Here is a 72,089-nt window from a genome sequence, read left to right as displayed (position 1 = left end):
TGTACATGCTGAACACATAGTTAGATCATTTGTTAGTCTTTATTTAAAAAGAATGAATTTGTTATTTTTGGAATTGTGGCATTCATTCATCTTACTCAGGAAACTTGTGCTAGATGTATTCAGTATGTTTAAGGCTTTTCCTTCACTTTTTTTCCGGTAATCCACTGGCTGCAACTGTAAGGCACTGGGATGGGATTTATGAACTTATAAATACATCTTCACTTAACATTACAGTGTTTCTAGGACAAATTAGAAATTATGAGAAATAATCTTGACTTCAGAATTGCAGAATTCATTTTAAAATGAAACCATTCATAGTGCACACCCTTTGTCTCCAGCCCTTGTTTGCCATGCAGTTTTCCCAACATGTCCTTTCTTCATCTGCTGCCTAACTATGCAAGTAGCTTGGCAGTTATAATACAAAGAGTTAAGAAAATTAAAAGCAGGGGCCCAAATATAACATTCTGTTCACGCACAGTGTACACATGTCTCTTCAAAAGCCTACAGCTCTTGTATCTTAGCATTTCATTTTTAAAAATTTTGCCTGCCTGTGGTATTTTTCCTTTTTGGATAGCTTTGCGTGTATATTGTTTCTTGTGTTTTGACCCCTTTTTGACTTCACCTTTTGCATTATGAACTTAAGTGAATACAGCTTATTTTTGGATTTGATTTCTTACCTGCATATCATGGATCTTGCCTGGTCTGTTGAGCATGATTGAGAATTGCTTAACAATTCCTCCTTACAGCTGTGCATTCTAACCTTGGAAGTCAATGTTGAGAAGTCCTATTGCAGTAGTGAACTGTTCTGTTTGGAGCACACTACCACTCTGCTCCTTCAGAGCCTATCACCCTCCAACCTTACTTTAACATTGGACTGTCATTTAGAGACATAAAAAAAATCTATATTTAAGGACCATATCTGTCTATTATATAAAAAAAAATCCTGATGCGAGACGATGCTTTGGTCATGAGATTTTTTCAAGTCACACCCTCCTCTCAACCATATTCAACCATGCACACGGTCCTCTCACCTCTCATTCATGTGAATTCTTTTGACAGACACACTGCGCTCTTATAAATTTTAATGTTTTCCTCACAGTTCCTGTTCTCTCAGCACTCTATAAATTTTAACGTTTTCCTCACTTTAAGTTCCCAATTAAAGAAGATGTATTATGTCCAAATCTTATTGAAGAATTTCATCACGAGGGGTTACCAACAGAAAAAATGAGTACATGGGCAATCCTAGCACTGAGAAACGATGAAGTCAAGCGAATTAATGCCAGAATTGATGATCGGTTACTTGGCAAATTGGTTAAATGCGTATCAATAGACTATGCTGATACAGTTGGTGGTGATGGTGTGGAAGATGAAAACATCAACTTACAATATCCTGAAGAATATCTACAACCGTTAAGACCGTCCAGTCTTCCACCGCATGAATTACTGTAAAAAGAAGGATGCATCCAAGAAAGGTAATGTAGTACATCTTCCGCGGATAACATTAGACAGCAAAGGAGATCTTGATATGCCATTCGTATTAAAACATTAACAGTTTCTAGTTAGCATAGGTTTTGCAATGGCAATTGACAAATCTCAGAGCCAAACATTCGAAAAAGTCATTTTATTTAATAGAGAGAAAGAAATGAAATTCAATCACGGGCAGTTATATGTTGTGTTGTGACAATGAAAGTCCAAACACAGAATCAAAATTTAATGCAATATTGATGAAAATTTAATTCCAAAAATTATTTTACTAAAGTTTTACAGTAAAAGTGTAAGTTTAATAAGTATTTGCGTGTTAATTTCAAAGCCAAACAGAATGAAATCATATTACACAATGAATAACTCTAACGCAAAATGAAACATAATCTACTTTTAAATTATTACGTTTTACTATTTTTAATATGGTTAATTACTCACTGTAATGTAAAATAGTTCTATTAGGCATATGTAACAATTCCCATGAAAATAACAATCTGCTTAAATTGTACATCCGCATCCCCATACGCGAGCGGCAGAACTGCAAAGAGGCTAGCGTGTAGTGCAGACCCAAGGGTTGATGAGTGAAGTGAGCAGGGGGCTAAGCCCCCTAGTTTATCATATATCTATCTTATGTAAGTGTGCAATATTTATTTGTATATAGTACAGGGTGTAGAAAAGGTGCTATATAGGCGCCTGACCCGGCACAGAAGGACACAGATGCACGTATAAACACACAAGGACTTTTATTTTTCTTCACCTGTGGGCGCACGTCTTCCCCATGACCCACAGGCAATACACAGTCCCAAAAGCACAATCCCAATCACAGCAACAACGTACTCTTCTCTCCCACCACTTCTCCGCAAGCTTCGTCTCCTTCCTCCCAACTCTGGCTCCTTGAGTGGTGGTGGCTGGCCCTTTTTATATCCCACCCGGAATTGTTCCAGGTGCTTGATCACATGGTCCTAATTGCATTTCCGGGTGGGGCTGAAGATTCGACCAGCCGGGCTGCAGACTCCATGCAGCTCCCCCTAGCGGCCATCCGAACCCCCAACCAGGCTGTGGAGGACTCCATCTCCCATGGAGCCCTGCGCCAGGTTGGGGAATCATTGTCCACCAGGAAGGCTGCCACCAAGTGTCCCGGGGGAGGTATTGAGCTGCCCATGGTGGCTCCCCCAGAACAGATGCAGCAGGGGCATCCCTGCCGGGCATGGGACCCGGCTGTCCTTCACAAGGGAGATTCACTCAAAAGAGGCCCCGAATATTCTCTCATAACTCCCGTTAGGATGAAGAAATCTGAACCAAAAAACCATGCTATATACCTTGACATATGTGTATCGATTGCATTATATACAATCCTGGAAGTGTTTTCCGTTTTCTGACAGACATATTTTGACGCGGCGCTCCATGTTCTTGAACATATCAGGCAAGCATCTTGGGGGAATAGCAGCAACAATTTCACGTTGGAGGTATTCCTTCAAATCTTCCATAGTGCAAGGCTTGTTCTGATAGACTGCCAGAGAAGGACTCAATTTCTGCCATGCTCCTTGCCGATGTGTGACACGTTGCTCCATCTTGCTGGAAGTAACCTTCCGTTAACTCACAATCATTCAGTTGATTCTGACATTGCTTAAATGAATTGATGACCCAATAGATTCGTACCATGAAGATGTGCTGCTCAATACTGTACACCACCATCCTGAAGTTGAGTGACTGAGTGAAGGGGTATGGGCGGTATGCAACCAAAAGTTGCAAATGGAGGTTAAACGTCGCAACGGCTGTCCGGTACCTCCTTCATCGCTCTGACACAGGGGCATCCCAGCTTGTTCAAAGCTCCATATACTGAGGAGTACATTGCATGTTGTTTCGTTCAGATTGCTTCATCCTAGCGAGAGTTATTACAGAATATTTGGGGCCTCTTTCAAGTGAATTTCCTTTTATTTATGCATTATTATTTTTAGCTAATTTTAATTTGTTTTTCTTTGAATGTAACCCCTTCATTAAAATCTAGATCTGCATCCTACATGTGAAATGTGTTATAGAAATAAATGTTGCTGATGTAGTGCTGACACCAAGTGCCAATATAAATTCTTTTCCATTCACATCACTCTTTCGGGTAGTTAACGATTCTTAAAAGGACCGCTCACTGTTCCTGCACTAGATGGAGTTCATATACAGACTTGCCATTTTTTAAGGCTCCTCGGCCGCTGGCTCTGAAGTTGCTCATTTACATGATGGAATGCTCATTCATACTGTTGATAACTCATCCCCAGCCTGATGCAGCTAGTCAGCACAGTCACATAGTCAGGTCTTTCAAGCCACTGACCACAGTGACCATCTCCAACTCCTTGAAATGGTGCATAATTCTTGGAAAAAGGCAGGGTGGTCTTCATCTTCATTGTGGTCATGCAGCCAGTGATAAAGACACATCAACAGGGGTTATGAGTGCTTTGTTTTCAGGTAGCACAGTACAGACGTAGAGTTTAGTGATGTTAGATGGTGGAGCAGAGATGTTAAGGGCTGTGCTGTCAGTAAGAGATGTGAAACGCTGCATTTCTTTATGGTGCTCTGTCCATTATCATGTCTTCATGAGCTTTTCTCCAGGTTCTTCTTGGGGATTCACATGTTAGATTAATTGAAACCTCATGAGTTAGTAAGGATGTGTTCAAGAGAGTGTCCTGAGATGGACTGACATTGCATTCAAGCTTGCCTCCTGCCAAATGTTAGTTCTATCTCAGCATGGTGCTGCCTGCAGGCACTTGTCAGCTCATTGGAGTTTGACTAAGCTCCTGTCACTCCTCCATGGATTTGGTGTATCTCATGAACGGTCAGAGTCCTTTGTCTTCAGTTCAGTGAACTAACGTCAGTTTCTGAATGACCTTTCAAGAGACCTGGGTGAATTGTGTAGGTGTTTCTCTCTTTGTCTGTCCCATACCTCTGTCCTAGCTATCTTAGCATTTAGTAATTCTTTATCAACCAGACAGCCTCCAAATTGTGGTATGGGATAGAAACAAAAATTAGGAAAACTGATTGGTGAAGTTGATACTTTTTTATACATTATGAGAAGTGAGGCAAAAAAGCATGTTCTTACTTTTTACAAAGACAGCTACACCATTGAGTTAGTAATGCTGAAGAAAAGTGTCACTCACTAAAAAAGGCCTGCTACAGCCCACACATTATAAAAGCTGCCAGGAAGGCTTGAAATGTACAACTGAGTGCTGTAAGAGATGCTGGAAAGCTGTGACTTTGTAAAACAGAAGAAGGTTTGTATCGGAGACAAGCTCATTGTCGGAATATGGGAACAAGAGCTGTCTAAGAGACCTAGAGATGGCAATGCAGATGGTGTGACAGGCAGAGGATGATACACAGCATTTTGCCCAGTGGGAAGAAAGGTCTGCTGCATGCAGTATGAATGTTAAATGTGAAGAGCACAGTGGAATAAGAGGAGATAATAGAGAGCACCATAGTGGGAAAACTAAAGTAGACAGGGTGTATGGAAGATTTGGAACTAGGTTAGTATAAAATGTGGTCTTGGTGGGTTTCATTGTGTACAATATTTATTTTTATAGGGTGTTGCTCAAAGTTTTTTTATAAACAGCAAAAGAAACATTACAAGTACAAATATAAAAGTAATAACAGAAATCTCTATGACGGAAGTGAGGGTAAATTACATTACAGCTTAATGGTTATAATGGAGAAAGTCAGTGTCAAATTTGGTAGACATGTGCTATGGTCAGATGGCAGGGAGGAGATAAAAACAAAAACTGCAGCTAGCATGAATAATTCTGATGCCCTGTGTTGGCAGCCAATGAGCACCAACCACTTTTGAGACATCTAGTAGTTCATGAACCGAGATAGACTGAGGCAAGTGAAGAGACAACAACAAGTCAGAAGGGTCCAAGTGTAGAGATAATAAATAAATCCATAAAAAAAAGTGCAGTGGGGTATTCAGTAAATACACTGTAACACATTACTCTAGTTTTTATACAACCCCAAATCAGAAAAAGTTGGGACAGTGTGGAAAATGTGAATAAAAAAAGAAAAAAGCAAGTTATAAATTCTCCTCAAATTTTATTTCATTGCAGACAGTATGAACACAAAATAATTCATGTTTTTTTTTGTAAATAAATATCCATTCTTGCCATTCAGGCTTGCAACACATTTCAAAAAAAGTTGGGACAGTACAGCATTTACCACTTTGTACAGTTCCCCTGTCTTTTAACAACACTTAAAAGACGTTTAGGCATTGAAGAAATCAAGTGACTAAGTGTTGCAAGTGTTAGTTTGTCCCATTCTTCCTGCAAACAACGTTTTAGGTGCGCAACAGTACTGGGTCTTCGTTGACGCATTTTTCGTTTCAAAATGCGCCAAACATTCTCTATAGGAGACAAATCAGGGCTGCAGGCAGGCCAGTCAAGCATCCGCACCCTCTTCTTACGCAGCCATGCCTTTGTTATGCACGCAGTATGTGGTTTGGCATTGTCTTGCTGAAATAAGCATGGGCGTCCCTGGAAATGACGTCGTCTTGAAGGCAGCATTTGTTCCTCCAAAACTGAGATATACTTCTCAGCATTGATGGTGCCATCGCAGAAGTGCAAGTTACCTTTGCCGAAGGCACTGACACAACCCCATACCATGACAGACCCTGGCTTTTGGACTTATATCTGGTAACAGTCTGGATGGTCCTTTTCCTCTTTGGTCCGCAGCACATGGCGTCCATTTCTTCCAAAAAAGATGTGAAAAACCGATTCGTCTGACCACAATACACGTTTCCACTGCACAATGGACCATCCCAGATGCCTCCGAGCCCAGAGAAGTCGATGCGCTTCTGGACACTATTTATGTAGGGCTTCCTTTTGGCACAGTACAGTTTTAGCTGGCATTTCCTAATGTAACTACGTACTGTAGTGCTTGAGAGTGACTTCCTGAAGTAGTCCTGAGCCCACGCAGTTATATCATTTATTGATGAATGGCGGTTTTTAATGCAGTGCCGTCTGAGGGCTCGGAGATCACGGCCATTCAGTTTAGGCTTGCGCCCTTGGCCTTTGCGCACGGAAATTTCTCCACATTCCCTGATTCTTTTCACTATGTTATGCACTGTAGAGGAAGAAATGCCCAAATCTCTTTCTATCTGTCTTTGAGAAACGTTTTTCTTCATCATTTCAAAGATTTTTGCCCGCACTTGGTGGCAAACTGGCGATCCTCTGCCCATCTTTGCTCCTAAAGGAGTAGGCCTTTCCTCGATGCTGCTTTTGTACCGAATCATGATTGCAATCACCTGTTAACATCACCAGTTTCAAATCACATCATTATTTAGTTATTATACCTCATTACTACCCCTTAATTGCCCCCATCCCAACTTTTTTTGGAATGTGTTGCAAGCCTGAATGGCAAGAATGGATGTTTATTTACAAATCAAATGATGTTGACAAAACAAAACATGAATGATCTTGTGTCCATACTGTCTGCAATGAAATAAAATTTGAGGAGAATTTATAACTTGCTTTTTTTATTCACATTTTCCACACTGTCCCAACTTTTTCTGATTTGGGGTTGTAGTAAAACTATATATAAACATTCAGTTTGATCACTTTACAAAGTGTAACTGTAGTTTGCAATGCACCATGGGTCCCCCAAATCATATAGTGTAGTTATCAGCATGTTGAGCACACCTATGGGCAGGACATGTTTCAAATGACGCTTGGCTATTTTATAGTACAACAACAACTGATTTGTTGTATAATCCAAAATCATGCAAGGAATGCCTCAATGAGCTTTAACAGGCCCTGTTTTTTGACAAAAAAGAGACTGACTCCTCACTCCTGACTACACATTTCCCCCTCCCCTCAGCCCACAGCCTCTGTCTCTGTTATATATCGCTCCTGCAAGTGAACTTTAATGGTTAGCACAATGAGAGATGTCGCAAAATCAACCAGAATGTTCTAGCAAATTCTAGAAAAAAAAAAACTATCTAAATCCATTAAGCAGTTCTCTCATTCACTAGCTAACCACGTGTGAGATATGCCCCAAGGCTGGCGCAAGAGTGAGGAGGACCTTGCCCCCCTCCCCTCAGCCTGCTGCGTCTCTCTCAGATATGCACAAATAAATCGGTACTGCAAGCGAACAATGACACTTATGCAACGAGAGAGGTCACAAAATCAACTGGAACGTTGAAACAAATTATAGAAAAAAACGATTTAAATCCGTTAAGTAGTTCTCTCATGAAAGCTGACAGACAGACAGAAGATGGATTTTATATATATACTAGACATTAAGCCCGTTACAATAACGGGCGCTAGAATAGTAGTGCATAAACATTAGTAGGAACAGTCTATATTAAATGGCAAAGGACCATCTATTTTCTGTTACAGTAATACTGGCTTGTATGTGGCTGTAATATGCATCACTGTATTGTGTGCCTTTAATTTTCTCTCACAGTAATACGTCTCTCCAGCAAGTATTTTAATCTGTGCTGGCGTGCAGCTGATTATTGTATGTATGGCGTCTCCCCAGCAACGGATTTTATGTGCGCGAAAATAAATCTACTTTTAAAAGTCATCCTATTGTAATATCATGAAAATTTGTATATTTAGGAAAACACTTTACACTTTACCGGGCCAAGTTTGTTAATCACAAATCTGACATCCTCAGAGTGGACACTTGCACAACAACAAACACTAATCCCACCTCTTTGGGGAAGCTGGTCTCCGCGTCTCAGTACCCGATTGGATTTTTCGTTTGTTATGTTTTAGGTCTTCCCTCATTGACCGAAATCCGATTGGATCGGCCGCGCGATATCTTATAGGTCCCGCCCTCTCTGTCTTGTGTGACGCGTCAGGCGGCCTTTGAAGCATTGCACCGTGCCCCGCACATGCGCACTTCACCAGAAGACACACACACACGGACACATGGACGCACACAGGGATTTTATTAAAGAGGATACAGATGTTGTAAGTCGCCTTAGACAAAGGTATCAGCCAAATAAATGTACTGGTACAATTGTTATGTTTCCAGTTATTTCATTGTAAACATATTTTACAACATAATATTATCAATTTAGGGTATTTACACCGTTTACAGGCAATTTTAGTTGCCAGGTAGCAAATTTTAATCAAGATGATTCTAAAAAAACTCTTGTAACCTGAATTAAAAGTATAATACACTTTATTGGAAAAAAAGACTAACAAGGAGAAGTTGTACATTTGAATCCAGCAATGTACTGTATTTATTTTTTGCAGCAATTAACAACAACTCCACAGTATCTTATTGACAATTTTTTTCCTGTTGTTTTACAGTAATATAGTTAAACCCCAGTCAAGAAGTAATTCTTTCATCACAAAGATCCTCACTGGCAAACCTCATCTCTCTCTTTCTTGTACTTTTCAGAATTGATTCCTTCCATATTTTCTTACCTGTCGCTTCTCCCTTTACTCCATGCTTTTATATTCTGTAGTGGGGGTCTATGCTACTTGTTACACAGAGCTGGTATTGAGGGGTGGCTTAAAAAAGCCACTTACCTCTATTAAGAATTCCATGGCCGCATGTCCTCCAGCCTTTACCTCACCTACACTACCAACCTGAAGTACCCGTTTTTCTGAACAAGACTTCATGACACAGTGTCACAATGATGAAGAAAATACATTTGTATGGTTAAAGGGCAAATGATTTACCATAGAAATAAAGTTTGTATTTTGTATGTAAAAGTCTTCTGTCCATGTCTTCAGCATAAAAAGTGTGAAACACAAGCACTCTCTGTTAGTACAGAAATAGAAAAGTGGTGATGAGGATGGGATGCTTTGTTTTGCTAAAGGAAAGAGAGTCAGTTTTAATTGACTCCATTGATGCAGCAAATGGAAAAACAGAACAGGGAGATGCTATTTTTTTCTGCAAGTTAAGCGGATACGAAATATGACTTTTGGTAAGCTAGAAGATTTTCTCTAAGATGAAAGTGAGGAAAGTTCTGAAGACTATTTAGAAAGGCTGCAGTGATATTCTACAGCAAATGGTCTTGCACACACTGATGAAAATGAAAGTGATGTTTTTAACAGTAGTCGAAAAGAAAGCACATACTTTCCTGATAGACTTATGTGCCACTGGAACCATTCCAAAAGACATTACTGGAATTAGTAGAGCTTTTGAAAAACCACTACATGCCGAGAACAAACATTTTCACCAAAAGATGCAAGTGCCATACTAGAAATCAACTGCATAGACAATCAATAAGTGAGTATGTTGTTATTCTGGTAAAGCTAGTGGAAACTTGCAGATTTGGAAGATCTTCCGATGATGCCCTATGTGATAGAATCATATGTGGTGTTAAAAGCACAGAGTTGACCACCTATGCATACCTGAAAATGGGCTTCAAACCAATGGGAGAAAATTCATATATATTTTTCCGAGGATCACAATCAGATGTTTTTGGTAGTCATGAATGCCTATGCTAGGTGGCCCGGGATAATCCACAGGCCAACTACAACCATAACTAAGAGAGTTGGAGCTCTGAGGAATTTGTTTGTTTTATATGTGTTGCCACAGGAAATAGTAACAGATAATAAACGTCAATTTACATATTTTTTTTTACGTAATTTGACTCTTTGTTCAAATTAAATGGTGTTAAACATATTTAATAATTTCTGTTTCATCCTGCCTTTAATGGTTTGGCTGAACAGCTAGCTCAGAAATAACAAAATAGGAACTGGACAGCAGGTGGCACGTCACTTCAACACTGTATCGCCAAGTTTTTGTTTGGACATTGGAATACTCCTAATGTTAATAAAAGCTAGTAAGAGCTGTAAAAGAAATATAAAACTAAAGAACAGTCATTTATAACCGTAGAAAACCATAATGTCCACAAGGAAAACTTCACATAGATGGTACCAGGGCACAAATGGCAGATCGGTTAGTTATTAGCTCTAACCACTCCACCATTGTGCCATTCAATTTCAAATGACACCTTTTATTATTATTATTATTATTATTATTACTCTTATTCTATGTTAATTAGTGTTGTCTTATTTTAATTCTTACTTTGTCTTTTTTTCTCTTTTCTTCATCATGTAAAGCACTTTGAGCTACATTATTTGTATGAAAATGTGCTATATAAATAAATGTTGTTGTTGTCGTTTTAGTACATCTTGCCTGAAGAAGGGGCCTGAGTTGCTTTGAAAGCTTGCATATTGTAATCTTTTTAGTTAGCCAATAAAAGGTGTCATTTTGCTTGACTTCTCACAAATTTCAAATGATAAAAATACTTATACCTATGTGCAGTGGTCCAGTTCACACAATATATAAATTATAAGATCTGCATGGAAGCCAAACCCGTGATTTCCACAACGTTGGATCTTGTATTAAGTAAATGGAGATTTAGAGCTGGCTGGATGGAAAAGTTCAAAATTATGAAGGTAGTAAATGAGGCAAATGCCAGCTGTTATTTTAAATTTAGTTCATCAACGAGGACATCACAGACAGATGGAAGCTGGTTAAATTTTGCACACATGTTGTGAATTTCTTCTCTCAGACAGTGAGATGTGTTGGACTGAATGGTCTTATTTCTTCTTATTCTTCCATTCCCATGTCTTGTTTTGCTTTCCCCTTTCTTGTTTTGAGTTCCTCTGCATGTTACTGTATTTAAAACATGATTCTAAATGTAAGCTACTGTTCCTACTGTGATACACACGCTTTTGCAATACAAATTACTTTATTATGTCTCATAAGTAATTGTTTTCCAGACAATGATGAAGCTTAGAAAACTGCAAATATTTGATCTGCTTCAATGCCTTTTAAATTAACGAAGCAGAACATTCAGTGGCCACTCCTCTTGAATTCAGTGCTAAATAATGAAGCCTCCGAGCCGCCTCTCCTTCTCATCTGTATGTTGGCTGCTAATGGCATTATGTTATTATTATCTTCAATCATTTAATGGATCTTCTTTGTTAAATGGCAGGAAATCAAACATCTGGAAAGTGCCGATCGGACTCTATTTCCCAATTAAAAATTCTTTAAAGTCCAGGGAATAAACTCTGTCATGCTCTGTTAAATGTCAGCTGTCATTAACAATTTATTTCAGTTCTTCATCTTGCTAAAATAATCAAGCATCTCACGATTAAAGCTGTACTTATTCTGTGGCAAAAAAAAAAAATCTTATTGTTAATGGCCTGCTATTCTCACCATTTATTATTTTAATTGTAGGTTAATGCTGGTTTTTTTCCCTTCAAAGATTGCACTTAGAATTAGTGCAAAACAGGATTAGAAATAAGCCCGTCTGGCAATCTCAGCTGTATGTTTCTTGGCATTTTGTGTAGCCATGGACGTGAATTCCCTTTTGATTTACTGTGCAATTAACCATTTTTTCCTACAGCTGAAGGCAATAATAACTCTCCTCACATATGTATGCACTCACAAGTCCTGGAAATCTTCATTTATTGTATTTGGTGGTGTTACATTATGGCTCATTTCAAAATCCCAATATTATCGGCCATCTACTTTCATTTACTAACTAAATCCCTCTTTGTTGCTGAAAACTGAATTCAAAGCAGCCTTTCATCTTGAAAATCTGCCATTAAATGGGGCTCAAGGTGGATAAATATTCTAGTATTTCTCTTATTCTAGGGATAATGCTGCGCAGGATTCACATTTTAATACTGTATTAGTGGCTGGAAGTGAAAATGCTACTACTAGAGTCTTCACATAGAACACACACTATAACCCCATTAGACCACAGACCCCACAGTCCTTACTGTGTCATTCCTTATGAGCCAGGGGTGTTGAACTTGATTATCCAACTACTGTTGCTAATGGAACAAGGCCTTTTGCCTTAATTCATGAACCTTAATTGTTTCTTTTTTCTTAACCAGCAGTCAAGCAATAATAAGAAACAAACTGATCGATGTAAATTTACAGTGTTTATATTCAAATCTTTCTAATCAGAGGGATGTCAAGCTTGACAACTGTGTTGCCTGAAAATGTCAAGTTGCACGACTATGACAAATTACTTGACCTTCCAGTGTAGTTTCATGTTTCCAAAGTATTGAAGCTCATCTCTTCTTATAACAGCCAGTAACGTTCTTTCTGACTGCACTGGTGGTGCACAAATACATTTCAGGTATGGTGTGTTCAGCCACAATTTTTCCTTACATAAGACACAAGGCCTCAGACAGATGAGCCTGTTTGAGGCTTGGCTTGGCCTGGGCAAGTCTCAGACTGGTTGACCTGTGTTGCTGGGGAAGTCAAACTACACAAATGGGGGTCACAGAAGTACATTGTGATTAACCTCAATTCTCTAAGATTATGTAATTGAAGTCTGTGACTGAAAATTGCTGGAAAAATTGAGGAATGTGACAGGGACTTAACTTACTGCCCGTAATGCTCACTGGCATGCATGGCAGCAATAAAGGCTTTTCACTCTCTGTATTGAACCAGCTCTTCTATGGTGTCCATGTATTTTTAGGCCTACCTCACTAGTGCCTTTCTTCTGGAGTACAGTGAACAGTGCTTTTAGTGATGAAGCAACTTTTTCCCTTTGATGCCATTACATATCTATTTCCAACATCGTCTCATTAGGAGGGTGGCCATACTTTCTTGTTTACACTGAGTGAGCAAGTCTTAGTTTGAAATTGTTCTTGGCCAAAAGATACCCATATTTCTCCTCGTACTTTTATCGTGGAAGTTTGGCATTCTTTGTCATTCTCCAATTTTCAGAGCCATATACAGGGTGGCACAGGGAAATGGGAAATTTTGGAACTTGGTGTTGGTGACCCTGGGGCGTCAGCAATTGTTTGGGACCAATGCAACCTCATTTAGAACCCCTTGCCATCTATATATATAAAATTCTTTTCGCGTTTGAAACGGAAATTACGTATGACCACACGATATGGAAATTACCTGTGACCACAGAACATATTATAATACAAGAACTAATCACTTCGTTTGTAGACGCCATTTTTATATCGTCTTTACGAATTGTTATTATTTGTGTGAGAATTATTTTACTGATATTGAAAAGAAGTAAACACAAATACGCCGATCTATCCCATAAAAGTGCGCCCCGCGTCGCCCTCTCCCAGCCCTCCTGTCTGGAATATAGCACTGAGCCGTCCGCTGCCAGGTGCGTTCTGACAGAGAAGTTTTATTTATTCATCCACGTGACTGTCGCTGAAACTGCCACATTGTAACTTTTTTTTAGTTGGCAATACTTGATAGTAGAAGAGATAAGGAAAACAAGTTTGCGTCTTTCTACTTTTTAACTATGGCAAGCTGTAAACAATGTGAAGACGAGACTGCCTTCAGCTGCGAGGGGTCGTGAGAACAAAGTGGATGCTGGGAGGCACGGAATGTCGGGCTGCTCCGCCAAGTTGACAGCTTCGCAGTGTCGGGCAGCGTCCTCTCTTCTCGCACTGTTTGTGACACTTCAAGTCTCCCGTCGGCTCCTGGGAGAGTGGAAATCTTTGCGAATGAGTGTAATCGGCGCCATCGAGGCAGGACTCTGTTTGTAAATTGCCCTGCACAACTACTTACTGTCCCTTAAGGTACTGTAAGTTTGGGTCACTAAAACCCCACAACATTCAAGGTTGCTTTTGTGATTAATTATTTTAACAAGTAAATCACAGGCAGGTAGTGCAAGGTTGTCAGGCAAAAATTTGGACGATCACATAGAAAATGTAATTTCTATACCACAGCGGTCGTGTAGCGCCTCTCACAAGGGATCTACTACCTACCTGTTGAGTTATAGCGCCTTTAAAATGTAGTTTACCCGAAACCACTCCAGTAGTGCTCAATGTATCTTTACTTCTTAAATGTTAATGTTTTACTGTTTAATAACTTATAGACTACATTTTATTTTTTTCCCTTGTACTCAGTGAGCAAAGCCAATGGGTAATCAGCTAGTTAGTTATAATGGAGCAGTGGAGTGGTGTGCTACAAGCATTCGCTGTGAAAACCTTTTATAAGAATGGTGATAGTGTGACTGCTGCGCAAAGTGAATTTCTGCTTCATTAACAGTTAGGACGTCATGATCGTGCCCTGCCTGCTCATGCGATTATAACATGGGTGCGTAATTTCGAAGAAATGGGTTCAGCCTTAAAAAAGAAGTCCCCAGGTGGAACCACTTTGCATACTGGCTGACAATTGATGGCTATTCGACGATTGTTTGGAAAGCACGTCATTTCACGCAACGGTGACATTCCATGGCCTCCAAGATCCTCAGATCTCGCTGTTTGTGATTTTTTCTGTGGGGGCATCTTAAAAGCCAAGTGTACCACACATGTCCTGCAACCATTGCTGAACTAAAAAGGAGGACTGAAGAGGAAATCGCTGGCATTCCTCTTGACATGTTACGTCGACCAATGCAGAATTTCCACAAGCGGCTCTCTGAATGTGTACGGAGAAACACCTTTATTATGTTTTCTTCAAAACATAAAATGAATAATTAATGCATATTGATTCCTATCATTAATTTCCTGTACAATACATTTCATCATTAAATGTATTTTGTAATGTGTTTATTTGTGCATTGAACGTCAACTGAAAATTTCCTATTTCCGTGAACCACCACAACTCAGGTATGGCTTCAGTTTGGTGTAGGTGTTGAACTTTGATAACCTCCAAACATTTTGAATGTCTTAAAGGTGTTCCTGGATTTATTTTGCTCTGGGTTTTGTTCTTATATCTTGTATGACTACACTTCCAAGATCTATGAAACTGACTGTCATGGGAGGGTTCACTCCATTGATTTGAACTGCTGCTGGATTGCTGATGTTAAGGATAAAGACATGTACTCTTACTTTTTCAATTTATGCCCTCCTAGTCATATTGAAGAAATTAATTTCAATTAACAGTTGACAATTGTCCAGCTAACTCCTTCATAAATCTTAACATCTTAACACCAATCCATCGTAGGATGAACACAAAGACTAACCACACACTCGGGCCAATTTAGTGATGCCAATTCACCTCACCTGCATGTCATTGGACTGGAACTGCAACCAGTAGCCTTTTGGCATTAATGGTGACTTCACTGAAGTGGAAGTTACCCTTGCCAGTGGCACTGACACAACCCCATACCATCATAGATACTGGCTTCTGGGGCACCTGGCAGAAACCAACGAAAACACGGGGAGAAAATGCAAACTCCACGCAGGGAGATACGAACCCAGGACTCTTTACTGTAAGACAGCAGTGCTACCACCACATCACCATGCTACCCACATCAACTGAAGTGATTCTTTAAATTAAATCAGCTGTTCCTGTAAGGTTTCTCCTGATGGTTTCTTGGTTGCATATTATGCAGAAATGCTCCCCAAGGACCTAATGAAAGAGCAATAGGATCTTGCTATTGAAAGACACAAGATGTTCTGGAACTTAGTCTGGAATTATCTATTGGCAGAAGGCACTCTGTTGGGGCATTCACTTTAACTTAGGCAATCTGGTCCTCAGAAGTGACAGAGAAATGGCCTGGACAGGAAAACTATGAAGTTAAACTAAAGCACTGGATAATGTAGCTTGAGAAAGGGAAGGTTGATCTGACCAGCATAGCATAACTCCCACCTGAAGAAGAAGCAGAAAAGAAAATGAAACGGAATTCACAAGTGTTCACCCTTTCAGTCAGCATTTGCCAGTGGCACAACAAATAGTTTCATTCTATAATTCCTAAAGTTAAAAAAAATGTAATTAATCTGAGCATTTAATGGTGTCAGATTCCCATGATCAAGCTCTAGTATTAACTTTCTCATAAAATAAATATTTATTTTGCAAGTTGCTATATTAAAGCTTTTAAAACTCCACCATGTTTTAACCAGAGGATGTGCGCTGACTATGTTTTAGGTGTTTTTATCTGTAATGAATGTAATGTAAGTATACGTGCCCTTGCTGGTCAGATTAAAGACCATTCATCTTAAAGATATTAATTCTTAAAGAGCAAAGCTCGAAGCTCTACTTAATAACAAAGTACAGCCAGCTAACTGCTAATCCATTAGTCTGTGACAGAAATCCCCACTTCCAATTCTAGGCAACTGCCATCTTTTTCTTGACATCAGCAGACGATCAGGATTTACTCAGTTTCAAAAAACACAGTTGACTAGGCTGTATCCTTTAAATTCAGAATCCGGTGACTGAGGGAACTACTGGCTCTGAACCGAGGGGAGTTCTCAGCTTCTTTATCTGTAGTCGGAGCATGTTAATGTCTCGCTGTCAGCCGAGTCTGAAGCCTTGAGGTGTTCAGATAAGAAGGGGATGCATTTTAATGTGTGCCAGATTCCTGCAGTCAAAGAAGCAACATTTGTTGCCTGAGCTATCTCCAAGCGTTAATGTGAAGCGTACTGAATTGCTACATCTTCCAGTGCATTGCATATCCGAGTGGCACACATTATTCAGTCTAGCAGCAAATGCGACTAAGCATTTTTATATTATACAATGTACTATTTTAGATAGATAGATAGATAGATAGATAGATAGATAGATAGATAGATAGATAGATAGATAGATAGATAGATAGATAGATAGATAGATAGATAGATAGATAGATAGATAGATAGATAGATAGATGCTTTAATTACTGCACAGTCTTCTCCTTTTTTCCCCAAAACCCCCTCGTAAGCCAAACTCTATCACCATTAATTAGGAAAAACATTTACTGACTCCAAACTTAATATCTATTTTTCCTAAAATAACACCAGATTGCATTAGTATGAACACTTACACTTCAGTGGTTAATAGTAGTTATTAAAGCCCATTCTTAACAGACATTTTCTCTTCACTATTCAGTCAATAATATGGTCAGGCCCAGAAATTTACTCCAAGGTCAAAAGAGGACTATTGTGCTTAAGTGGGCATCAGGCTAAAACTTCCTCTAGCAGCCAAAGGACCTTTGTGAGCTCATCCTTTAAAAATTACATAGTTCTAGCTTTCTCAGTAAGGAACCATGTTCTGCCACCTATCATCTTGGAACTATATATGAAACCACAGAGTGGTTGGCTCTGAGGATAGGGATCTAAATTGGTAATTGGAAGGTTGCTGGTTCAAATGCCGTAAATGCTAGAAGTGATTCCACTCTGTTAGGCCCCTGAGCAATACCCTTAACCTGTAATTTCTCCATCCTGGGTATAATGTTAACCTGCATCCAGCCCTACAAGTAGGCCTTCCAACCTGCAGGGAAAGACTGGGGGTTGGTGGCAGGTTTGGCATTCCAGCCACCATAAAAAGGAGACCAAAAACGGCATGTAGTATTCCAGATGAGGTCTCACCAGTGCGTTATAAATATATGATACATATGATATAATACGATATGATCAAATACATTGCTCATTGTTTATGTGCTCCATATTTGACCTTTAATTTAGAAAAGTTACAACATATCAGCAAATTAAAAAATGTCAGTGACAATTTTGTTGCTGTTGATGGCTGATAATTGTGTCAATGAGAAGGTGGTCAAGAAGAAAAAGTCAAAGAGGAAATGGTGCTAAGATCTTTGAACTCCATTTCTGGATTGTCCACATGTTTTGCTTCTCTGAGCACATTGCTCAAATGAGAATAACATTATGCAGCATCTGTGCTAGGGAATCGAACATTTTTCATTCCCGCATTCCCGGGAATGAAACTGCTGTAATTCCTGGGAAAACGGGAACGGCCAAGCTCGCATATATAGCGTGTAAATGTGTAAAAATCGATCAAGAAATAAGAGTTATAGTTGAAAATAATTAAGGTGGCACCATTGCTGCAGCTTGCACTTCATCAGACAACAGCTTTGAACAGCAACTTGAAATTGCAATGCGTCAGTCTGTTGCATCCGCATTATCTGTGCCAAGAAACTTGCCATCACAGAATGATGACAGGAAACTGGATGCATCAGTAAAAGCTGAAACAGCGGTGTTTCAGAGCAACGGCAAGTGCGGGCGTTGTTTAGAACAAGTATATCAGTATCTGATGACTGTGCTGCCTACTTCAGTGGAGGCAGAGCGTGCTTTCTCAGCGGCTGGCGTACTTCTGCACGAAGGTGCGCTCTAGCCTGGACGACCGCACGCTTGACACATTGTGCTTTCTACGCTCTTATTACCGCAACTAAAGATACATGTACTTATATGACAGCATGAACTGCTTGTAGCTAAGGTTAGTCTTTTATTTGTGTCAACATATTGCAGTAGTTTTGTTAAAAATAAGTGTCGGTTGTTCTAAGACCATTCACATGTGAAATGCCCTTGCACTGTGTCATCCCCGGGAGCCCGGGTTTCCCGGGAATTAAATGCGGGATTCCCGAATTCTGGGGAATGGATTCCCTAATTTGTGCCCATGAGAATAGTATATTGTACTGTACTTACATGAGGGGGAGACAAAAATTCCCAGAACTTTTAAAGAAAAACTTTATTATAAAGCTGACAGTGACTTCCTTTCAGTCACCTTCAAAATATTCTCCTGGAAATGCATTACATTTGCATTTATATCGCTATTCAATTTCTTGGAAAATATTTCCTGTACTTATCTTTTGCTACTAGATCAAGAGCCTTCTGTGCTTTTTCTTAGATTTCTTCCATGGTAGCAAATCTTTGTCCCTTCTGTCTCAATTTTAATTTCAAGAACAAAAAGAAGTCACCTGGAGCTAGATTTGGCCAATACAAGGGGTGCGAAGCAATGACCACATTATTTTTGATTGAAAACTTTTTGACAGACAATGTGGTGTGCTCAAGTGCATTGTCATAATACATCATCCAATTTTGGGTATGGTTTTGGGTTTTCTCATGATGCTTTGCGATAGATGCCTCATCAGTTCAAAGTAATGTCACTGATTAAGAGTCTGTCCACAGAAATCAAACTCTTTCTGAATAAGTCTGTCAATACCAAAGAAAGTTATCATCATTGTATCTTGAAAATCTGCTATGATGGCTTGGAGGGAAAATTGCCCAGGTCACGTGCACCATTGTAGAATAAACGGCAGAAATATGAACTCGATGAACTTGGCACAATTCCTCAGCAGACTGACTAACCAGACTGTAGGCATAAAATACCTAGTGGAATATTTGAGAACTACACTCTTCTCCTGTGCTATTGACCAATTTCATGAATTTTTAGGTCCCCCTTGTACTCCCAAACAAAAACAGTACCATGTTCAACCCAAAACAAAATAACACAGTACACAAAAATGCCATATGCATTTTTCTAACTGCAAAAAAGATGTCTTGTAGCTTGAGAAATGAAATTAAATGAAATGCTTGTCTGTATGAAAACTTGTAACTCAAACCCTTATATCTTAAGGGGCACCTATTTATTTATTTTGAATTAAAACATTTTTACAGTTTATGATATTGTTTGATAAAGTCTAACTTATTTGGGTGCATCTGTGAATGTGCCCTTCAGTGAATTTTTGGTGAGCTCAACTTGAATTTTGCAAATGGGACACCAGTCCTCAAGAGAAAGAGAAAATGGATACTAGTAAATACAGAGCAGCAAATCTTACTTCTGTACCATGCAGAACAATGGAATTTGTAAATAAAATACATTAGAACAATACATGTGTGACAAATAGTATACTAGATAATAGATTATGAGAGGAAGATCCTGCCAACCTAGTAGGATTTGAATTATTTGAAAAGGGCAACTGGAGTAATATGATATAATTTACTTTAAGACTTTAATTTACTTTCAGACTTTAAAAATCCTTTAATGCAGTTCCTTACTGAAGATTATGATTGAAAGTAGAAGCTATTGGCATCTGATGTAAGTTATAAAACTGGTTTTAGTTTAGGTAATACAAAAATGCATCCATTACTCATACACTTTTATGTAACAAGACCCTAACAAAGGTTTCTTTTGGCTTTCATAACACTTCTGTAACATCAGTGGTTAGGCTATTCCTGCCTGTGTGGTGTGGCATATTGACATGATGATAAAATTACTTCTTAATATGAAGGATTCACAGGTCTAATACTAAATATGTAATATCAAGAGAAATGTGTCTCAGTAAAGCCACCTCTGACTACTCCAAAGTGAAGTTATTTTAGATCACTTTGCAGAGGTGAATAAACACTTTACTAATGCTGTGGTGTCTTAATCAGACCTCATCTGAAGTACCATGTCCACTTCTGGTCATCAAACCACAAAAAAACAAAGCAGTGCTAGAAGCTGAACAAAGAAAAGGAACCAACATATCCAACTCTGACAGGTTCAAACAACTAAACCACTTTAGTGACGAACAGTGATCCCTGTGTGGCGACCAAGTTTAGGAATTCAAAACTTCTCAAAAATATTGATAAGTTTGACTCTATGGAAATCTTTTGATTAAACAGGAAATCAGTTACTTGAGGAAATTAAGAGGAAGTGTATTTAAGATTTCTTCATACAAGAATTCATGAGTATCTAGAGCAAACTACTGAGACATATAGTTGATGCAGAACTTTTAAGAAGAATCTGGATGAGATACACAGATCAGGTCAGGTTGGGGACCATGCACTGGTACAGTGCGTTGCTGCACCCACCACATGACAACACAGCTCAGGATCCTGGTTGGCAACCTTCCAAGCAGACATGTGGTCCAGTCCCACCCTCCGAAAATGACCATCTATCTGTCGCAGCCACTTATTACATGGGTGTCCCCTTGGCCTGGTACGGCCACTCGGGTCCTCAACAATGAGGATTCTGTGAGCCAAATCACCCTTGGGGAATCATGACAGATGGCCATAGTGCTGTAACTGAAGCTCCTTCACAATGCAGGTAATGTGCCTTATTCGGGACTCCATAAGCAACCATTCATTTGGAACAAAGTACTCAAGGATTCTCTGAAGAGACACAGTACCAAAGGAGTCCTGTCTTCGTTTCCAGTCAACTAGATAGCCTCTATGTCTCACAGCCATATAGCAAAACAAGAAGCAGTAGGACTCTAAAAACTTAGACCTTCATCCTTTTGCAAAGATATCAGGAGCGCCACAGACCCCTTTCCAGTGACCTCATTAACCCCTATGCTCTCCCAATCCTACTACTGACTTCATAGGGAGAGTCACCAAAGACATAAATGTCACATAAATGTCGACACTCTCTCCACAGGCAGACACCACTGCTGATGACTGTACACAAGAGGTCATTAAAGGCATGGATCTTGGTTTATATCCAGGACACTCACAAGCCCAGACACTCTCCTCGTTTAGTCTCTCAAAAGCCCCAATCAGAGCCTCCATTGACTCCACGAACATCACAGCATCGTCGGCAAAGTCAAGATCAGTGAATCTCTTTTCACCAACAGATGCCCCACATCTGCTGAATCCCATGACCCTACCCAGAACCCAGTCCATGTAAACATTTAACAGAGTAGGAGCAAGAACACACCCCTGACAAAGCCCAGAATCAACTGGGAAAAACGCAGAGGTTCTTCCTTCACTCTGCACAGCACTCAAAGTATCCTTGTACAGGCCAGCCATAATATCCAGCAACTTTGAGGGGATCCCGCAATGTCCCACATTGCAGCTTGATCAACTGAGTCGAAAGCTTTTCGAAAATCGATAAAGGCTGCAAACGAATTTTGCTGATATTTGCGTTTGTGTTCTATGAGAACCCTCAGTGTCAGGACACAGTTGATGGTAGACTTCTTAGGCATAAAACCATACTGCTTTGGCCGCTATAGGTGAGAAAGTAGTCATGGATTCTATTGAGGATGACCCTAGCAAGGGTCATCCCCCTGTAGTTGCTGTAATTCAGGCAATCATCTTTCTTTTTCTAGATAGGGATGACAAGTTCTGTTTTCCGAACAGTTGGGATGACACCTGTACTCCAAATGGAAAAACAATTGCTTGCAATGCCAGGAGGACAGCCTTACCATCAGCCTGGAGAAGTTCACTCCGGATACCAAAGATCCCTGCAGCCTACCCTACCCTTAGCTGGTTCACCGCCTGTGCGATCTCAGTGAGATTGGGTGGTTCACAGATACTTTAAGGATCAGCCTCAAGGACCATGGATCCAGAGATATCTAATGGCCTAGTCGGATGATCAGCTCTAAACAGCTGGTCAAAGTAGCCAGCCCAGTGGGTCACAACTAGAGTGTCATCCGTGAGGACCGTTCCATCAGCCTCCCTGACTGCGACTCTCCGAGGAACAGATTCAGATGTGTGTAATGCTTCGATTCCTCTGTAAGCAGGACGAGGTCACTAGACCTCAGATGGTGTGTCACTTCCTCACAGATTCCTCTAACAAACACCTCCTTATCTGCCCTTAGAGCCCTCGCAGCCATCCTTCACAGTTCCCAGTACAGCTTGGAACTGCCATCAAGCTGAGTACTAAGACTCCTCTTGATGATATGCAGGGTGCCCTGCGAGATGAAACACCTCCTTTTGGGAACACCTACACAACCGTCAGCAACCTTCAGGGTCTTGTCACGGAAGGTCTCCCACATCAAATAAGGATGAGCTTTTTTACGTTCTTATGAGTTTCACTCCTGCCTCGTGCTCTTTGCTCCTGGGCCATGATCTGTCTCCTTGAGACCCCACCAAAGGACAGAGTTAACTTTAAAATAGATACCAATTTTTATGTTTTAACTAGTAAAATTATTCTATGTATTAATTACTAGACAATGTGATTTTTTTCTTGCAGCTGCCATGCTGTGCACGTAAAATAACATCTACGGCCTGTTCTGAATGATTCCTTTATTTGCCAAATTTACATTCTAAATTGGTATTGCTAATTAAGTTTACAGCTGGCTTGATTGCTGCTGAATTATTCATCCAATTTTGAATCAACATATGAGCTGCACTTGAACTCTCAAAAGTATATTTTTACTGTTCTTTTCTCAGAAGGTCAAACACTGTTATCAAAATGATTGGTTTAGTGAAAATATGGAAGTAACCCCTTGGAAAGTAGCATATGGGAAAATCAAACCCCCAAAATAATGTGCTGTACAATACCTTCAACAAATGTATCATGAGGCCTTATCTGAAATGCTTCTTGTAGTCTGTTTGAAAGTGCCTCCTGTGAAACTTTACAGCAGATGCAGTTACCATTACTTCCTGAGAACAGTCACACTCTCTCTGGTCAATTGGTACGTCAAGCAGGAAATATCGAAATCAATCCAGAGAGTCATCAATTTATTTTTTAAGCCCAGCCATTATATTTGTTGCAGAGGGTTGGTGCCTACAAGCAACATCAGTGCAAGGCAAGAGCCAGCACTGAAAAGGATACCAGGCTAACCTCGGGCTCACTCACAGATACAAAGACACCAGTTTAGCAATACCAAATAAGTTAACATACTGATTTGTGGATGTGGAAGAAAATGAAGTCCCAGCAGAAATCCTATGTAATCCTGAGGAGTAAATAGGCAGTGACTTAGAATTAAATTTGTGTTTCCAAAGCTGTGTGGCAGCAGTAATACCTACTGTACCTCCTATGCCATATTAAAACCATTCATTCACTCATATATACATGTTCTTTCTATTTCAGAGCAGCATTTCAGCTCTCAGATGTATTCTTTCAGCAGCTGATCTAAAACTGGGAACCTGCCCATCATAGTCCACATTATCTCACAGGAGATGATCTTCAAGTCACTGCATGTCTTTGGGGATATTGGAGAGAAAAACTTACATAGTGATGCGGAACATACGTACTTCACGTGGGGTCTACTCAGGCCAGGTATTCATATTTGGGACACAGGAGCTAACCACAACACCACCAAGCTGTTGCCATGCTGAAACCAGATTTATTCATTAAAATCATCGCCATTTATTATTCATGACAAAAGCAAGTCACAGATGACAATGATTAGTGTGCCATCTAATCATCATTACTCTGTAAAGGTTTTTTTTTCCTGTATTCATAAAGGGTGTTGGTTTTAGAAAATGTGTGAAATATTTCATTTGTCAGGATATAATTGGTCATCCATTCTGTTTTTACCCCTTCACTCTTTCCCTGTATGTCTTTTTTTAAATATGCCCTGGCATCTACATTGTCAACTGTAGCTGTTTTACCTTAGGGCTAAATTGTGTAATAGAACAAGCACTTAATGAAACAATCTGTGGCAGATCATAAAAGTAAATGGGTCCTGGGAATAGTAAAACTACGTAGAATTGGACACCGAGTGATAACCAAGTGCCATTTGTTTTCACTACGTGTGTGACAGTACCCATCCAATTCATACTAATGCATTTTGATGGCTATAAATATTAAAGAGAAATATTACAAAGGTATAATTTTCTCTTGTTAAAAGGCATTGCACCAGTGTTCCCAGGTATGATTGTGACTTGTGTAATAGTAAGATGGACATACATAAGGTATGGCCCACTTTTAGCTACTAATGTCAAAAATTCACTGAATTCCATGCATGTGACAAGAAACCTGAACTTGGCTGGCCTTAATGAATAGACTCATACACATTTCTCTTTCTGGTGACTCCATCTATCATTGTAGGGAAGGACAGAAAAAATATGCTATTTTTTCACTCAAAGCACAAGAAAACAATTTTTGCAGATTAGAAAAGCAATGAGGAAAAAATGAAAGCCATAAAATAACAGCTACAGATAGAGGCTGTAAGATGAAAACACTTGGGGCATACATCATTTATAAAACGTCTGCAGATATTTACTGCAAATTCATCTGCTTAAAACAATCACTTTGGAGTCCCTAAAGCAGGGTATGAATGAAATTCGATTATTGAAAGCGTGCCCTGTTTCACATGTAACTCCTTCAGACTTACACTTTCCTTATATAACAGTTACTTGTACACAGCTAACAACCCTCATGCTGCTCATTTCGATTCTTCACAGTTTATGTGAGTAACAGCAATATTTCAGGGTGCAATAATAGAAGAAGGTCATCGTCCTATATATTTACTTTATGTCTTTTGCTATATTCTGATTTCTTTACATTTCTTCTTCTATACACTGTACTTATTGAGTGCATGCAAATTACAACTGATCCATCTACTGACATATTTAGTCTTTCAAATAACTACCTCTAATGTCTTATCATTACTGATTAGCAAAGTGATTTGTGCAAAATTAAATTGGCAGTGAAATTTAGTGTACCACTCTGGAAAAAAAATCTGCAAAATAAATTGGGTTTCACTTTCACTAAAATTTGTGCCATTCTCACAAAAAGTAAGACATTTAGTTCCTGTCTGGAAGCGTTTCCAAGCATTAATTCACACATTCGTCCTCCTTTCAATTAGTATATACTGTACTGTAAATAAAGATCTCCATAAAAACAATAACAAAAAATACAATCACTGGAAGTGTTCATAATCCTCAGCTAGGATAAGACAATGGATAGGTAATGATTTGTTGGCAGTAGTAACCTTTGTCACACACATGCGATTGGGAGGCAGCTAAAGGGCCTGAATAATAGTAGTTCCGTGTCGGACCAGGGGGTGGCGAGGTGCATTAACTGTCACTCTCAAACCTCTGCAAACCATCCATGGGAAATCCCGCACAGTTCTGGCCTACTGTTGACGTCACTTTCAGTTCCATTGGTTATTGTTTTTTTTTCGGGGGTGTACACTGAAGACGTCACTTCCCATTCTGGCCCCAAATGATGACATCAATTCCTGTCATGGCCCTTAAAGCTGCCATTTTTGCAACCTTAAGTCATTTCTGTTTTGGACTCAGACCTGTGAACATCTCACTATCTATTTTCCCATTTTGCAGCCAGGGCACAATTAATGGGTGGTTACCCCAAACCTTTTTGATGTGTTTTGCCTATTCTTGTGACACCTTCCATGTACTAAGTGTTTAATTGAAAAAGCAGAATCATGTGGACAGTAGTGCATTTTAGAGTATCTTTGTTTGGAAAATATGCAGCTGTTCACATTTTTAAAAAACATACTGTACTCACCTGCGGTGATGGGAACGAGAGGTTTAAATGGGTGTGGTATGAATTATATGCTATACATAGCTGCAGAAAAGAACATTGGTAAACACGGAGGTGTCCTTGTTTTTGGCGCAGGAAACAGACAATAAATGGTGGCTGTAGCCTTCCTGGCTCAATTTGAATGGCTCAGATGAGCAGGTTTGCCTTGGGAGAAGGTCAGTCCTGCAGTTTGCTCTAAACCAAATGAGATGCCTCCTAGTGATGGGTGATTCACGAATGGTTCATTCATTTTGAGTGACTCCTTTCAGTGAATCATATGAACCAATTCATGAGCATAAACAAATCAATTCAGTGGCGCGCGGGTGGAGTGCTAAAGTGCATGCATGTCTTTGTGGGTGACATCGTCAGCGTCTTTCGTGTTGCTGATAGATATTTAAAGCATATGCACAAGAACTGCCTGAATCTTGAGTCTTGGCTCATTTGATTCGTGAACGAGTTACTAGCCGTGAATCAGTCTGATGATTTTTGTTCATTTGATTCACAAACAAATCACTACTTGAGAATCAGTCTAACAATTCTCGTTCATTTGATTTGTGGTTGAATCATTATTATCATCATTCACTTGTTATTCTGTAACAAAATATCTTATTTTCTCTGCCGCTCGCATATGTGGATTTCACTTTCACCAAACAACAAATCTTTTAATTCTCTTGGATAGTCCTCTTCATTGGGAATAAACACTACTTTTCCCTGATGGCAACACGAATTAGACGATCTATAAGTCTCCGACTTAAAGTTTAAAGCCAAACAATATCTACATACTTCTGTCATATCACTTATGTCCATATATTCTATCTCTTTTCGCTGTTTCGTTATTTCACCGAGTAATAATTTCCATTTGTAAGCGTTAATGCGATCTTTACTATCAGTTTTTTGAGACTTTCGAATTTTAGTACTTTCATAATCTCTAACCTGCTCTACATGTGTATCACGCTAATGTTTTTGAACCTCATTTATGACGTTCTACTTTGTCTTCTACTGTTTGTCTTTTCTCCTTCTACTGTTTGTCTTTTATTTCTACCCATGTTTTGGATCTGTTAGGTTTTCAATTCATTTCTTGGCACAAAGTCTCGCGGGACGTGAAATTATCTCTCTGAAAATGGCTCGTCTTGTCTCTCTGAAAAAGTCTTGTCTCATCCCATGATTTTTTATGTAATAGAGAGATATATATAAATTAATTAACAATAATATTATTTATATTCACACACACATATATTGTGTATCAAAATCTTGTATGAATATTAAATTTTATGTTTGTGATATGATCAGAGATGACAAATCCCCATCCCAAGGACTTCCCATATACGCCAAACAAATCAAATGAATTAAAAAAATCGTTTCTCTTAAACAGGTAGTTTGAAAGAATCGAAAGAGTAAAGTGAATCACTAACACCTCCTTCCAGAGACTTCTGGGCCTTATAGGGCTTAGACCAGAAGAGGCAAGGTAAGTTGCCCTCATCGGGTATTTTCTTTGCACTGTGAAGCAGGAGGAAATTATATTGTTTGCAAGAGTACCTTCTCTTGTCCCGGCCCTTTCAATTCATCAGTCATTGGGCTGCACCATTACTAAGCATCCGTGTTGGTGAATTCCTGTAATGCAACAAGGCTAGATATACGTCCTTATCCTACATTAGTGCTTTCTCCATTCGACTTGTTATTTTGATCACTAATTCTGTTTTTCTATTGCTCTGTGGTTAAGCAGGTGAAAATGTTTAATGACTGAACTCCCATTTCTGAGTAAACAATTGCCATGGTCAGTAATTCTATCCAAGGTTAGTTCCAAAACTGCACTCAGTGCTACCAACACTCAACAATGCTCAGTCTCAACTGTAATGACAACAAATAAAAACAGGCAATGGAGTACAACTGGTGGTACAAAGATAGTTTGTGCCACAAGGATGACGTTGCTTCTGTCTATTGAGCATGTGTAATCACCTACATGCCATGGCCTTTTCTATCACTAGATGTAAACTCAATCAAAATCCTGGAAAGATACCTGAGATACCAGAGTTTTACATGTGTTGTGATTAGATTAGTTTTTTGTAGAAGAATGGTGAAACATACCTTGAGTTGATTCTACGTCATAGTACATACAAATGTTTCTGATAGCAATTGATGTTTCTACCAAGTTGCCCATACATTTATATTGTCAAAGATGGCAAAGCAAGGTTTTTTTTTTAAAAATTCCCACCTTCACTTTGTATTTCTTGACCTGACCATTCTTTCACTCCAGTAGTGTGTCATGACCTCTGTCTCTCATTTCCAACTTCTGGGATTACTAGCTGCAGGTGGCTCTGTAAATCTGAGCATTGGGTCACTTTTAGGTGACAGCTTTAATAAAAACCACCATAGCCTACAGGTTCTGTTACTCTCTGGTACCCTAAATTACTTAACAGGATCATGCACCGTGTCCTTCGGCTTCAGCCATGTGCAAAGCACCATTTCTACCTCAAGGGGCACCACTGCTGCTGTCCTGTCTATGACCCCAAAAGCTGTAAAGCAGGCACACCCTGGCACTGCATGTACTTCTTCTTATAACATGTGGTGTAAATGATCAAATCTTCTGTTCTTCAAGGACTTCTTTGTTATAATGGTGTGATTCCCTAGCAGCCTATGAAATTAGAAAATGGAAGAATGGAAAAGGCATGCCGCTACGTAAAAACAAAATGCTGCTATCTCCTTGGAAGTTTACTAAAATAATAACAAGGCTGAACAGATGTGGATGGCAGCTGGGATGGCACTACATTGCCTGAAGCCCATTTCCGTAGTTTGACACCTCATTCTCCAAACACCTGTACACACTGCTGAAGCACTGTGTGTGAGGAGCACATGCTTGCACGCCTGACATACTCCTTCCATAATTTTTTTTAGCATTTTTCTGCTTGAACAGATGTGCACTCATTGCTTGGCTAATATGCAAAGAAAAATTATGAAATCTGTCAAATTTATATTTATCTTTTTGAAATCCAACAGGAGGCTTAATGCATTTTCATTTGGTGAATGGTATTTCAGCTTGGTGGCATAAGCTTTCTGTTTGTCAGTGTCCGCCTGTGTCTTTGGATACTTAGAACACATGTTCTGAACAGAAGTTAGTTATTAAATTTGCAAACTGGCATTTGAAATTCACTTTCTAATTAAGACTTTGCAGTTGAAAAAGGTACTATATAAACTCTTTCTCTCTCTCTGCTGTAAAATCCTAGAAAATATTGAAATCATCAGAAAAAAAAACTGAAAAGTAGAGATGTCAGGTAATTGAAAGGAACTGCTCTGGGCATCTCTCTCCTAGGAGGATTTGTTTTGCCTATGTGCTCACATCACGAGGAAAAAGTAAAAGGGATACTGTTTTGCCGATGTTAGCGGATAAGCGACTTTGTCTTTCTTCTGAAAGTTCTTTTTGCTGATGTGCTGGCCACACTTATGTTATTAGTGGCTAAGTGAGTTTTCTGTTTCCTCAGAGGTGGAGCCCTTACCCCGACTCCACCTCTCACTTCCGGGCCGGACAGACACACAGGCTTCCATGCGTAGACGTTTATATATAAGAAATACAGTGTGGTCTCCATTTACCAAAAACAAATGCTCAATGGCATGAAAATTAAACAAAACTGTTGCACCAGAATAATGTGGCTAGAATATTAATGACTGGTTTTTCTGCCAAGGTTTTTGAAGAGATCGTTTGCTCTAGTTATTTGGGTAAGAAGTGATTCCTCCTTCCAGGTGGTCGTGCTTTTATGCCGAGGGACCAGAAGGGGCAGAGTTAGTGGCTCTCATTGGGTTAGTTGGTCTGCACTGTGGAGGAAGACTGGCGTCCTTCAACATCTGCAATAAGATGCTGCAGATGTTCTATCAGACGGTTGTGGTGAGCGCCCTCTTCTACGCAGTGGTGTGCTGGGGAGGCAGCATTAAGAAGAAGGACGCCTCACGCCTGGACAAACTGGTGAGGAAAGCAGGCTCTATTGTAGGCAAGGAGCTGGACAGTTTGACATCTGTGGCAGAGTGACGGGCGATTAGCAGGCTCTTGTCAATTATGAAAAATCCACTGCATCCACTGAACAGTATCATCTCCAGACAGAGGAGTAGCTTCAGCGACAGACTGCTGTCACTGTCCTGCTCCACTGACAGACTGAGGAGATCGTTCCTTCCACAAACTATGCGACTCTTCAATTCCACCCCATGGGGGGGGCAAGGGTCAACGTTAACATTATTCAAAGTTATTGTCTGTTTTTACCTACATTTTTATTACTCTTTAATTTAATATTGTTTTTTGTATCAGTATGCTGCTGCTGAAGTATGTGAATTTCCCCTTGGGATTAATAAAGTATCTATCTATCTATCTATCTATCTATCTATCTATCTATCTATCTATCTATCTATCTATCTATCTATCTATCTATCTATCTATCTATCTATCTATCTATCTATCTATCTATCTATCTATCTATCTATCTATCTATCTATCTATCTATCTATCTATCTATCTATCTATCTATCTTATATAGTGCCTTTCATAGTATCTTCACAGGGAAGTAGTAAATAACTGATATGCTGGAATCTATCTATCTAAGACGAAGACAAGACATTTAATGGCAGCACCCCCTCTTGGTCCAAGTGGTAGTACATACCTAGGAGGAACTGAGAGGGTTATCCTCTGACACACACGTGTCACAACATTATATGTATATATGAATTTATATTTATATATACCTAATGTGTGTATATGGGGGAAAGTCAATAATTATCCAATAATCCAAGTCAATAATTATCCTCACTTCTGTGATTATTATGTTTGGGCTGGCTGTACAAATTTCTAGGTGCACATGTGTAAACATGGTGTGTCCGTAGTCACTGTGGTTAAGTTTTGACTTTGATCAGTCAGTTTCTCTTGTTATTTTCTAGGAGTAAACATAGCCACTCTGTTCTCCATTTGCACCAAAGAAGAGCAGTGATCCACTGTTGATGGAATGAATCTGTATTGGGGCAGAAATCCTTAGAAAGCTTTCCGCACAATATGGAGATAGTGTTTTACCAAGGTGGAGTGTTTATCAATAAACTGAGAAATTCAAAAATGGTCAGACAAGTGTTAGGCATGAAGAAGGAGTGGGATGACCATCCACGTTTACTACTGAAGACAACATTAAGCAAGTCTGTACCATGATTCTGATGAACAGACAAGGATTTCAGCCACTGGTATACTTTCAGCCCATGAAAAGAGGATCACTGCTTGCTCTTCTTCTTTGTTGCAAATGGAGAGCAAAGCAGCCATGTTTACTCCTAGAAAACAACAAGAGAAAATGACTGATCAAAGTCAGAACTTTGCCAATATGACCACAGACACACCACGTTACTACATGTGCACCAGGAAAGCTGTGCATTCACCTCAAACAAAATTATTACAGAAGTGTGAATAACTATTGACTTATTCTTATGTATATGCTGTATACAGTATGTAATAAACAAGACAGAAGTGTTGGGGCGCCCTTGAGCAAACCCCATATAACTGGATGTTTATTTCAAAAAAGAAAATGTTTGTAAAGCATTTCATTAGGCAGACTACCTAAGATGGCAGTTCTTCCAGTCATATGGCAGTCAGGCAGAAAGGGTCGGGTCCAGATAAATGGACTCTGGAAGTGATGTTGGTGAAGCAGTGTTTCAGAGGAAAGGTGAGAAGAGAGAACATTATCACACAATGAGAACTGTATATATACACATACAGACAGAGAGAGAATGCAATTTTTTTGCAAATTTTGCATATTACTTAATGCTGTATTCTGACAGTGCTGTAGTGGAAATGTGTTTTGCACAAATAAACTGAATTCACTTGCATGATGGCACAGTGGTTAACACTCCTGCCTAACAAACTAGACCGGATTTAAATTCATGTGCTGTCTGTTAGGAGTTTGGGCATTCATCCTGTGTCTGCATGTTTCACTCTGGGAATTTTGGCTTCCTCCCACATCCCATTAGAAGTGTTACATTAATTGGGGACTCTAAATTGACCCCATATGAGTTAATGTGCTTTGTGTATATGAATGTAGCCTCTCTAGGGTTAATTCTTGAATTGGATATCTGGATGTAGAAATGGAAATTAATGCAAAAATGAATACATTTAAATTAGAGAAACAGGATAATAGACTGGAACCATCTGAGGTAGAGTCTCATTTCATACAAAGACGTCCTGGTCTGGGACTATTGTTCTGTCAATGCCTATGCACCTACTAGAAACAGTCGCAGTTCATCAAAAATGCAAGGCCAGCTACATGACATTTTCAAGGCCAATACAATTTCATTGTCTGATTCTACCCAGATTACTTTAGAAAGCTTTCAAAGCTAAAGGATCAGAGTGTGGTGTATTAAGCATGTACTGTATATTACACAGATAAGCACATTTGTCCTCAGAGGGATGCAGCGCTGCAATCCTTCAACCATATTAAGTGCTGAGAAAATGTCCTCTTAATTGTGATATACTAAATGTAGAAGGACATGGACAAATGCAAAAGGGAAAACTCTGGTGGATTTCAGTTTAACACTTTGGGCTCAAATATAACAAAATCCTGCTAGGCACAATTTCTAAAAAAAAAATTTGTAATAAGGACCGGACAGTTAGATAAAGTGTACGTTTTATATTTGATATTCCACATATTGTGAGCCTTGCAGAACCATCTATCTATCTATCTATCTATCTATCTATCTATCTATCTATCTATCTATCTATCTATCTATCTATCTATCTATCTATCTATCTTATATAGTGCCTTTCATAGTATCTTCACAGGGAAGTAGTAAATAACTGATATGCTGGAATGGAAGGTAAAACCGTGGCAAGGATGTGTGAAAATGTAGCAAAAGTGTAGGAGGAAAAATAAGGAGTTGCTGAGCTTGAGGTTAAAGTTCAGGCTTAAGGTCCAAGTCTAACACAAATGGAAGAAGTAATCATCAGTTAGAAACAGGAGGAACTAGAAGACACAGTGCAATACAATTAAACAAAGGGGCACCCAAAACAATGACTAAATAGCTGAGTAGGGTCTGATGCCCAATTGTGTAAATACACAATATTGATAAGTAATGATACTACAACAGGCAGGGGCACAACAAGCTGTTTTGAAGTGGGTATGGAAGATTTTTTTTTTGGCTCTATAGCAAGTTACATCAGTTGCTAGCATACTTACGGCTAGCTCCCTTGAAGACAAAGACATGCAGTTTAGTTTTCTTTCTTTATAGGCTCCCACCATCATGAACTCCCATGTAAAGCATCCTCTGCATCTCCTCTATTTGTGCTCCTCTCACAAGGCAACCTCAAATGGTAGATATGGACAAACATAAACAGTATGTGGAAGGTGGGACCGAAAACAATCAGGTGCAGTAAAACCAAAGGCAATCATCATCGGCCTGAGTCCTTACTCATTATCGGGCCATGTTAAATTTGCATGTCTCTGGACTGTCTACTCAAAACTAGCATCATTCTCTGATGTGCATTAATCTCATAGTTTTGATTCTTGCAGCATTGTGGCTGATATCACCAGTCTGCAGTGGATATTTTACTCATTTACACCCACATCTACTAATTTCCAGATGATAGGTGATCTTGACCTGTAAATTTGTATTTGTGTGGTTCTAGGAGGTCTCAGATCATTCAAGGTGAAGCGATATCTTTGACAACAGTCAGCCAAAGGTGCAATCATGGGGGTGCAGTCACACAAAAAATGTATTATTTGCAATATTAGTTATAACAAATATATCCGGAAAATGTTAGACAAGTTTAATTAAATTATGTGTTTATATTAAAGTTTGAATGTTTCTTTTAATGAATTTTGCATCATCACATGAAAAATAAAAGCTCTGTGGACAAGTGTCAACACTTAGATGGGGATGATCCCGTGCTGATCCGGTCTTAATACATATTTACAGTAATAAGACTAATTTTGGGGGTTAGCCCTGTTGCAGTGCCCCTCAGTGCTGTGAACTAGCAGTGGATCAAGACTAAGACAAAGTGCAGTTGCAGTGTGCTACCAGGAGTCGGAAATGGGGAACAAAATTGAATACTAACTTAGACCATCTTGTCAGAAGGTTTAACAAACTTAGCACTTACTATGGTAGGTAGTGTTATATAATAAATCCTGTATGTATCAGACAAACTGTTACTGACATGAAAAAGCACTGATATTCCATTAAAAATATTTTATATTTATATTTGAACTGAAGTATAGTGTGATATGGAGTCAATTATATTTAACTGAATGCCACAGAAAAAGACAAACAATACATGGAAATATTTATGTTGCACAATATAAGAAATAGAAAAATACTTACTGTAACACAATTAACTAATTTTCTTAAATCAAAAGAAACAGTATCAGCTCTAATTAAGGTATCACTTGGCCGTCAGTTCAGAAAGTGTGCATTTAAAGATGTTGCCAGTTTCTTCCATATTGTATTCCTTGAGGGTATGGTTGCGAGTGTTCTCCAGATAGAACATGAGGTCTGGCACAGCATATATTATATAGCGCCTGGGCTCTACTGTGAAGTTTGTGCAGCAATGAAGAATTCTTTACAAATATTGTCAAGTCTATGAATATATTTTCTACACTTTGGTGGCTGTTGGATTCATTTGGTTATTAGGAAAAGCTGTGCTCATAATAAATAACAACTGTCAACTCTACTGTATTATCTACCTAATTGGGAAATGAGATATAGCAAGACCCCACAGACACCAGGGTGTCACATGCATATATTTACACTCTATGAACATCAAATAAAAGAATAAAATTAGCTGGGGGTGGTCTTACATCAGAGATTTAAGCCAGTGGTCATCTGTACATTAGATCGATGGCTGGCGATATAATGTATGAGTAATCGTGTACATGTATCATATGGAAGATCAGAAATATGGCTGTTTTGAATTCATTCGCCCCCCTTTTGGTTTGGGTGACATGCGTGCACATGAAAGATGGGGCAGTAATTTAGTATGGAGGGATGAATTTGGCACAACACCCAACATGAACATTTACAATTTACAGTCACATCATTCATTTTATAAAACATAGCTTAACGATTGCAATTATTTTTAATACGTTTACATTTACAGGATGTACTTTTTCCCTGTGCTCCGTCCCTTTAAATCAAGAGAATTGTGTAGCAGCAAGTTGGTAATTGAGAGGGGGTGAGATGCTAATTGCTGTTGGTCGCCATTAATGAGCAATCGGATGGTCAGGTGAGAAAACTGAGGAGGAACACAAAAAAAGAACAAGATTTACTGCAACTTAGTTGAAATTGGAATTAATCTTGTTCTGCTGTTCACTGCAATAGCACTTTGAACTGAAGATCATCTCCTCTTAGTGCTGTACTGTGTAGTCTGGTCTTGATCTGCAGCCATATGGTACTATCTCTGGAACTGACCCTCTGAGTTTCCATCAGCCTGACTTGAGAAGTTTCACCAAAAGATGTAGTAGACACCACTCCCAGGCAAGTAAAAAACATTTGGGTCTACCGGCGGTCATTTCAAACGATACATTGAGGTTGTATCCACACCATGAAGGGCTGACTAGTTTAAACTGGTCTGAACCTGTTTGTGAATGCTTTGTGGTATATGTCTGCTTTGAAATGATATCTGATGTGAAAGGTTCTATATAAAAGAAAGATAGCCTGACAACAAGTAATGTGGAAACATGACAAAAAATAGAAATAAGGTGCAATCCTTCCAAGGAGAATGATCTAATGCACGTGTGTGTATGTGTGTATATATTATATATATAATTTTTAAATAGTTGACCCTATCAAGAGGTAATCAGTGTGTAATCAATGTAGTGTATGCATTGATGCTGTGTTACATGAATACATAACGTGTTATAAATTAACACTCTATTTTCAAAATAATATTCAAATATTTTTATTTTTATAAAGAAATGGATGGAACATTCAAAACCTTACAGAGGTAGAAACAAAGGACATAAGAAATGATGTTAAGGGTTTAAATTTGCCAGTGGAAAGTGAATAATAGGGCTGATTTGTCAACCTCAATTATTTATCTCTCGTTACACGCTGAAAGTTCCCTGTAGCAAGGAAAATGTAGCATTAAGCGCACTTTCACAAATATAAGGGACACATGACTGCACTTTATCATGGGCCGCACTACAGGAGACCATGGATTGATACTTGTGTGTGATTTTTCTTTCTAATCTCATTCATTTCCACTATGGATTCATATTGGCTTTATCCTCTGCTCAATTTCATTTGGATGGTAGTTTAATCTAATTACTGACACCCAGTTGTATAATTTTTAAAACAAATTGTGCTCTAATGAGACTCATAGGAGGGAGGTAAGCCTGGAAACTTTGACAAGCGCAGCTCATTTCAGCACTTCCCAACACTACCAAGAAAACTGAGATTAGTGCTTTGTTCAAATAACACCCCATAATAATGTAGTTCTCCTTTTAAAGCTTTAAAATGGTGCCTTCTAAAGGCACATTTTTCACACCTTGCTCCTCTATAGTAACTTTGTACTAAATTTTCTCAATATGTAGATGTATAGAATACACAAATTTATTTTTATTTCTGATATCTGGCCCTTTATTCTCATAATAATTAACACACATGTTCATCTATCCACTTAATTTCTGTATCCACTTATTCCCATTTGGAGATGACTATTATTGGGGATTTAATTAGGTTGCAAATTAGGATAATTAGCACTGACATAATTGGAAAAACGGGACTGGGCCTCCAGCTATTTAAGGCTTGAGTCAAACTTGCAGTGTGAAAATTCACATTTTTTGGCTTATATCTATTTTTTCATTACTATTCCTGACTGTGGGTTCTTGTGGGGGGGAAAAAATCCTTCGCTAAGGAGCACATTCAGCAAAAATAGAAACTTATGTTGATGAAATCCAAGCAATTTTTGAATATTATCTCTGGAGTTCTGAAAGAAAATTAGTAAATATATGTTCATTTCCCTTATGAAGTACAGTAGAATGTTGACGTTGAAGGTCATGTTTTGTTTTGAGAAAGTGTATCTAATGAAAATTCAATAAATGCTTGTGTTTTGGACATTGTCTCTGTTGTAGGCTTTTTCTATTTTAAACCACGGAGTGACATACAATAAGTAAGCCTAAAGTGTGGGACCTCTGAATTAACAGTGTCCATTGCCCGTAATAAACTTTAAAGATTTTAATTCTTCCTAAATAACTTTTGACAATTTGATTTTATTGATATTCAATTTATTTGCATTCTTTTTAAAGTATGTATATTCAGTATTTGTTTTTATATATCCTGTACTGCACTACTGTGTTCTCTCACTCTGACCTCTTTTATTCTAAACATACACACACATACTTTATAGTATTATATGTATGTACTGTATATATGTATGTGTGTATATATAATATATATAAAATATGTGTGTGAGTGCCAGACTGGATAGAAGGGCATCCTGATTGGGTTTTGGAAAGATTATCTGCCAGGTCTGAAGGTTGTACTGGATGGAGAAGAGGAATGGAGACACAACCCAGCTATGATTGTCCTCAGCTTCAGTCCCAACTGGGATGATCAAATAATGGATGAAGAAGAAACAAGGGGACCTTTTGAACAATTCATCCCCCAGCATGAAAGGTGGCAGTGCTCCCCTGGCTAGAGCCCAGTAGGGCTGCCTGGCTATTGTAGAATGGAAGGGTGACCCTGTCAGGGTCCTTAGGTTTTTATGGTGGAGGGGTGCTGTGAAGATTGGACATCCCTATTTTTCTGGATGAACTGGAAGTGCTTCATAAAAGGAGCCACTCTGCCTCATCCGGTTTGAGTCAGTCAGGAGGCAGAGGGTGAAAACTCACATGGAAATGGAGAGGGAGCTTTATTAATGATAAATACATTGTGGATTTGTTAAGTCTGGATGTGGCTCTGGGTAATACAAATCTTCTATTTTATCCCTAAACTGTGTTTGGTTCAGTTGTGTCTTGTGGTCACTATATCTATGAAAGTGTGGCCTAATTGAGAAGCATTTGAAGGTCACTCCATTCTAAAACTTTTATTTGTATTTTTACTATGTACAGTAGGAACGTTTGGTCGGGGTTCTGAACTGGCTTAGTGGTAAACAATAAAAAAAAGTAAGAGTGGAGTGCCCAGAACATTCTAGGAGTACGAGTTTCCATTTCCACTCGTTTTGATGACGGAATCTCAGCAGAAACAAAGGAAAAGATGGTGCAAAGGCTGCAGTTACCAGACATTCTTTGAAATCTTAAGATGACTAGCTAAAAACTGGGTGGAAATTAAGGGACATTGCTGCTGCTGCTTTCTTGTCCTTTTCTGCTGAAGTTGGTAGCCCTCTTAGTATTTCCACTTCAGTTCTGGCCAGAGTGTCCTGTGGCAGGTTGTTTTCTCTACCACCCCTTTTTCTTCTCGTCTGTCTTACTGTTTTTAATCCTGACAAGTGCCTAATGGTTTACCCAATTGCTCTTCTGGGTAGTAACTACCAGGACACAGGTGATATAGTGGGTGGGATAAAGATAAACAGGGCAATTTATGAACAAGCTCTAGCTATGAGAATGGGGGAATGTGATGGGAGCAGAGATAATAGGAGTGTAAACTAAGTGACAGAACTACACGTCTCTTTTTCCAGTATCGATGCCACAAATTTTACTGGCTGTAAAACACCATAGTTTTGTCATTTATTTTTGCAAGGTGCACAATGACATTCAGTTTCAGTCTCTGGCCCATCACCAATCGCACATTTGTTCAAAAATCTGCTGATTGCAGTTCAGGGTCACAATGAGAGGGGGAGTTTATCCTGGCAGCCCTTGGCAACAGACATAAAGGAATGCTAGACAGGGGCCCACATGGCCCACTCGCACATCTACCCACACTTGCTCACTCTCACCAAGAGTCAGTTTAGAGTAGCCAAGTAACCGAACATACATGTCTTTGTGGATACAGGACCATAGTCAGAGCTCTATGTAGTAGTAATTAAGGCTTACATTCTGCAAGCCATTTCATTTTCCTCACAGAAGTTACCATGATGGCATTATATTTATTTATACAGGAGCAGCCAAAAGAAGATGAAGTATTAATGATGTACTTATGAAGTGGAGTAATCATTTTAAACTTGCAGCTAAGCAATTGTGCAGGAGTAAGCTGGACATGAGAACTACTAGAGGGCAATGTAGGTTAGAAAAAGATGTGGACAATTCTAATTTCTCAAGGAGAACTAGAGCTGTAAAAAGTTTCTACTACATCATGAAAATTCAAAGGAAATCAAAAGCTGTTATTATACGTCCTAACAATAAAATTTAAATAAATGCACATCTTAATACATGAATAAAGGATAAAAGTAGAGACTGAATGGTGTGAATTTCTTAAATTTTTAGAGCAATATGGAGCACTATTGTTTTTCTATTATAAGAGAGAATTGTATGGTAATATAAAGTAAATAGCTAAGATGGGTTGAAATCCCAGTAATCAACATCAACCTCCATGCATTCATCTTTAACGTTTTCTGAGCACCATCTATTTGAATGTATTTTGTAATGCATGTAAGTAGTAATAAAATGCATTTTTCATTCCAACAGATGGCGCAGATTTCAGTCATTTGCACTGCTTTTACAAAACCCAAACTCCATAACATATAACACAGATAAAGCAACTGGACAGATACACAGAGACACTTATGCTTTTAGTAAAGTGGATGTAAAAAGTAATACATTTTTGATATCACATATGTAATGTTGATAATTATTCTTATGCATATATTTCTGTATATGAAATACAAATACCATCAAGATAAAAAAAAAAGTTTCCAGGTAGGACTTGAACTGCAATGCCTCTCACTTACAGTTAGACGTGCTTTGATTTCTGCAACCACCATAGACCAGTTCACTATTTCTGACTATTAAATGTAAAACATCATTGAAGTTTTTTTTTTTTTTCTTGATTAAATTAACATTTCAGTGACACTGGATATTTTTGGACCTCAGGCTCATGAGATTGATCTAGCAGTGAAAATAATTTTTATTAGGTTGTCTGCAAATAACCAAGAATTTTGTTGTTATACATCATTAAGTCAAATTGGGACACGTAGCATTTTATATATACTGTGTGTGTGTGTGTGTGTACATGTATCTATGTATGTACATATGTGTGTATATATACTTATTTAAAAACAGAATATAATAACAGATGTCCATTTCTCATTAAATATTCTTTAGAAAGCATTTGTATTTCCTTACAGATTTAAGGAATGTCACATCTCTTGTGTGCATCCTTTCTTATTTTGGACTACAAGATTCAAAACAGTAATAAAAATTTGTATGGTTTGTTTTGGAAGTCATCCATGCCTCCATATACAGTATCTTTATAAATAATATTTAGACATGGGAAACTGACAAAGGATATCATTCCCACAAGCTCCTAACTGGTACTTTGTAAACATTAGACATAAAATGGTTTAAAATGATAAATGGTCATTGAGCCAGACCAGGGTCTACTTTTGTAGGAAGAGGGAAAAGGAGGCACTGACTACAGATTGCATTAAAGAAAAAAAAATGCCCTAGATTCCCATGGTATGTATTAGGCAGTGAAACATAACTAAGCAGCTACATAATATGCTGAAGGAAATGTAAAGGAAAAGAACCTTCTTTTCAAGGCACAAAGGAATCCAACTATTGAATTTCTGGGAGCAAAAAATACCTACGTTCAGTTTTTGGAAGCAACAAAAAAAAAATGGAATTTTAAGCTTGCATGTCTCTTTACTACAAAAGTTTTCCTTGGAATAAGCAATGTATTTGTACAAAGCAACTTGCATGGACTCTTCTGGTTCAAAGCAGCGGGGTTTGCAAAAGCCTGAAAAATTCTCCTCTAAGTTTCGGAGACCAAGTGCATGTCCAAAAGTCTATTCTCCAGCTATCTGTTGGACCCTGAAGCCATCTGGGGCTATGGAGATAAGGCATCTGGAAGACTTTTTGACTGCACATGCTCTTTCCCTGCTGGAAACTGTCAAAGCGGAGACAGGAATGTTGTACAGGTAGAGTGGAAATTGCATGCAAAATGAAAAGATCAAAGCCAATTTTTACTGTGATCTCTTGAGCTAAATCAAAATGGTCACTGTCATTTGTTTACATTTTTAAAAGTGTTGGTAAACGGAGCTTTTTCTAGTTTTATGCACTTTTAATGAGAAGTTTGTATATATTATTCATTTTAAATTGAATTGGTTTCCCACGGGCTTTGCCGTCGTTAGAATCACAATAAGATTCCAAGTAATGTGCTCACATTACAGCCCTCTACCCTCCAACTCTGAAACGGTGCTTCCAAGTGGATAATTACCGTCCTAGACTAGCATGTCACTTTATAGGGCTCAGTGATAGCAAATGCATATTTAAACAGCCAAAACTGTCATATTGTGTGTGTGGAAACTTTGCCTCCACAGTCAGTGATCCTAAAAACGAGTTCAAGGATGTCGTATCACTGTAACGGTAGCCTTATTAATTCAAGTCAACATGTACTTGTGTTTATGAGAAAGGCATTCTGCAATCCAGCTTCTGTTTGATTTACAAAGTATCTGTAAGAACACTGCTATAGTTTGTATTTACCGATATGTTAAATTAACAGCAATAATCACAAAAAAGAATAACTTCAACAGCAAAACAATACAAATAAAACTAATAATGATTACTATTAGAATATATACAGTAATATGAGGCATTTCCTACAATGTTATCTGTAATCAACTATGGGAAGAATAATAATAATGGTAAGCCATTTAGGATTTTCCATAAAAATAATTTTTTACACGTTTTCAATAATAATAAAGGGAACTGTCACACTTTTGCATAACAGCACAATGGGTTCAGTTTCCAGTATGACCGTTGCCTAGGTCTCTGTGTGTTATCTGCATGTTCTCCAAGTGTCTGTAGGCATTCCTCTGGGTGCTCCAGTGTCCTCCCACATCCTATGAGATGTGTGCTTTAGGGTGACGTGAAGGCGAGTGTGATTGCATGAAGGAGTGTGTCTTGTTGTGAACTGCTGTCCTGTCCAGGTTTGTGTCCCGTTTTCAGAGCCGTACCACTGTAACCCTAATTTGCAGTAAATGGGTTTACTAAATGGATGGATAGATAATCCATTTAAATTAAAATCTGCCTATACATTGTTGAATGTAAAATCATAGAATTCGTATATGAGGAGAACATGTAAACGCCTCAAAAACAATAACTAGATGCAGGATTCAAACACAGGATGATGGTAGGCAGTGCTGGTGGTGTGTTGCCAGAAGCAGTCACACCAAATGCACTTCAGAACGGGCAATCCACCTGAACCTAGGCATGTTTGGGCCTGACTAGTTCTTGGATGGGCGACCAACCATGGAAAGCTTGGGGTGCTGCTGGTAGAGGTGTTGGTGAGGCCAGCAGGGACTGCTTACCCTATGGTCTGAATGTGGATTCCAGTGCAGTGATGGGGATACTGTGCAGTAAAAATGGCATTGTACTTCAGGTGAGATGTAAAACTAATGACCACAGATAGTCAGGACCTTAAAGATCCCTGGACATCCTTTTGTAAAGAATAGGGTTTATCCTGATGTCCTGGCTAAATTGCCCATCAATGCCTGGTCATTCTGGCCCCTTAGTTATCCCCCGTCTCATATTGGCTAACTATCTCTCAAACCTTCACCGCATAAATGCTAATACGTGGTGAGTATACAGGTGTAAAAATGGCTGCCGTTGCATCATCCAGTTGGGTGCTGTACGTTAGTGGTGGATGAAGTGGCTCGCCACTTACTATATAAAGCACTTTGAGTAATGAGAAAAGCAATATATAAATGTTGTGACCTACAGGGAGCACACAGCTCCTAATCTCAACACAGACAGATGCAGAACACAAGTTCAGCACGCACGTTTATTTTTTTTCGTGGGAAACTCTTCCCAAATTGTTTCCTACCTGCTCAGCGCAGTCCCAAGCACAAAACACACAGCACAAAGCACACTTTTTTCTTCTTTTCTCTTCTTTCTCTTTCTTCCTTCCTTCTGGCAAGCTTCATCCTCTTCTGCCCAACACTGGCTCCTTTTATAGAGCACCTGGAAGTGCTCCAGGTGTCCGGTGATCTCCTTCCAGTAGCAGTTTCGGGTGTGGTGGCTTTTCTGCCATGAAGGGTTCTGCCGATCCCACAGCTCCCCTTGGTGGCATCCATGGAACTCAACAGGGCTGCAGTGAACTCCAACTCTCAGTGTGCCCTGCAGAAAGCTATGGAGCCACAGCAACCCAGGGGGGCTGCCCTCAGATGCGTACACTAGCTAAGAATCACTAATTAACCCAACAAGCATAGCTTTGAGAGGAAAATAAAGCAAATATGAGGAGAACATGCAGGCGCCACAATAAACAAGGGCAGGATTTGAATCCGGAATGCTGGATCTTTGAGGCAACAATGCTAACCAATGTGTCAGCATCCCTTGTTTTCTACAAAAGGACTTAGACAGTTATTACAGTTTAGGTGGTTAGGTGGTAAATTTAGATAGATTGACAGAACTTTATTTGTCCCCTGGGGGAAATGTGACTTTATACAGAAGCTAAGTAAATAAATATCATCAGATTATTACTAACAACAATCTCCCACTCAAATACTGACCAGAATGACTAAAAATTGGCAGTCCCAGTCCCAGTGAGGCATTATGCAGGTATATTGCTGTTGGCATAAAGGAGCCCCAGTAGTGTTTTTTGACACACTTCTGCTGAATAATTTGTTGGCTGATGTGCAACACTGTTCATAATGGCATTCAGTTTTGTTTTTAGTCTCCCCTTTACTTACAGTGGGTCCAGAGTGTGTCTTATAACTGAGCCTGCTGTTTTAATTAGCTTATTGATTTGGTGGGCCTTTTCGTCAAGTATTATTACCAGCCTCTTTTCTCTGCGTTGCACAAACTGTTGCAAGCCATTTTAATTCTTATTGTGTTATTAAGGAGTAAATGCTTAACGAAGTACATTCATGGTAAATGGAAATGTGTGTCTGGATGGATGTTTGATAGAGACGAGAGCCACGCTGAAACTAGTACAGTATCATTGGTTATGCTTCTTTGTTTAGAAACATTTGATGTTGATAAATCATGACAGCCACAATTTATTGAATTGTTTATCCAATCTGCATTAAATTTACTGATGCTTTTAATGGTTAAAATCAATAACTTGTAATTTTCTCTGTTTGATTAATCTTGAATAAATGGGAGGAAAAGGGAATTAAGAGGAATCTCCTGATTATTTTAAAATAAATGTGTTTTTTTTCTTTCCTCTGGGTACTGCTAATTTCCTACAATTAATTGAGTTATCCATGCTGACCCAGACTGAGTGAGTGGGCATGCTCTGCAGTGGACTGGTACCCTGTTTTGGACATCCCGGAAATGAGTATGTTCAAAGGGACTAAAATTAGAAGGGGGGGGGGGGGGGGGAGAAGATGAAATAAAGCTAAAAGAAGCAGGTAAATATCATAGTCAAAAGAGCAGGCCGGTGTTATTATCTGCAGGTAAACAGACAGAGAAAACTAGTGCAATTGTAAGATGAAAACAGTGTTTGTAACTCAAGCCTGTATTTGGTAAATTAAGGTCCATCCTTTCACCAAAACTAAAGATTGTAGCCAAAAGTCAAAGTCAGGAAGCAAAGCAAGAAATCTGTTAAACCACAATATCAAACACGAAGCACGATGCCAACAAAAATTGGATGGCAGAAAGTGCATGGCATCATTACATCGATGACATCACGTGCCACACACTTTCAATAGATTGCACAATGACACTGTAGTAACAGTTCTACAAAACAGTGGAGCCCATGGAATGGCCTCTGGAAAAGACTGAACTAAAATGAACATTGGTGAATACGGTTTAATCATGAAATTTAAAGTGAAGCAATGAACTCTTCTATATTTAAAACTCTCATGGAAAAAGAAAAATCTGAAAAGGAGTAAAAATATATGAAGTTAGATGATAAAAGCGGGGTTCTGGTTAATGAGAAAAGAGAAACAAATTAGAAAAGTTTGGGGAAAAAAAAACATAGCTAAAAATATACATTGTAAAAAGTTCTTACTCGTGCACTCGTCCTTATTCACCACTTTAACTTGAAGTACTGTATATGCATGTGTTATGCACTCTGTTTAGTCGTATTTAGATCGATTGTATGGATCATATTCAAGCCAGCCCCCAAAAAAACATAGGGAATGTAATGGTCTGCCTGTTAGGGTCCATCATTATAACATTGTAGAAGAACGACGTACAATATTGTTAATACAGAAATACTTTATTTTAAAGGAATTGTTCTATCTATCTATCTATCTATCTATCTATCTATCTATCTATCTATCTATCTATCTATCTATCTATCTATCTATCTATCTATCTATCTATCTATCTATCTATCTATCTATCTATCTATCTATCTATCTATCTATCTATCTATCTATCTATCTGCACCTTTTATTGTGTGTTTGGTTTCAGGTCAAGCTATTAGTCAATCAGTATTTAATTTATATAATGCCATGTATTCCACAGTGGTCATGTGAACACTTACATATGAACATTCTGAAACCATGACAATGGCATCCCATGAATATTCATGTAATCAGAACTGTTTTGTTTGCACATATGCCTTTTCGGGGCCATTCAGGCAGTTTTGGGGACTCAAGATATCAAGAGTAGCAGTGAACACGATGGTATAAATATGTGGTGTTCCTCATAAGGTCATCAGAAATGTTTTAAGTGATAAGCGGACTAGCTGACCCAGCACTGGTGTCTGCATTTCAACAAGTGCTGTCAGGGGGTAGACTCTGGCTAACCACCACTGGTAAAAGTAGGTTTGAAAAATACACGGAAAAGTGAATTTTGCCCATTATGAAGGATTGTGGCTCTGTACAGTATGTGTGAGTGTGCTCTGTTTTAGGATGGCATTCAGCACAGGTTCATGACTTAAATCTGTCGTGATAATAATACAAGAAGGTTCACAGGGTGTTGTGTTGTGGTTTAGGGGGGTTTGTAGGAGATTTCGATGCAGAGCTTTAAGTGAGTGGGATAAGTGCCAGGGAGTGGCATTCTTTCACATTATATTTTAGTTCTAACTTTGAGGTAAGGTATTTCAGATAAAGAGGACTGATGTGTCAAGGTAAGGTTTCATGGTGTTAGAGAGGAGTGACGTGTTGCATGTTGAATAATACATGCAAGTAAGAATTTCACTGTACGTGTAATAATATTGACATGATGAACCTAAGAAAATATAGCAGAACCTTTTTGGCACCTCTTCCATCTAAAATATTGCCTGACTAATAAAACAATTGGTTTATTTAATTAACAACAAAAAAAAAATCAGATAAAAGAAATAAAAGAAAGTAGTACAATAAAGAAAAAAAATAACACAAATTTAAAACTTTCCTTATCTCTCTGGAGGGGTCATTTCCCTACTTTCCTACCTTTCAAGACACCAGGAAAGCTTGTCTGCAATTTCCTCAAAGACCACTTCCTTCTACAGCTACAGGAATATCAGGCTGGACTATCCATTGGTGACCCCTGGTGTCTGAGTAATTCTCCACAACTGTGGAACAGGCTTGAACGTTTGAACCAAATGCACTCGAGTAGGGCCAGTATGTCAATTCATTTTGTAGTGAAGAAAAAACACAATACTTAGGCCTATTCTACTATATTCTGTACAAATCCTTACCATCTGTCAAGCTAACTGGTCGGCGAAGACATTACCATACAAATAAAGCAAAATAAAACATACATGTGTTTTGTTTTTTAATAGACGAAGCCACCTTGGGTGAGAACTTTGTGCCCATGTTGTGTTTGCGACTGGTGGAACCTATTTTGGTGATCCCGTTAATGGCCATTTTTCACACTCTCCCAGGTAACCCTTTGTTCTTATTAAAGTCAGTTTGGAAAAAGTTTACAAAATTAATTTAAAGGAAAGAATGAATAACGTTTTCATTTTCTGCTTTCATTAATCAACAAGTATAGTATTGTGGTCCTTTGACGTCAGTATTACTGCTTTCTTTCATATGTTCTTCTTGGCTCTCATTGTGAAAATCTTTAAAGTTTCATCCTTTCGCAGTGCCTTCCATCTGAACTAAGAAATGTGGGCAATGCACATACACACACAATCATACGGACCTAGCAAAGTAAATTATGGACTCTTGGCCATAGAATTCCAAGATGATGAATTATAATATAAGGGTTACCTTCTAAAATGATTTTGAAGCAAACATCATGGAATACAGTAAGGAGAAACGATGGAGCTGCTTCATCGTGGTGATTGATATTTAGAGCTTGTTTGATTGTGGCCACTAGCAACTGATGTGAGACAACATTGTGAAAGCAATGATGTTGTTGTTGTTGTGATTAGTTACTAAAAGACTAAGGTATTTTGTAAAGTATACTCTGGATGATGTAAGGTAGCAATAAGCCTGTGCTAGGATGAGATTATCAGCTTTCCTGTAGAGAAATGACTAGCCCTTATCTAGCTGAAGTAGAGCAATATTTCTTTAGTCTGAGTTGTTGCCGATTCTTATGATTTATCACTGGTTATCATATGGATTTTATAATAATGAAGTAAATTACAAGACAAGGTAATTGAATACATCACAATGCAGTTAACAAAAGCATGCATTTAAAGGCTTCCTTATAAATTTCACAGAATTTACGTTGTTTATGTTCATTCTGGGGAAAAAAGACATTTGTATCCTTTTAGTCATAAGGTGTTTGATGGTGTATGAAAATGAAAATTACATCCTGAGGATGTGCCACCAAGTGACAAAGGGCCAGGCATCTTCAGCTATAATCAAAATATGGCCCTTTTGCTCTAACTTTAAATTAGCATCAATCCTTACGTGACAACAGCAGTACTTTGAACTGGGTGCGTTTTTACCTTTTCAAATCAAAGAGCTTTTCTGTTTTTTATGTTTACCAGTCAAGTTTTCTTTTATATGGAAGATGGCCAGGTTGCTTAATCTTTATAGTCCAAAACTGTACAGAAAACAGACTTATTATTCATTAAAGCACACTGACTGTCAGATTGCAGTGGCATAACAAGCCCAGTGTCGGGATAAATAACTGCAGAGCTCTGCACATGTTCAAATGTAAACCTTTTCTGACTTCGCTTGAAGATCCTTCCTCCGGCCCCGAAAACACAGTTTGCTTTCTTTTCTTGAGACAGATTCCTTGCACACCGGTGATGTGTGCTTCATTGGTAAATACTGCAGAGGAATTTACTCCATTCCCTAGTGAGAGTAAAATGTTTCTGCTGTTTGTATACCATTTCTGTTAGTCTACTGTACAGCTCTGGTGGACTGGTGTTTAAATGTGTTTATTTGAACACACCACAATACAAACAAACCTGAAATCCACTTGTAAATATTTAGAACACACGAAGGATTACCAGAAAGTCAGTTGGAGCTGGGCTTTTCCGGGGCTTGAACCCCTGCTCAACCCTACTCACGTCAGTGTTTAGCTAATGGAATTCTCCTTAAAGCCTGGGAAGCGTCATTTAGTTGTCACTATTGAATGTTTGCTGGAGTTCCACACCATTAAATGTAACTGGTTCACTGGTTACCTCTGCCCCCCTTCACACATTGAGCCCTGGAAGCTCCCAGGTTATCTATTCTAGTAATCTGCGAGGATTTGCTCAGTTATGAATGTCTGAATGGCCCACTAATTAAGGCCTGCATCACAGTTTGTTTTTATGTGTGTGAAAAATTTAATGTATAGATGAGCAGCAACCTCTCAGTTCTGCTTTTTTCTCATGTACAGGGTGAGTCAAAATTATGTTAACACTAATGGTACTGCTTTGTATATACTTATATACAATTTTTGTGGACAATTTATGTGCCACATATGGTCCATGTGTTGAACATGATGGCGAACAGGTTGAGACATTCCTGTAAATCATCTTGCACAGATGAAGTATGTTTTGTGAATAAATTGTTTCCGCAATTCAAATGTTAATATAATTTTGACTCGCCCTGTATTTTTTTGTTTTATATAGTTCAACTAACCAGACACATTTGGTTCTAAACAAAGCATTGATGGGGAAATGAAAGGCTGAAGGAGAACAAGAATCCACAGACTTACTGCAAAACCCCCATTTCAAAGCTGCAGAAGAGCACTGCTGCTGTTGCTCGGGGGAAATGGAGAGTATGAAGTGGATAATGAACTGCCATATCTGAAGACTTTGGGATTCAACTTCCTGCTTGGGGTGGACTGAGTAAATCCCTTATTTTAGAATCTGTCCAAATTTAGACTTGATCCAAACAGCTGAATTTAGAAAACCAATAGATATCGGGGCCTACTATAGTTCATCCCTTTAGACTCCGGCCCATTGTTCTGGATATGTTGGCAGTACTGAACAATCAAGCACAGTTTTTTAAAAAGGCAAACAAAAAGCATTCATTTACTTACTGCTACAATTAAAGTTCAGAGTTTAGCTGTTAAAATGCCATTTTGCATACCCTGATACCGTAGCACAACATTTTTTCATTCTTCCCTCAAAGATGGGCAAATTGCTGTACCACAGTCCAGAAAAGCCTCCCCGCCTTTCTTATATGCCCTGATTCAATTGAATGCAGTTTGATTACAAACTGCTGTCTAATAAATGAGAGGAGTGTTTCAGCTTTTAAATTACATCACATTCCTCTTTCTATGTTTTCCACGTTCTGATTTTTTTGTTTTTTTGGCAAAGACATTTTGAAATCTTGAAGTTTATTGGTGTTGTAATTTGGATATACAGCATAATATCTTTACAAACTGTATATACTCTTGACAGGGTAAGATCTACCCTTTAAAATGATACTTAAGCCATGGGTTTTCAATAATGAATAGTTATGCTATGGTTACTGTAAAGATGAGACAACAAAAGTAGAGTTTTGGGGTGCCGTGCAGCCAACCCAGTACAATTGAAAGAGCTCAAAAAGCAAAATAAAAACCTGTAAAAATCCAGATGATTGCCTTAGCTTGACTGCCCAAGATGGTGTCTCTTCTGGATTTCAGCCATTCTGGACATCCGAGGTGGAAGGGTGTCGATCTTCCATTCTACAGAGGGAGGAGAAGAGAGATCATTATTATACGGTGCCATCACTTGTTTTGGTAAAGAATTACCATTACCCAAGCCTTTAAGCGGTTTCCCATGAGCACGCACATGACAATACTTTTTTGAAAACACTGAAAGCACAGAAAAAGAATCCTGTTTCTTGCTTACTATTACTATACTTGTATATATTTCATAGCAATTTGTTTCTGGGTGTTCCTGACACATTCACTGACACTTTTATTGTATCCGTTAGCTTATTCCAACACATATGGAAATAAGAAAAACATTCAAAGTTCAGTTTTTGGTAAATGTTACTGTATTTTGCATCTTGTTCTGTGGTATTATGTAAAGCAAAACAAATTCCCCAACTGTAAACATTCAAAAAGAGAAATGTCTGACCTGTAGAATATGAATACTGAGTTAAGTTATAGCCACTTAAATCAAAGAAACAGAAAATGGCCAAAATTGAGACTGAATTTAAAGGGTTAAGATCACTTCAGCAGGTTTTGACATTTGTTCCTCATCTTTGTTCTGCTGTTGTTACATTTCAATTTCATTTGTTCTTGTTGCATTTTCATGACACCATTTTCTTTGAGTGTTTTGTGTTTTCTGATCTGAGTAACTGACTAACTACAAGTATTTATGAAATTATAGGAACCATCTTACCTGGATTTAGGGTAGGCATGTAGTCATTGTCATATATCAGAACTTTAAAAAATAGTAATGTCAGGACTCATACAAAAAATGAAATTAATAAGAAATTCATGATTACGACTCCTGTGTATTCTTAGTGTTAAGCCTCAGTCTGCCTCTTTCAGCCAGTCATTTGACTACTGCTCTTATAAGCTTTTCAGATTCTTGGTTCACAGTTAAAAGCCTCTGCTTGTTGACTTTCCACCATCATCCACCCTGCTTTGTAGAAAGTCCTGTTTTCTGGTCAAACTAAATGACTGGTCTAGTCATTGACTTTCTGTTATTATTATCTGAGTCTCTCATGTGTAGTGAACTTGAATTGGCATTAGCGTGTCTCAATTTACATGTTTCTGTCTGGTGCTCTGTATGCTTAACAGTCTTCTGGATTCTTCCTTTTACACTCAGACCTGGACACTTTCCAGAAACTAATATTAGATACTGATATGGAAGGTTGGTATATTCAGTATTGGTATATTTGAGTCATCATTTTGAATTTACAGTACATGCATGAAAGGGGTTTCTTTTATATTATATGTGAAGTTGTCACATTTAACTGAGAGAAGCAATGGTGGTGCATTTTAAACAAGTCAAGAGGATAACCACTCATTCCAAAATTGGTTCTGATTATGTTTCCCACTGTGGTGGGCTGGCACCCTGCCCGGGGTTTGTTTCCTGCCTTGCGCCCTGTGTTGGCTGGGCTTGGCTCCAGCAGACCCCCGTGACCCTGTAGTTAGGATATAGCGGGTTGGATAATGGATGGATGGATGTTTCCCAATGCTTTAAAGTTTTTTGGGATAAGAGGTGTACTTAAAACTAAATGCCAACATGTTAGGAACGTTGTGAATGATCCTTTTATAGCTGCTAAAACGGTAACTGTTCTCTTCTTATACTTCATCTTTCAGCGGATTTTGATAGTGTCCCATTCTTTGCTCATCCAAAACCTTAAGTGTTCTTCAGGTCTTACTTTTGACATGGGTTGAGTCCTATATATCTGGCAGGCAACCTATTCTTGCTGCATAAAGTGCTCTGCAGGGTTCAGTCGATAACCAACTCTTGCTTATAATTGATCTTGTTTCATTTGGTGACATCATTAGACCTATGGATTGAGATTTCAGTTTTATGGTGATAACGCTTAGATTTATGTTCATGCTAAACTTACCTCTGACTTTCTACCTGACTTGTTGGTTTATTTTATGGCTCACAATAATTCTTGGTTTCGTCACAGCTATTTAAAAGTCAATATAGACAATACAGATGTGATGGCCATAGTTTCTAAGACCCTTCTTACAACCCCAATTCCAATGAAGTTGGGACGTTGTGTAAAACGTAAATAAAAACAGAATACAATGATTTGCAAATCCTTTTCAACCTATATTCAATTGAATATACTACAAAGACAAGATATCGAATGCTCAAACTGATAAACTTCATTGTTGTTTTGCAAATCTTCAGTCATTTTGAATTTGATGCCTGCAATACGTTCCAAAAAAGCTGGGACAGGGGCATGTTTACCACTGTGTTATATCACCTTTCCTTTTAACAACACTCAGTAAGCATTTGGGAATGGAGGACACTAATTGTTGAAGCTGTGTAGGTGGAATTCTTTCCCATTCATGCTTGATGTACAACTTCAGTTGCTCAACAGTCCTGTCTCCGTTGTCGTATTTTGCGCTTCATAATGCGCCACACATTTTCAGTGGGAGACAGGTCTGGACTGCAGGCAGGCCAGTCTAGTACCCGCACTCTTTTACTACGAAGCCACACTGTTGTAACACATGCAGAATGTGGCTTCGCATTGTCCTGCTGAAATAAGCAGAGACGTCCCTGAAAAAGACATCGCTTGGATGGCAGCATATGTTGCTCCAAAACCTGTATGTACCTTTCAGCATTAATGGTGCCTTCACAGATGTGCAAGTTACCCATGCCATGGGCACTAACACACCCCCATACCATCACAGATGTTGGCTTTTGAACTTTGCACTGATAACAATCCAGATGGTCCTTTTCCTCTTTGGCCCGGAGGACTTATAATTGGAAATGTGGACTCGTCAGACCACAGCACACTTTTCCACTTTGCGTCAGTCCATCACAGATGAGCTTGGGCCCAGAGAAGCCGGCGGCGTTTCTGGGTGTTGCTGATATATGGCTTTCGCTTTGCATGGTAGAGTTTTAACTTGCACTTTTAGATGTAGCAACGAACTGTGTTAACTGACAATGGTTTTATTTGCCCACGCAGTTGTTCACAAAGTGGTGAACCTTGCCCCATCCTTGCTTGTGAACGACTGAGCCTTTTGGGGATGCTCCTTTTATACTCAATCATGACAAACACCTGTTTCCAATTAACCTGTTCACCTGTGGAATGGTCAAAACACGTGTTTTTTGAACATTCCTCAACTTTCCCAGTCTTTTGCTGCCCCTGTCCCAGCTTTTTTGGAATTTGTTGCAGGCATCAAATTCAAAATGAGTGAAGATTTGCAAAACAACAATAAAGTTTATCAGTTTGAACATTCGATATCTTGTCTTCGTAGTGTATTCAATTGAATATAGATTGAAAAGGATTTGCAAATCATTGTATTCTGTTTTTATTAACGTTTTACACAACGTCCCAACTTCATTGGAATTGGGGTTGTAAAACTGTTGACTGCTTTATTATTAATGTGAATGGCTGCACATATTTTCTTCTTCATTTGTGACCCATTTTAAGAATGTAAATCAAACTCAATTTCTGTTGAAGAACACACTTTGTAAATTAGATCTTATCTTACTGATTTTGCCATTGAAAAACGTATTTATGCAATTGTCACCTCTTGTCTTGATTCTTCTATTTTTTGGTGCTTTAAGCAAAATACTAATCTAATAACAGCTATGCCGCTAGAATTTTGATCCACACAAAATTGTGGGAATGTATAAGTTTACACTGGTTGCCTGGTGAATTTTGTATATCTAATAAGCTTCTTTTGCTGGTGTATAAAGGTCTTTGTTACAATTGTCTCATCTGTCTTTCTGGGATATTATATTATTACATTCCATATTACAATTTGCAGTTTTCTAATGCGCAAATACAGGCCCCCCACACCAAACACAAGTCACTCAGCATGTAACACTGCAGCTCATGGGATACAGAACTCGGGGCCTCTTTATGGTCGACAGCCATCTGCAACAGCTGTTTTTAGGTGCCTTTTTGCAATTTGATTGCTTTTCAGTGTCAAGAAATGCTGTTATAAACAAAATGTTTTTATTATTATTATGATTGTTATCATCATCAATAATGCTTAAAGAATGTACAGCTGACTCCTTTAATCAGCTACCTCTGTGGGCAGATGTTAAATTTGAAATTGCAATTACCCTGACGACTTTTCTTCCTTTAGGTCTTGTTATACATCAGTTTGTTTTTGTGTGAGTGAAAAATAAATGTGTAGACGAGCAGCCACAGCTGAGTTATGACTCTTTTCCCTCATGTATTTTTTGTTTTATACATTTCAGCTACACACACAGTTCTAAACAAAGCCTTGATTTGGGAAATGACAGGCTGCAGGAGAGTAAGAAATCCGAAGACTTGCTGCAAAGCCCCAATTTCACTGCTGTAGTATGGCACTGTTCCACTTTGCTGGTTGAAAATGGCAGGTGTGATGTGGACAATGTACTATTGTGTCCATACAACAGAAAAGATTTTCAGGAGAAAAGCCTTTTGGTTGAGAAAATGGATGTTTTTTCTAAGATCCAACACCTAAATAAAGTTCATAATGTTAAAGAAAGATGGCCAATCAGATTGGAGGGGATGTGCCTGATGCATCCCTTGTCCAACAGAGCAGGAACTGTTGTAGTAGAAGGATATGATTTTCTTTAAATGTGTGAGTACTGTTCACTTCAGTTGCCTGCCTGCCTAAACCTTTTACATTGTACCCTGGTCCTTCTGCCATTCATTTAGCTGTTGATCGTGAGCATACAAGTTAGGTGAGTAAGCAAGGAGTGAACTAGGAATCATGGGCCACTGAACAACATTTCATGAAAGGTATGAATTTGGGCTGGAAAATGAACAACTGAATTTGATCTTAATAGTTGATTTTTTTTGAGATGGATAGATAGGTAGAAAAGGCATTGCATAATCAAGATAGACAGAAGAAATGCATACCACAATGAATAGATTGATATAAAAGGCATAATATAAGATAAAAAAAAAGCACCATGTAAAATAGATAGATTACAAGGACACTGGGTGATTGATGATAACAATAATACTTTTACGTTTAATTAATATAGGAACTTTCCTAGGCTTTACAGATATTCAAAGGGATGCAATAGAATAGGAACAGAAGTACAGGCAAAGCTTAATAAATAACACAGGATAGAATTCAATATCAAAGAGCTAAGCAACAAATAAAAGATCAGGTTATAATTCGAAACAAACAGGGATAATATATAAGATGCCAGAAGACAATGATGAAACAATCAATAAGCAGAGATAAAAGTGCTATGTGCTACTGTGGAAGAAAACCCCCCTGAGGAAGACAGGAATAGTTCAATCAATTAGATTTTTATTCAGTCAAAGATGAGTACCTGGACTCTACGTTGCAAGGCAGAAGAGCAAAGTTCCATTTTTCTATTGGCTTTTTATAATTTCTTCTTTCTCCCCCTTCCCCTTACTTAATCAAAAAGCATAATATCGTTTACTTGAGCATTTTATTTTGTTATGCTAATGGGCCATCTGTTCTTATTTTTTTCACTTGTCAGATAGACCCTAAAGAAGGAAAGGTCATCTTTCTTGTGTCACATAGACACATTCCTAAGAAACTGCAAATTGTCCTAGGTCACTTACTGCACCCTGTCTTATGGCAGACGCCTGTATGAATAACGTGCTGTTATAGCAGAATGGCTTTGTCAGCTATTAACCCTAAGGAGCTTGCAAGCAGTTCTTTCACACTGGATAGATAGATTTGAAAGGCACTATATTAGACAGACTGATTCATCTCTCTGGGTCATGACAGTAAGTGACGCTATATTCTTTCAGGAAACTGAGAAAAACTATTTATTTTTAAAGAAGAAAAAGGTTGAACAGTGTTGCATTCTAAATATTTACTTTAACATCTGTTTTTATATTTTTAAGATTACGCTTCTTGGTGCAGCTTGTAGCTTCATTCAATTTGTGCAGTACTACAGCTGCATGAGAATCTCTTGTGGTTGCCCAGAGTTACAGAGCAGGCAATGCAAATGAAGGTTCATCTTATCTCCCTTGCGTGGGAAGATTAATTCAGATGGACAAGATGCAGTTGTAGTACACTTTTATATAATGGTTGTGCTCTTAGTATTGCTCTTTTTTTTTATAGAGATACTGTATGTAGTTGTGGGTAGCCTAGTGGCTAAGCCCCTGGTTTTGGGACTGTATAATTGTGGTCATTCAAAGCTGTTAAACAAGCTGGGTACTCCAACAATATTCCTACAGTTTGTATTTTGCTGCTATCATAGAATGTTTAGAGATATCAGCCCTCATGAAAGCATAGAAGAATACGCCTTCAGTATTGTAATAAGTGGTGGACAAAATTGAAAATTATCCATCTGTTGATCTAGCCATTTTGCTAATCTCAAAATAGTTAAGAAACCATTTAACATTAAAAGTGAGAATGAGAAAGATTGTAAAGTACTGTAAGAAGTTAGGTAACTATTGAAGAGGGACATATGATGTCAGACATTTCTGAATGGAGTGGCACGTACAGTATATGCAGCAGTCAAGTCAGAGTGAAATAAAGAATGTGCAGTGCTTGTCTCGTGGCCGATGAGATAAATGCAGTGTTTTTAAGCATACATCTTCAGATCTTTGATGTTTCACCTGCGCTGCACTATCTTTTAATATTATGTCTGTGTGTGTGTGTTGAATATGTTAAAAAAACAAACAAATAAATAAAAAAACAGATAAATAATAAATGTGGCATTTGATTATAGGTGCTTACCATTATAGTAGTCATGGACATGCTCCAGATATTTCAGTATTCTGTAACAAAAACTCACTTTCCTAGCAAATGTGCTTCAACAAATCCCAGTAAAATACAGGGGTGGTTAATCTGTGTAAAAGAAGGTTAAATACTGTAATATTAATGACATGTCTCAAGTCTTTAAGACTGTATATGAGAACAGCAATGAGAATGTCAATTTTCAATTAAAATATGAAGGAATAACAATATAAAACATTTTAAAGGTCCCACAATTTCATTGCATTTATGCATCCTTTTAAAAAGATGATTTACCATAGAAGGTACCCTTGTGGATGACTTAGCATTATTGTACTGTGCTTACGCCAGTTTAAGAGTATTATGTTATGCTATTTTTTCCTAACAGGTATTATGAGAGAGAAGATTATTGCAGACGACATTATCGATGCTCCTGTCAATACTTATTTCCTGCACAGTTCATATTTCAGTATCCGTGGCCGCAAATGTTTAAATTAGATTCCCGTCTAGCACTGAAGGTGCTTAAGTCTGAAGTTGCCTCTCTTTATTACACCTCTGGTACAGATGGCCACACAGGCATTTAGATGAATAGCAGCATCTTATGAAACAAATTGTAAAGTTACTTTTTTTTTTTTCCCCCTAGTAAAAGCATCAAAATCACCTTGATGCATGAATGAACAAAACCTGCAAACTTCTACAAATGAAGTCATCACATATCACATTTAACTAAAGATATGAAGGAACATTAGCGTTAAGTGCCTATTACTTATTCAGTGTGGAAAATTAATGAATGTTTTATGGAGCCTTGCAGGTGTGCTCAGTCACATTAAATATGTATATGCATGCATAATTATAGAGAAATGCATTGTGTCTTTGCAACACCCTTATCAATACACCAGTCATTTAATCATGTAAATAATGTACTGAATAGCTTAGCATTACTAATTTATTTACATGGAAATACAGTGCATCACTAAAGCGGTGCAACTTTTTTTTTTTTTTTTTTTAATGTGTGTGTGTCTGTCCTAATGAATTTCATAGAGCCATGGAACTACCACTAGGGTCCCATTCCTTTTCTGGAATGCAGTGCCTATAAAAAGTATTCACCCGCTTGGAAGTTATCACATTTTAATTTTATACGATATTGAATCGCAGTGGATTTATTTTGGCTCTTTTGAAACTGATCACATGTCAACATGACAATAAGTCTTTACCAAGTTGTCTGAATTCTAAATATTAAACATAAACATAATTGATCACATAAGTACTCTCTCCCTTGTAATATGACACACCACTGGTGCACCCAATTGGTTTTAGAAGTTCCATAATTAGTTCACTGGAGATCAACTGTCTGAGGTTTTAGTTGTATAAATGCACCCTAAGAAAGTACAGGAACATACTTTGAAGTTGACATTTGACAAGGACAGACGATGAATATGTGGACAAAAGATTGACAGAAATGGAAGTACAGGGGAAAAGACAGCGAGGGAGGCCAAAGCAGAGGTGGATGGATAAAGTAAAAGATCTGAAGAAAAAGGTCTTGACTGAGGAGGAGGTGCAGGTCTGAGATGTTTTGAGAAGGTTGATTAGCAGAGGTGGGTAGTTACTACCAACGGCTACTTTTAAAGCGGCTGATGGACCTACCCTGCACTTCCTTGGGATGTGGGAAGAAAATCCGATGACCTGAAGGAAAACCCACACAGACACGAGGAGAACACTCTAAACACGGGCAGTGGTCCGGAACATAATTTCAACTAAATCTCCTAGTGTTTCTCCACCAATTTTACTTCAGATGCATAATTTGTGTACATTCATCCTCTAAATGGATGAGGTAATTTGTTTAAGAAATGTGCTTCCAGCTGTTATCACAAATAAATTCTGAGAAATGTATTGTTCGGATGAAATTTTGATAGCATTTGTGAAACATGGCATTAAGGCACATTTTTATCGTATATTTCACTTAATTTTTTAACTGTTGGGATCTGACATTAAATACAACATCAATATCCTTGCAAAGATCTATGTTCATTATGAAAGAAAAAGCTGTCTGACTGAATGAATTACAAATGTAATTAGTTTCACTTGCCAGGATTGGCTAATTTGTTCATTAACTGCATATTACATTTTAAAGCTGCCGGATCCACAGACTATTTAGAGAAGTACAAGTAAATAAAGATTCATGAACCTGTAAAGAGATAACAGACTGTGATCGGAATGAAAATTCCCAATGACCTAGAAACATGTAAAGCTTAGATTGACTAAAGCGTTTTTTTTTCAGGCTCCTGATTAAGTTTTTATTCTTGTACAGCAGAAAATGCTTGATTAAATTAAATAAGAATTCTTGACAAAATTTGCAACTAAATCGGTGGTGATGAAAATAATGCTTCACGAATAGGTCGCAATGCTTCATTTGTTCTGCCCCCTTAACTTGACATCAGACCATGCCACCAATTTCTTATTTCTGCTTACTCCTACAGTTACATCTGTAAATTTCAGACTGAGCTGTATCCTGCGCTTTAAGAGTTTGATTTATCAATATTTTTGCAATGTCACACTTTTTTTGTTTTTTAAACTCTTGCTTTATTTATAGGGTGTAATGTGGCATAAATAATACTAAAGGCTAGCATATTATCTTTATTATAAATATATTTCAGGCATCCAGGGATCATTAATTCGGTATGAACAGAAGCACTTATTAATGTTGTTCTGTCTGCAAATACTAGATCAATTTTTAAAAGGATTTCAAGTTTATGAAGTCAGTCCTTTTATCCTCTGTCTCACATCTGTTTACATGCCGGCCTTTGTCTTTACTATGGTGTCTAAGCTCTTGATATCCGCCTTTCAGCAAAGATGTCCTTCTGAGCAGAAAGATGGCAAAACAGGGAAGAAGAGGAGCAAAGGAAACACAATGTATGATACGTCTGATCAGAATGAGAATGTGTAAGCAATCACTTAAAGACATGAAAGACTTGTGGAAAGATTTGTTTCACAACACCCTCCAAACTCTTAGATTAAATCATAAGACAGTTTATTTATTCATCTTTGGAAAACTGCGAATACACTGTAGTTATCTACTATTCTGATATCTATTTCTCTGACTCAGAGCTCCATCTGAAAGGAAATAAACAGATGCCAACATGGCACATCTTATAACTGGTATTCCTAACAATTTATATTCCCTTTTTCAGCCATTTTTACTACAGCAGCATTTTTTCCTCTTTGTTTACCAGAAGCTTGTTTCACATTAAATCTGTTATTTTTTGCCACATTTAAAACTCAAATGGATTAGATAGAATCCTTGCAATATATGCAGAAATATACCCATTGTTTAACATTTCTAAGCAAACGTAACAGTGCAAATTAAAATATCCAGCAGGTGGCACTCTTAGAAAAAAAATGTGACAATGATGTTAACTAAGGCTCAAAGCTAACTTTATACTTAAATGCTTTTTCAAGCAGGGAAAGCTCCAGCACATTAAGACCTAAACTGGCTTAAGCTGGTTTGATAATAGGTGGATAGATATTTTAAGGATGTCTTGAAGTCCATTTTTAAGTAACATCTGATCATTCATACATATTGATCCATTTTTAGTGCCTGTTTATCTATGATGATATTAATAACAGACAAGAACGCATGCAGTGACAATCATTCACAACAGGGAGATGTTTCTGCTTACACAGGATGCAATGTTGTGTAATGTCTCTTACACATGATTCTCACAGTGTATAACATGATACCATTTATACATTTATCTATCCATATATACATTTATCTCCAGAATCCATTCATCAGAGTTGTATTTGTCCTATTGCACCCTGATGTAGAGGATAAGCTTATCTTATGAGGCAGGAAGTATAGTATGTGATACCAGGCCAGAATCAACGCCAGAGAGGGTGCCAGACCACCATATGACACACTCGTGCATTCTTACCCATAATCCGTCAGACTGCTTCTTTATTTAGACCTACTACAATGAACAATGAGGCACACTCTTGTACACAGTCACTGTCACTCAGACTTGGCGAGCTTAGTGTGGAACACATCTTTGGAGAGTAGAAGGAGGATGGGGTGCAGTTATAATGTGATGAGAGAGCTACAAGTATAAGGCATGATTCTCTCTGTTGTGTGCCATATGATCTTTATGTAGTACTGCCTGGTGTGGGGGCACCAACTAAATTTCACAATAAACTGTAGTTTATTTTGTTCGCCTGTACAAATGGGGAATCTGTGCAAAATTTGTTGGAGGTGGTTCAACAGGGTGGATTTGCATTCTAGAGAGACACAAGCAAGGTTACCCAGCGTTGCCCGAGGTGGGGGCAATGACTACATTTTGGAACAAAATATCCCCTGTGCTCTCCACCTGTGCAACATTTGGTGAAGCAGTTCAATGGTATGAATTAGTATACCGGACAAACACTCATTCAGCTTTACATATTTATATTGTGAATTTCCCCTTGGGATTAATAACGTCTATCTATCTATCTATCTATCTATCTATCTATCTATCTATCTATCTATCTATCTATCTATCTATCTATCTATCTATCTATCTATCTATCTATCTATCCATTTTCCAACCCGCTGAATCCGAACACAGAGTCACGGGGGTCTGCTGGAGCCAATCCCAGCCAACACAGGGCACAAGGCAGGAACCAATCCCGGGCAGGGTGCCAACCCACCGCAGGACACACCCACACACCAAGCACACACTAGGGCCAATTTAGAATCGCCAGTCCACCTAACCTGCATGTCTTTGGACTGTGGGAGGAAACCGGAGTGCCGGAGGAAACCCACGCAGACACGGGGAGAACATGCAAACTCCACGCAGGGAGGACCCGGAAAGCGAACCCAGGTCCCCAGATCTCCCAACTGCGAGGCAGTAGCGCTACCCACTGCGCCACTGTGCCTATCTATCTATCTATCTATCTATCTATCTATCTATCTATCTATCTATCTATCTATCTATCTATCTATCTATCTATCTATCTATCTATCTATCTATCTATCTATCTATCTATCTATCTATCTATCTATCTAATATACTACTGTGGCTGTTCATTTTTCTGTCCAGGATTTTAAATCACCTGTAGCTTGCAAACCGTTTGACCTATTGACCTGAAATTTGGTACACATATACTACGTGATGTCTACTATCCACTTTCGGGGTGATGATTGACCTTCAAGGTTATTCCTCATTTTATTTTATTGTAGAATCAACTCTTGGCAGTGGCCAGCAGGGCGGCCATGCGGTGCATGGGTAAGGGCGCCGTTCTCATCCCTACCACTTTCACCATCACTTCCCCTAACTCCTCATATCTTAAGTCTTCAATCTGCCTCAAGAATGATTTAAGTGCCAGTTTAAGTGAAAAATGAAAGAAAACATACTAAGTAATTGCAACATGAACACTGACTTAAACAGTTTTAACGTGAAAAGATGCCGACGAAAGAAGAGAAGAAGCGGGCCGCTAGGGTGGAGAAAAGAAGAGCTGCTCAGGAAGCAGCAAGTGCATCAACCTCTGAGCAAACGAATGCTAAATGTACAGAGAAAGAGGATGAAAACTAGGAATGCTCAAGTCAAGTGTATTCACTGCACGTTATTGTGCAGTACGCGGTTACTGGTAACATATTTCCAAATCCACTTAATCTGTTTCAGCATTGGACCAAGGCTGTTGTATGTCCTGACTGCATCAGTGTAAAGTCAAAATGATCCCAGGAAGGTGCAGTACCCCACTATGGTTACCCAGTAAATTATAAGTTATGATTGCCATTTAACTTAGCATGTACACCCACAGAAAAATCTTCAAAGACATGAGGAAAGGTACAAATTCTACATAGGTAACAACCGGAAACTAAATTTGAAACTTGGGTGCTGGATCAGAGAGATAGTAACACTAACTACTGCACCACACAAATATAATCCACCTTAATAAAGTGTTTGTGTGTCTGTGTGTTCGTCTGCTTGCTAGGTTTCTGTCATTCCATAAGGCACTATTATTATTATTATTATTATTATTATTACTACTATAGAGGGCACATCAATAACATTAACACTGCTTTTATGAATTCCATACCAAATGGCATGGTGCACTGCAAACATTAACACTGAGGTCTACATTAATTACTTAGTTTATAACCATCTTAGAGAGGTAGCACAGCTAATATAATCTCGATTTATATAAAATCCAACATCTGTATGTCTGTCCGCTTCTCACGAGAGAACTACTTAACGGATTTAGATCGGGTGTTTTTTTCTATACTTTGCTTGAACATTCTGGTTGATTTTGCGACCTCTCTCATCGCGCTATCATAGTTCACTTGTGGTACCGATTTTTTTGCAGAAATCTGAGACAGATGCAGTGGCCCGAGGGAAGGGGGGCAGAGCCCTCCTCACTCACGCGCCAGCCTCGGGGCATATCTTACATCCGCTTAGCTAGCGAACGAGAGAACTATTTAACCGATTTTATATCGTTTTTTTTTCTATTAATTTGCTTGAACATTCCGGTTGATTTTTGCGGTTTCTCTCATTGTGCTAAGAATCATAGTTCACTTGCAGGAATGATATATTCGCGCTAATCTGAGACAGAGGCTGCAGGCCGAGGGGAGGGGGAAGCATGATGTCAAGAGGCGGGGCCCCCCTTGCTGGCCTGTTTCACTTCTACGTGGGTGAAGCCATGGGAGATGGCTAGTATAATATAGGATGAAGCAGTGGTAGTACTGCTGCCTTGTATAAAGAAGGCCAGGGTTTGTAACCCACGTGCTCCCTTCATGAAGTGTGCATGTTCTCGCTGTGTCCATGTAGATTTCCTCTGGATTTTCCAGTTTCCTCCTACACTCCAAAAATATTGATGTTATTTGCATTGATCAAATTAATTGTGCATTGTGGTGTGTATGTGGGTGTGTCTGTGTGTTCACCCAGCGATGGATTGGTGCCCTGGTGACTGTCCCTGCCTTTCTTGCTGGAATAGGCTCCAACTTCCCAGGCTATTACTCAGAACGAAGCAGGTTTAGAAGATGGAAGGATGGATGGATAATATAATTTAATTTCCATCTATTTTCTGAGCCTACTTTATAGATGTATGCAGTACTATTTGGCCTTTACTTAGCAGAAACAGTATGTCTGCTGCTGCCTAGGTTGGTCCCTAATCCCAATGGCCCAGAAGTGAAAGAACTGGTTTTAAAAGATGGATCAGCAGGATTTTTATTTTGCCTCCCACTCGAACTATCTCTGCTTACTTCCTTCCCTTGCTGGTAATCAGATTCTCTGCACCCCAATGATCTCAGTGAGTTTACTACTGATGTATTCACAGGGTGCCTTGGCTGGATGTGGTTGGCAGGCCAGTGCCTAGTTTTATTACCACTACTTCTAGCATTGGATCAAGAGGTGCATAGTCAACTAATGCTTTCATAAGAGGGAATGTACCACAGAAAAAAAATGCCTTTAGTGTCTGGACAGTTTTGATCTGGCGAATGCTTTACACAGTTGGGGGGGAGTTGGGTAAAGACACACAACCCACAGGCAAAATCTTGAGACAACATGGCTAAAATTGGTGTGAATTAAAAACGGTGCTCATGACAGATGTAAGGTCCCACTATACAGTCCTGCCAATAACAACTGGCAGTGTGGCAGTTAAGGCTTTGAGTCTGTGAGTTCAAATCCCACTACTGACACTGTGTGACCATGAGCAAGTCCCTTCACCTAGCTGTGCCCCAACTGGAAAAACAGAAGGAATGTAACCAATTTTATCTCTCAAATGTTGTAAGTCGCTTTGGAAAAGACAAATAATAATAACTGCAGTAACTCATGTATAAACCACAAAGCATAATAATGAGACAAACAATGAAGAAAAGGAGACCGTCAATAGGCCCATGTGAACGTCTGCACATCAAAACATTTGCAACCATAGTTAAGTCTGTTAAGGGTCACAGCAAGCTTGATCCTGTCCTAGCAACACCAGTCAGAAGGGTGCAAACAGCTCTGGAAGGAGCCCCACTTGCAAGAAATTACCTATCGGTGATGGCCTTCATCCAGAGATGCAACACATATAGCGGAAATACAACTAGTGCAGAATGTGCTAAGCCACACTTGAGTTGTTTAACTGCATGAACAAAATCCACTGGTTGACATTGCCAGGAGTCTCCTTTGTAATTGTGACAGTAATAACTTGCTGTAGGAAAACAACATAAAAAGCCAAGTCAAAAAAAAAATGTAATTAAAAAAGCAATATCCTCCATTGCCATGTTTGCTTTTGCTAGCTGCTCTCTTCTGATAAGGCTCAATTTACTTTTTATTACCTTGCTGTGCTACATTATCTATTTTGAGCATTACTTCAAACAGGAACAGTATGTGCAAATCTCGAGAAACAGCATTGGGAGGTACTATGGTGGGAAAAGTTCATTTGATAAGCACCTTTTTGCCTTTTTATATTGCGTTTTGTTAAAAGTACTTTTGTTTCCACAAATGCATTAATCATTTTTAATTCTCAACCTTTTCCAAATAGATATGGAAACAGTTATCAGACTCTTATGACTGTGTTTATTTCATCATATTTATCAAAATTCAAAAAATTCCAAAAATCAAATAACACATCTTCAGAAACAAACTGGAGAGACCATACAATGGTCGGGGATGGGGTAAACTCAAACTCCACATGGACACACTACTTGAATACCGGATGCTGTACTCATGAGGTGTACCACCATGCCAGCCCCATTTGGTGAAAAGAGAAAATGAAAATAAAATGCAAAGCTAATGCAATTGGTACCTTTATTTGATCTCTTCAACATTGAACTTGCTTAACTCAATTATGACATCTACTAGATGGATGGATATTTTTGCTACATATGTTTCCTGACAACGTTGTTTAAACTTAGTCTTGTGGAACTAACAAAGAAGGATCACTTATGGGATTCCTGTACCCTGAAGCAGAAGATCTAACACCATGTTACCTGTTGTAAAACAGTGGTTCAAAGACTGGTGAGCATTACTCAGCACATTAGTCTCTATTTGTGTCATTGGATTTTTAGCATGACTGGAGTCAACATAAATTTTTTTCAAGTTCATTTTCAGGTGTACATAACAGTGAGATTCTTACGTACGTGTCACCTATAAAATAAACAGACTAATAATATAAGAAATAGACCATGAATACATAACCAGACCGTGAATACAACTACAATACCCACCAACCCCAGCCTCCTTTTAGCAAGGCAGCAGCCCTACCACTGCGTCACCCACTAAATTTACAGGATAAACATATCGGAAGCAAGTAGCCTTATAATCTGAGGATAAACACCATCCATGAATCTAGTGGTGCTAGTGCTAATGGTCCTGAATCATTTTCCACAAAGAAGGAGGGAGAAAAGTGACTGTGCTGGATGGCTGAGATCTTGAATAACACTGTTTGCCTTTCAAATTCTGCGTGTGTTACACGAGTCCATAACAGAAGGGAGCTGTGAGTGTGCCAGTACTATTCAAAGTCAACTTCTTCACTAGTCATGAGCAAAATAGACAAGTTTCGATACACATAAAGTTGCACAAAACTAACACTAAAATTCATTTCACAGGAGATTTTCAATTGTGAAATGCAGAAGTCATGAAGGTGCTGGTGTTTTTTTTCCCCAACGTGGAATAATGATCCCCAAGGCCTTGTTCAAACGTTTGTTTACCTGTGTTCTTTTCTGCAATTGCTTTATACATGTAATCTGTCACCCATCAATTCTATTTACACCTTTCATTCACATCACTGCAGAGGAGCAAAGTACATTTTTAGCAAAAAAGTGACATACTAAATAATGAGGACATACTAAAGTGCATCATCATGCAAATTACTGTGTTTTTTTTTTCTCTCTGAAAATTTCACCATACAGAAAACTGCTATTTTCCAAAACCCGAACCCTGTGACAACTGCCCTTTGATGTTGAGGATATGCACTCTATAAGCATCCTGGAGCTTCATGTTTCTTTTCTGTCTCTGGTGCATCTTTAGGATTGCAATAGCCAAGACTCATTATAATTGTTAAAGTGGGGATCACACTACCAGAATACAGCTGGCAACTTAACAAAATGACTACACATGACAAGAAAAGAGTCTGATGATTTTATATTTTAGTCAGATATCTTTTTTTTTTTTTTAATGTTAAATGTCAGGCACTTACATGTGGAATGAATGTATGTCATAGCTTCCAGACAGGGACTGAACTCCTTTCTTTTTGTGTCAATGGCACAAGTGAAATGCAATATGTTTTGTGGGTTTCACTGCAAATTTAATTTTAAACAAATTATTTTATTCAGTGTGATCACCCAAAGCTGACAATGGTTCCAACTTTGATCTTCCACTTCATATACTTTTTTCACATTTTTTTTTTTCTGCAAGGTAATCCTAGTACTTTTACAACTAAAAGTGTTACTGCTCCTCTAGTGAAAAAGGAAAATAAAATCACCAATGTCTAATATACTGTAAATCTGGCAAACATCAATCCTTGCCATCAGAGTGAAAGCTCATCCAACAGAAATTCCTAACATCCTCTACAGAGACAATGACTGACATCTATCAGTCTGGCATTCATAATCTTGTCAGAACGTTTGGAAGACTAATTAATCTTCCCAAGAATGGCTATTCTGCCAACCCTAGTTTGGCGGGTAATTACTATTACTAGAGCCCTTATGCTTCCTCCTATCCACATGACAGTGGATGCTCAATTTATTTTTACATAGCCTGCTTTTCAATGGATATGTTCAGAGTGCATAAAACAGATTTAGAAATATTAAGCAGTGCTATTAAGTATACGGTACAAATACCCTGGCATTTTACAGAGAGATTATATCTGCACAAATACACTGTGAACATTAATGAAGGATTCGATCAAAATAATGCAGTGTTGTTATACTAAATTATATGGATAGGGGGAATTCTTTTTTCATGAAGAATACTTCATGGTAAATAAATTAGGGGAAAAAAAATCTATAAATACTGTATAACTGTTATAGATCCAGTATAAATGCAGGCTTTTGATGCATAGGAAAATAAAACTCATTACTCTAGAAAGCACAATACACCCTCACTTGTACTGTATATAAAGGAAAGGAACAGACAAAAGATTACTAAGAATTAAAAAAAAAAATTAAAAACTGTAAAGAAGAAAATGTCTTTTTCTGGTCATAAATTCTCCTCCAAACCTCTACCCATGAACCCTTTGGGAAAGGTAAGCATGAGACAACCCAAATGGGGCACAGAAAAACTACAGTCAGGTTGGTGAGTTGGCTTTTATTTTTGAGCACCTGATAGATAATAAACTGAAACTAATTTGTTTACCTATTCTGCTATGATGCATATGCAAATATTTTGCCCTTCTTTGAGTCAATAATTAATATGCTCGTCAGGATGCGTGTTACTTTTGTTTAATACACCCCTGGACATGCAGAATTGATTTTTATTTTGTGTTGCATTGTCCTATTGCACTTGTCTCAGGCAAGCAAGAAAAAATACTACTGTCATGATTGGATAATTTATTTAATTTGTTCTGGCTGCTCCTTCATCTTCAAACAATAAATGCAAACTGGAGTTTAAAAACCAAATAATTCATATTTGATGTTTATAATTCATTTTGGGTCATTTTTAATGATGTTAATTAAGCGTTTTTGCGGGAAACACTATTTTGGGCTAAGACATGGATTCCACTTGCTATGACACAGCCATCGTGTTAAGTGATGTCATTAGCATGACTGTGTTTAAGATGGCATTACACTGGGTTGTTTGTCTAAGATTAGTATTCACCCAAACCTTATAGTGATCAATTCTTTGTTGTTTTGAATGTTCTGGTTCATCAAATACTTGTCCATTTTTGATTTATGATTTAAGAAAAATATTTTAGCTCTCATTGCTCCAATTACAGTTCTTACCTTGGTTTTGACTTTTCTGATTTCCCATGCTGTCAGAACAGCTACCACCTCTTGTCATCATTTTATCACTTTTAACTCTGTCTGTTTTTTGCTATCTAAAGATGGAGAAGCTTTTTAACAGCTGTTCAATGATAATGCAATACAGCTTTACTCGTCAACAGTACAGTGATTAGATGACACAGAATATCTGGCCATGAACTGCACTATACTCATTTCACCATGAGTATAATTTTTTTTAATCAATTTTGATTGTTGATGATTTTTTAGGGTGTTTAATAAATAATGTTTAAATAATTAAGTCTCCACATATTTATGGCAAATTTTATGTAATTTTGCAGTTTCTCCATTTTGTTTCCATCAGATGACACCTTTTGTGTGGTTTTATTTGATGGTTATTGGGCAGCTGCTAGAGGCAATGTTAGGGGCCACAAATTAAGTGACATCAGGGGACGTGGATATAAAGTTTATTTGCTGTGGTCACGTCCATATTTTGTGGATTGTAAAATAATAAAACAAAGTTTGTTCACATTCTTTAAGTTCCTGGTTCTTTAATTCCCCTTTGTTTTCTTTTGATTTTGAGTTTGGTTCATGTTTAGGCTTTGATGCTCAGTACTCTTTGATATCATGTTTTTGCTTCCTTATTCTGACTTCCATTTTTCTTCCAGTCCTTTCATTGCCTGGTGGTATAGCAATAACTTTGAAAAGAGTTTACCCTGAAGAGGAGAGAATGTGGCAAGCAGATGAGGAAAACAGGGCAGAAACAGGCAAATCATAATTGTGAAGCAGACGAGGGGTCAAAATACAAGGAAGAAAAATGAGAAATGACCAAAAACAACTATGGAAATCATCAAAAAAAAAAAAAAAAAAATCAAAAAGGACCTAATGTTAAGCCACTGTTGTCTTCCTGTAGTAAAATGAATGCAAAAGTAATGGAAGGGATATAAATCTAGGATTCCAAACACTGTGTGCCACCATCTTATATAGGCAGGATATTACATCAAAATGTATATAAACGGGCATAGCAACTAAAAAAAACATAATGATGTAATTTAATATAATAATAAATAACAGTAATTCACGGTAGAAACAAATTGAAATTACAAAAGACTCATGTGACAAAATGGAATATGCCAAATCTCTCTTTTTCTATATCTATTCCTCTTTCCTTTCAGCCACTCTTGCCCTGTCAGTGTGTGTGCTCTGTTGAATGCATTTTTTTCTTGGTAAACCAGTCTACATTATATATTTCATATTTCCAGAGACAGGTACCAGGAAAACTTCTGTGGTGCCTCTTCAAGTAGAACCATCTTACCTATATGACTGGGTATATGTTCTGCATCCCATTGGGTAAGAGATCTCATGCTTCTTGCAATTAGTTCAAGGCACTTGCTCTACACAGTTATGGTGGACTACCATCCACTACTGGGTCTCAGTGAGTCGGCTCTATTGTATAGTGCCCTATCGTGGGAATGGGTCATCAGTCAGGTTCATTCACCTAGGTCTGTAAACACACATATATTACATAATCTTCATTTAAAAAGGTGGGACATTGTTTCATGATTTTGGTTGTATGTTGTGAAAGTCGCTATATTGACGCCCGACCAGGTACAAAGAGACAGGAAGGTATGCGTAATAATACAACAAATATTTATTTTTCTTCAGTTGGGGGACACTTCTTCCCCATGCTCCTCAGCCACAAACAAGTCACCAAAGTGTTCACAAGCATACTGGTCTTCACCACCACTCCTCCCGGCAAGCTTTGTCCTCCTCCTCCCGACTGGCTGCCGATGGTGGCTGCTGGCTCCCTTTTATATCGGGCTCAGGAAGCCATGCAGCTCCCCCTGGCGGTGGCCACGGATCCCAACAGGGCTGTGCTCCAGAGTCCCATATCTGTGGCCCCAATGCAACCCAGGGGAGCTGCCACCAAACGTTTCGGGGGGAAGTAGTATGCAGCCCACAGCTGTTCCCCTGGACCAAATGTCGAAGGGGCGTCCCGGCCGGGCATGGAATTTGGCCGTCCACCACAATGCATATTTTTAAAAATGTACACTTAAAAATGGCAGGAAAGAAATACAAACAAATCCCAAAACTGATTACCAAAACTTTCCAAGTGATTCATTATGTGTCAAGAATAAAAATTGGGGTTTCTTGATTTAAAAAATAAAAATAGCCAAAAATGAAAGCAAAAATGGAGTAAAGGAATAAATAAATCTACACGCTTTCAATTACAAAAACACATCACTCTCTCCCTCAAGATAATCTTTTCTTTGAGGCCCAGAGTATCTATCTCTCTTTAGCTTTTCCAAATCCAATGTCTCAGAGAGAGGATTAACTTTATCTTGAGGACAGCTTGAGTTTTCAAGCATACCACCTCACTCTTTAGAATTAGTTACAGTTACTCAGCTAACAAATTTAGATTTAACAACTGGCAAAAGTGTGCTCAACAGAAAGTGTCAAATTATCAAAGAAAAGAAAGGCACAGTAACAGTATTATTTTCTCTGGGTGACACCTAGTCCATAAAGGGTACCAAAAACTGCTACATTATATAATGTGATTTGGCTTTGTCGTGACCTACTTTGCTTTTGGTATATAAAGAGCTTTTCTCTTTAAATATAATACTGGATGGGGAAATTACATTTCTAAAATAATCCTTTAAATCACCTTTCATACAGTTTTAATGAGCCTTGCTCCTAAATTGCAGGATGTAACTTCCTTTAGTAGATAAGATTAGAACAATTAGATTTTTACTCCTTATTGTTGTTTTTTTTCCATTCAATACAAAGTAATGTCCACTTGCAGTTGCGTAGGAATCACACACAAGTTGAAACTCCATAGTAAGTGTTACTCATTTATTGGATTTTGAAATAAAGAATGGACAGAAGAGTGGCGCCCCTCACCTGCCTATGTGTGACTGAGTGCTGCACATGCATTATTAGGTATTTGTTAATCCCGGATGTGCATCTTGCAATATACAACACTAATATCCCTTCCAGTGAAATTTTCCACCTGTACTAACTGTTCAAGTGGGATTCCATTTAATAGAATCTGCAGTTAGTGTGAAAAAGTACTTCACAGAAAATAAAATGTTAAAATTCTTATTACAATGAAGACCCAATGAGGGCAGCAAATCATATCAAAGCATCAATTAAAATATCTTGTCAAATTCTTGCCGCATAATCCATATATCAGCTATACTGTCTCTGCTCACAGTGTTCCAAACATATGAATTTTAGCTTAAATG

Source organism: Erpetoichthys calabaricus, chromosome 2 (genome assembly GCF_900747795.2).
Source record: "Erpetoichthys calabaricus chromosome 2, fErpCal1.3, whole genome shotgun sequence".
NCBI classification, from domain to species: domain Eukaryota; kingdom Metazoa; phylum Chordata; class Cladistia; order Polypteriformes; family Polypteridae; genus Erpetoichthys; species Erpetoichthys calabaricus.
This window is presented reverse-complemented; position numbering follows the sequence as displayed.